A 72,089-nucleotide genomic window follows, 5' to 3' on the forward strand; every position below is an offset into this window, starting at 1 on the left:
AAATGTGCTTTGACGGACACTAAATAACTTTCCCAGCTACAACAGGACAGCGGTAACGAGAGATTTAGCAGGATATAAATTTGAGGCCTAGTATTTAGGCGCTGGGTGACAGGTATGGGTTTAGTGACAGAATTAGACTTGGAAATACACAGTAGCGGGTGTGTGTGAAGTTATTCTGAATGACCCAATGTGCACCTTGAATATTATATACCCTTTTAGGGATAGATTTCAAATAGCTCTGATATAGCAGAAACCACTAAATTATGAAATTGCTAAATTGGGAATTGTACTTCAACCCAGAACAAAAAATGTGCTTTGACGGACACTAAATATCTTGCCCAGCAACAACAGGACAGCGGTAACGAGAGATTTAGCAGGATATAAATTTGAGGCCTAGTATTTAGGCGCTGGGTGACAGGTATGGGTTTAGTGACAGAATTAGACTTGGAAATACACAGTAGCGGGTGTGTGTGAAGTTATTCTGAATGACCCAATGTGCACCTTGAATATTATATACCCTTTTAGGGATAGATTTCAAATAGCTCTGATATAGCAGAAACCACTAAATTATGAAATTGCTAAATTGGGAATTGTACTTCAACCCAGAACAAAAAATGTGCTTTGACGGACACTAAATAACTTTCCCAGCTACAACAGGACAGCGGTAACGAGAGATTTAGCAGGATATAAATTTGAGGCCTAGTATTTAGGCGCTGGGTGACAGGTATGGGTTTAGTGACAGAATTAGACTTGGAAATACACAGTAGCGGGTGTGTGTGAAGTTATTCTGAATGACCCAATGTGCACCTTGAATATTATATACCCTTTTAGGGATAGATTTCAAATAGCTCTGATATAGCAGAAACCACTAAATTATGAAATTGCTAAATTGGGAATTGTACTTCAACCCAGAACAAAAAATGTGCTTTGACGGACACTAAATAACTTTCCCAGCTACAACAGGACAGCGGTAACGAGAGATTTAGCAGGATATAAATTTGAGGCCTAGTATTTAGGCGCTGGGTGACAGGTATGGGTTTAGTGACAGAATTAGACTTGAAAATACACAGTAGCGGGTGTGTGTGAAGTTATTCTGAATGACCCAATGTGCACCTTGAATATTATATACCCTTTTAGGGATAGATTTCAAATAGCTCTGATATAGCAGAAACCACTAAATTATGAAATTGCTAAATTGGGAATTGTACTTCAACCCAGAACAAAAAATGTGCTTTGACGGACACTAAATAACTTTCCCAGCTACAACAGGACAGCGGTAACGAGAGATTTAGCGGGATATAAATTTGAGGCCTAGTATTTAGGCGCTGGGTGACCGGTATGGATTTAGTGACAGAATTAGACTGGGATATGGCCAAAAAATAACCACACTATTGCTGGTTAAATGCACTTGGTGACGGGCGCAGCTTGCCCCTGATGTAGTATATGGCCAAAAAATGAACAGACTATTGCTGGTTAAATGCACTTGGTGTCACAGCTTGACCAACCACACTACTGAGGGTTAAATGCACTTGGTGACGGGCGCAGCTTGCCCCTGATGTAGTATATGGCCAAAAAATAAACAGACTATTGCTGGTTAAATGCACTTGGTGTGACAGCTTCACCCTGATGTAGGCTTTAGCCAGAAAACAACCACACCATTGAGGGTTAAATGCACTTGGTGACAGGCGCAGCTTGCCCCTGATTTTGTATATGGCCAAAAAATGAACAGACTATTGCTGGTTAAATGCACTTGGTGTGACAGCTTCACCCTGATGTAGGCTTTAGCCAAAAAACAATTACACCATTGAGGGTTAAATGCACTTGGTGACAGGCGCAGCTTGCCCCTGATTTTGTATATGGCCAAAAAATGAACAGACTATTGCTGGTTAAATGCACTTGGTGTGACAGCTTCACCCTGATGTAGGCTTTAGCCAAAAAACAACCACACCATTGAGGGTTAAATGCACTTGGTGACAGGCGCAGCTTGCCCCTGATTTTGTATATGGCCAAAAAATGAACAGACTATTGCTGGTTAAATGCACTTGGTGTGACAGCTTCACCCTGATGTAGGCTTTAGCCAAAAAACAACCACACCATTGAGGGTTAAATGCACTTGGTGACAGGCGCAGCTTGCCCCTGATTTTGTATATGGCCAAAAAATGAACAGACTATTGCTGGTTAAATGCACTTGGTGTGACAGCTTCACCCTGATGTAGGCTTTAGCCAAAAAACAACCACACCATTGAGGGTTAAATGCACTTGGTGACAGGCGCAGCTTGCCCCTGATTTTGTATATGGCCAAAAAATGAACAGACTATTGCTGGTTAAATGCACTTGGTGTGACAGCTTCACCCTGATGTAGGCTTTAGCCAAAAAACAACCACACCATTGAGGGTTAAATGCACTTGGTCGCAGCTTGTGCTGGCGCACCACAAGACACAAAATGGCCGCCGATCACCCCAGAAAAATGTGACTGACAAACGGTCTGGGCAGCCTAAAAACAGTGAGCAATTGAGGATCAGCAGCTCAATGATCCACAGCTGCAGATCGATCAGTTAATCAAGTCCTTTGGAGGAGTTAATCTGCCTAATCTCGCCCTACTGTCGCAGCCGCAACCTCTCCCTACGCTAATCAGAGCAGAGTGACGGGCGGCGCTATGTGACTCCAGCTTAAATAGAGGCTGGGTCACATGGTGCTCTGGCCAATCACAGCCATGCCAATAGTAGGCATGGCTGTGATGGCCTCTTGGGGCAAGTAGTATGACGCTTGTTGATTGGCTGCTTTGCAGCCTTTCAAAAAGCGCCAAGAAAGCGTCACAAAAGCGCCAAGAAAGCGACGAACACCGAACCCGAACCCGGACTTTTACGAAAATGTCCGGGTTCGGGTCCGTGTCACGGACACCCCAAAATTCGGTACGAACCCGAACTATACAGTTCGAGTTCGCTCATCCCTATTCTCAACACATTCCACTATATAATAAATAAAGATTTGCAACTGGAATATTTCATTCTTTGAGACCTAGGATGTGGTATTTTAGTGTTCCCTTTATTTTTTTGAGCATTTTACATGGGTGAATATGGGACAACATATTTTTTCACCATTTGGATGTGCTGCCTTTTTTCTTTTTTTACATTTTTGATGTTGGGATACATCTGGAATGCTGGCACTCCGCTACTTCACTATTGATGGTGCTGCTCTGATTTATGTTTCTGTATATATACAGTGCTGCCCATAATTATTCAGAGCCCTGGCAAATTTTGACTTAAAGTTACTTTTATTCAACCAGCAAGTAATTTTTTGACTGAAAATGACATAGGTGTCTCCCAAAAGATAATAAGACGATGTACAAGAGGCATTATTGGGGGGGGAAAAAAAATCTCAGCTTTATTTACATTTGAGCAAAAAGTGTCCAGTCCAAAATAATTCATACCCTTCTCAATAATCAATAGAAAAGCCTTTATTGGCTATTACAGCAATCAAATGCTTCCTATAATTGCAGACCAGCTTTTTGCATGCCTTCACAGGTATTTTTGCCCATTCATCTTTGGCAATGAGCTCCAAATCTTTCAGGTTGGAGGGTCTTCTTGCCATCACCCTGATCTTTAGCTCCCGCCACAGATTCTCAATTGGATTCAAGTCTGGACTCTGGCTGGGCCACTCCAACACGTTAATGTTGTTGTCTGCTAACCATTTATTCACCACTTTTGCTGTGTGTTTTGGGTCATTGTCATGCTGCAATGTCCACTGGTGCCCAAAGCCAAGTTTCTCTGCAGACTGCCTGATGTTGTCATTGAGAATCCTCATGTATTGCTCTTTTATCATAGTGCCGTTTACTGTGATTAAGTTCCCTGGTCCATTGGTTGAAAAACACCCCCAAAGCATTAGGTTCCCACCACCATGTTTGACAGTGGGGATGGTGTTCTTTGGGTTAAAGGCTTCTCTTTTTTGAAGGAAACAGCATTGTGACCAAACAATTCAATGTATGTTTCATCTGACCATAACATAGAAGACCAGAAGTCTTTTTCTATGTCCAGATGAGCTTTTAAATGGCCAAGCGAGCTTTTGTGTGCCTTATCTGGAGAAGTGGAACCCAGCAGTGTGCAGTGTCCGTTGGATTGTCTGCTTTGAGACATTGCCACCAGCAGAGCCCAGATTCACCAGGATGGCCTTGATGGTGATCATTGGATTCTTTTTCACATCTCTAACTATCCTCCTAACCAGCACAGGTGTCACTTTTGGCTTCCGACCACGTCCTCTGAGATTTTCCTCAAATGTAAATAAAAGGTGACAAATGTTTGTTTGTTTTTCCACAATAATGCCTCTTGTACATCGTCTTATTATCTTTTGGGAGACACCTATGTCATTTCCATTAAAAAAATGACTTGCTGGTTGAATAAAAGTAACTTTAAGTAAAAATTTGCCAGGGGTATGAATAATTATGGGCAGCACTGTGTACCGCATATATATATATATATATATATATATATATATATATATATATATATATATATATATAGTATATATCGCCTCTTATTCGGGGGTCATTCTCACAATGATCTTCATCGACCACAGGGTTAGGGGCCAAACATTTTATAGTGTGTTATGTAAATTTCCATTGCAGTTCCAGTTCTGAAGGAGTTACGTGACCGACCGCAGAAGTGTTTCTACCCCACAAATCATGGAACAACCTTCTCTCATGTACAGGCGAATTTATGGCAGCAAGTCCATCAGTCCCAGCTGTCACTATAGCCTCACACTCAGTGAGAACTACCTGACATTCCTCATTAACCGCATGTCTGTCCAGCATATTTATCACTTTATTTATCTCAGGTTTCCATATTGTGCTACCTCTTACCCGGGCCATTATAGGGTCTCTAAGTTTCTCCACCCATGCCTAGCCTTGGTCACGGGCATTTTGGGCAACACAACAACCTTCTCCCATGCAAAGTCCTGCAAGGGAGCAACCGCAACAGGCTTACCCGCCTGTTTAGACCCTGCGTTTTCTCCAATGTCACACACTTCCGAGGCAGTTCCTCGCCTCGGTGATTTATCACTCACTGTCCCAGCAGGTATCCCCTGCTGCCAGCTCACTGTCACTGGGTCTGTCACATAAATAATAACAGGAGCGATCTTACCCAGCGATGTCACGGGTTCAGCAGTCCCAGAATCCAAGGATACTCCAGGATCCTCAATTACAAAATCACCTGCAGCCTCCTGACTGCAGTGGTTGCTATGAGAAACGCTGTGACTCCATCCTCCTTCCAGATGTGGAGTCACACTCTCAGGAGACCTGTCCTTGGGATCTCCAGCTACAGAATATGAGCCACTTGCTCCGCTCCATAACTGCTGGGCAGCTGCACGTTGTTGTGATTTGTTGCCCTTAGCAACAGCCTCGCAGATCCTCGGCACATCATCTCTAGGACTCTGTCTCCACTGTTAGGGAACACTTGACCTCCTGAGAGCCGAATCGCTCTCCCCCTCTTTATCTTCCCGACGGTTGCCCTTGGTAACGGCATATCTTTGCTTTTCCCCCGATAGTCCCGGCACACCACCAACCTCTTGGAACTTTGTACAGGGTCCATACAGTGTTAAGAACCTATTTCTCAAGGCCAGCTGCAACTGTGCCTCCCAAGCCTCTCGCTCTGCATCAAATTTCACCAAATCATTTTTAGTGTAGCCAATTTCTATGGCCATTTCTTCTGCTTGCTGTATGCGCCAGCACCACCGGACGTACTCTTCCCCGAGACCCATGGTAGCAGGAAAAACTTTGAGCCACAAGTCTACTTTTGCTGGACTACTGGCCCTTTAATTCACTGCAGGTTTACTTGCACCACAGCAAAATAGTCCACACTCTTATGAGCAGCACCTGCTCCACTGGACAAAAAAAAAGCTTCCTGTCCTTTAACTCCAGACACGGCAAAAAACTGCTTTTAGCAGCACCTGCAGCCTCAGCGTTGCTGTCATGGTCTTACCTTCTTGCCGTTCTCCTTCGTTTGACATGTGCTGGCGGCCATCTTGGTTTCTGGGTTTCTTGTAGCCTCCCACCCTGCGGCTTCTCCTTCCCACTGGGAGGAGCTGGATGCCTAGCTCATATATATAGGAGGTCTGTGGCTTCAGTTCCTTGCTTGGTCCTCCTGTGTTCACATGCTTCTAAGACTGCTGCTGCTTCTGGTTCCTGATCCTGGCCTCGTCTGACTACCCCGCTGGTTCCTGATCCTGGCTTCGTCTGACTACCCCGCTGGTTCCTGATCCTGACTTCGTCTGACTACACTGCTGGTTCCTGATCCAGGCTTCGTCTGACTACCCCTCTGGTTCCTGACCTCTGGCTACGCAAGACCCTGCTTCGGTTTAGCCATCCGTTTGGACTTTTGCTTACAGCTTGATTTTCAATAAAGCCCTCTTATTTCCACTTATCTCTTGTTGTACGTCTGGTTCATGGTTCCATGACAGTTGCCCCTAGAAACCGACCGTTGCCCTTCTCTCATGGTGTGCTGTTTCAGCTTTTATTCTTCTATTTTACTAATTGCTGTGTTCGCATTATCTTGTCATTTACTATGTTGTGTAACGCTGCCACCCTGTGGTTATTCTTATAATTCATTTTATAGTGTGTTATGCAAATTTCCATTGCAATGCTCTCCTCCCTCTTTTGTGACATCACATCCTCTGGAAGATCCTTCGTCCTTCCTCTTTGTTGCAGACTTCAAGCTGGTGAGAGCAATTCTTTTTGACCTCTAATATCCTCTAGCATACCCTGATTCCCTGCATTTGTTTTCAAGCAAGGCAATCAATAAATTATCAAAGCGTCACCATTTTATTCTCCTCACTGGATTATCACATGCAACTGGTGCCTATATCTGGAGATATTAGTGAGTTCAGCTATCTACCATTGCTTGTACAGGGGCTATCACTCACAACCAATCAGGGGATTTTCTCTAACGTACATCTGTGGCAGAATATCTGGACAACTTGCCCGCATCCGACACCAATTGTAAGGGATCGCCTCTTATTCGGGAGTCATTCTCACAATGATCTTCATCGACCACAGGGTTAGGGGCCAAACATTGCTTTTATTTGGCACCTCAGCAAAACCAAAACAAACAATACAAATAAAACACCTGCCCGGCTGGGCTCTAACTAAACATGAGGACTCCCTACCTCACTGAAAGCCCCGTTCACACACGGGAAGAACATGCAGATTTTCCCAGCCTAACAATCCAGCACTTCCAGGCTGTAACAAAGTCCAGTACCTTTTGGGGGATTGTGGCCCAGAAGACGTCCTGACTCTGGCCTAGCGACCATTGATTACAAGACCTCGCGGAGTCCCCCAAAGTTAAGGCTAACACCTAGCCCCATGGCTTCTCAGCCAGCTCGGCTGAGCCCACTTGTGCAGAGCCTTCCCAGGCCTCTGCTGCACACAGACTCTCCAGAGTGAGACACACCCAAGATCCAGTAGCAAGATTAAATAGGATCCCTGGACATGAGCATGCCCTAAGTCCCGGACTGGAACCTGGGGAAACAACACCTTAATGTTCACATTGCCACAATATATATATTATATAAAGCTGAGTGTATGTGTCTATGTATGTCCGCTAAAGGAATCTGCACCGTCGCATTTACAATCACGAAATTTGGCACACAGGTACATCAGATGTCCAGTAATGTTCCTGAGATATTCCCCAAAAATATATTAGCCAATAGAAGCTTGGTCACATGACCCTTATCAGCCAATAGAAGCTTGCAGGCCATTAGCCTCTACAGATACAGTTTTACTCCAGGTTTCCATAACAACCCAGCCATTTTTCTTCATTGCTATAGGTCAGCTTTAAATGATATCTGTCACCAGGATAATCACTACTGAAGTAAAACAATGGCCTAATAGCACTTAGTACCTTATTTCAAGATTGCTTTTGTTTGTTTATTCTCAAAATCCAGTTTATTTGGTATGCAAATGATCCAGTAAGGTGCTCAGAGGGGGTGTCACTCTTGCAGGAAGGAGCCCAGATGCGCCCCCTGCCACAATGTGTCCACCCTCAAAAGATTAACTAAAAACTCCGCCCCCAGGTCACTCCAAAACACGCCCCTGATGCGGATAGGCCACACACCCTCCTACTCCTCAGCAGATGGGGATTGAAAAAATCAAGGTAAAAATCTACTTCTGTCAGCTGCAGGGGTGGGAGGGACAGTGACTTTTTTCCTGCAGCTCACACTCAGACAGTACTGTGCTGCTGTCTTAGAGTGAGCTGTTCAAAAGGACATGTCCCTGATCCGGTTAGGCCATGCCCTCTCCCACTCCTCAGCCCTCAGGGATTGAAAAAATTAAGTTAAAAATCTACTTCTGTCAGCTGCAGGGGTGGGAGGGAGCATGACTTTCTCCCTGAGGCTCACACTCAGACAGCACAGTGCTGCTGTCTGTGAGTGAGTTGTTCAAAAGGACATCCTTTTGTCCGTCCAGGCCATGTGCCAGACGGAGCACAGGGAGTCTGAAGGGGGCGGGGGCTGTAAATGTCGCTGTTATAGTGGATAATGTTGATATCTTTTAACGACACACACAAACATTAAATTAAATAGATTAAATCTACCCGAGCAAAGCTAGATCCTTCAGCTAGTACCCTTTTGTGTAATTAGAATATTTATGGTGATTTAATTAACTTTTTCTTTCTCTTGTACATGATGTGTTGAAGAACAACGAGGGGAGAAGCAACATGAATTATGAATACACTTGCCAGATGTCTTTGGTTTTGCAGTGCTAATTATTTGTTATATGATCTGCTGCAGCTCCCAGGTTGTGCTGTTAATATACAGTACAGACCAAAAGTTTGGACACACCTTCTCATTCAAAGAGTTTTCTTTATTTTCATGACTATGAAAATGGTAGATTCACACTGAAGGCATCAAAACTATGAATTAACACATGTGGAATTATATACATAACAAACAATTGTGAAACAACTGAAAAAATGTCATATTCTAGGTTCTTCAAAGTAGCCACCTTTTGCTTCTATTACTGCTTTGCACACTCTTGGCATTCTCTTAATCAGCTTTTAGAGGTAGTCACCTGAAATGGTCTTCCAACAGTCCTGAAGGAGTTCCCAGAGATGCTTAGCACTTGTTGGCCCTTTTGCCTTCACTCTGCGGTCCAGCTCACCCCAAACCATGAAGGCCTGATTCACACAGTCTCCTCTTAACAGTTGTTCTAGAGATGTGTCTGCTGCTAGAACTCTGTGTGGCATTGACCTGGTCTCTAATCTGAGCTGCTGTTAACCTGCGATTTCTGAGGCTGGTGACTCGGATTAACTTATCCTCCGCAGCAGAGGTGACTCTTGGTCTTCCTTTCCTGGGGCGGTCCGCATATGAGCCAGTTTCTTTGTAGCGCTTGATGGTTTTTGTGACTGCACTTGGGGACGCTTTCAAAGTTTTCCCAATTTTTCGGACTGACTGACCTTCATTTCTTAAAGTGATGATGGCCACTCGCTTTTCTTTACTTAGCTGCTTTTTTCTTGCCATAATACAAATTCTAACAGTCTATTCAGTAGGACTATCAGCTGTGTATCCACCTGACTTCTCCACAATGCAACTGATGGTCCCAACCCAATTTATAAGGCAAGAAATCCCACTTATTAAACCTGACAGGGCACACCTGTGAAGTGAAAACCATTTCAGGTGACTACCTCTTGAAGCTCATCAAGAGAATGCCAAGAGTGTGCAAAGCAGTAATCAAAGCAAAAGGTGGCTACTTTGAAGAACCTAGAATATGACATATTTTCAGTTGTTTCACACTTTTTTGTTATGTATATAATTCCACATGTGTTAATTCATAGTTGTGATGCCTTCAGTGTGAATCTACAATTTTCATAGTCATGAAAATAAAGAAAACTCTTTGAATGAGAAGGTGTGTCCAAACTTTTGGTCTGTACTGTATATATAAGTTAAGTTTACAAAACTTTGATTCGGATGCTTTGTTGAATTTGACAAAGAAATTTGCTTTGTGACGAATAACTTTTTTACGAAGCAGATTTCTCAGATGCCGCGCTCAAAGCTAAATCCGGCATCTGAGATTAAAAAAATTTGGCTTTCAGGGGTCCCCACACCTACATCGAGAATGAAGCCTTGAAACTGGTGGAGGGCGCATTGCACTCGGACCTTTATGCTAGATTTGTATGAGCTCTGCCTACCTTGATCTTGGCCTTTTACTGACCACATGTTTCTTTGGTGCCTTGCACCGGTGTTGATGACCCCCATGGGTTGGCTGTCAACCACATTGGGACTACAGTATTGGTCTGGTGGTTTTCTGAAACAAAGTCCAGATCCCTGTATAGGGGTTAAAGGGTCAATATCAGTTGCTTCAAGAATAACATCATTAGGATTAGTCCAAAGTCAAACCGGTTGGTTGACATAGTAGTTCTACACCCATTGTCTTACCAGTGGCCATACACTGTTTTTCCAAATGATTGTATTCTGCATTTGAGGTACTGTATAGGTAAGAGCAGTACCAAGGTTTGAACATGGCCTTAAACAATTTGCTGTTAGGGGAAAACTTAGGCTAGGGTTATATGGAAAAAAGCAAAGTAGAATAATCATTTCAACCACAGATGTAAAATTTGTAAATCTCAAAGGAATACTGAGACTACCATTAAACAATGTTGTTACTCCACATGTGGATCCCACATGTTTTTAAATAGCATGGAATGATTATTTCAAAAGAAACATCAACTTTGTAAATGTGACTTTGTTTCAGCAATCAGTAATTAAATTATAATGGGTCCTGGTACATGAAGTGCTACAAAACAGCTTATCTTTAAACTATATTGTATACATACTGTATTATGCTGGAAATAGGATGGCCAATATACTATCAATACCATATTAACTTTGTGTTACCAAAGGTGCAACCTCCAGTGAAATTTGGAAGAACAACAGACATCTTAAAATTAATATCAAGGATTATATATTAAAAATATATTATATAATATATATAAAATATATTATAAAAGAAGAAGACTTCTTGATATACCTGCTTCCACAAAATACTTATTAAGGGGATTGATATACCTGCTTCCACTAAATATTGATTCAGGCCTGCAAGATACTTGCTTCCACAAAATACTGATTAAGGGGCTTGATATACCTGCTTCCACAAAATACTGATTAAGGGGTTTGATATACCTGCTTTCACAAAATATTGATTGAGGCCTTCGATATACCTGCTTTTACAAAATACTGATTAAGGGGTTTGATATACCTTTTTACACCAAATATTGATTGAGGCTTGCGATATACCTGCTTCCACAAATACTGCTTTTCTGTAAAGACAGGTACAGGGTGATTTTGAAAATGACAGGCAGAGAAAGAAGCAGACTGTTACGTAGGGGTAGTAGGGGTCGGGCAGGTGCACCAGGCCGGAGCCTAAGTGGGAAGTTGGAGAAGGCTTGTGTGATTACTTCAAAGAACATTTTTTGAGTGTCTCTTTCAGCATACTGCTTCTGCACCCTCCTCATCCTCTGTATCTGCACCCTCCCCACTCTCTGCTGTGTGCACCCCCAAATACACCACCACCACTACCCTAGCCCCTCCACTAGAGTCAGAGGAATTATTTTCCCATCCATTCCCAGACCTTACCAATGTACAGCCATTCTTGACATCGAATGAGGAAGAGGAGGTAGCAACGGCCACCACTAAGCGGTCTGACGACAATATCCAGATTAGCCCAAGGAGGAAGATACCCGCTGTTTCTGCCTACTCTGAGATCTCAAATGTCAGTGGTGGTGAAGGTGATGATATTGACGTGTCGATGGACGTCACATGGGTGCCCACAAGAGAGGAAAAGGCAGGGAGTTTAAAGGGAGAGACGAAGAAGCAGGGAAGGAGGAGAAGGAGGAGAAGAAGGCAGAGTTTGCAGGGCACAGGAGGCAAAAAGCAGACTGCAAATGTATCTGGAGCAAGCCATCCATCATGCACAGTCACTTCTTGTGATCCCAGGATGCTGGCACATTGCTCCACAGTGTGTTATTTATTTATTTATTTTTTAATCGTCAGCTTATGACAATAGTGTTGCTAACTGCAGCCTGTGCTGTCAACGCAAAAGTCGTGCTAAGCCCAACACTCACCTAGGGACGACCGCCTTAAGAAAGCACCTGGCCTCCCATCCCGAGTCCAGTGGGAGCACCGCCGTCAGAACCCACAAAGCCACACTCCCGGCGCTCCACGTCCTGCCTCTTCTCCTGTCTCCTCCATTTGTCCTCCCCTCCACCTTCCACCGTGCCATCATCGCGTTTATCTTGCAGATGGCAGGCTTCCGTGGCCAAAATGTTCCAGCATAAAAAGTTGATGATGCCTTATAACCCTCTTGCCCAACAGCTGACCGCTGGTTTGTCGGAACTGCTAGCCCGCCAACTACAGCCAAATAAACTGTGGGACTCGGAGGCCTTTAGAAAATTTGCGGCCATTGGACACCGCAATGGAAGGTCCCCAGAAGGAAATATTTCTCCCAGAAGGAGATCCCAGAGCTATATGGCCACTTTCAGCGGCAAGTGAATATGTCTCTGGCACGCAGTGTCGGTGTCAAGATACATCTGACTACAGAAACGTGGTCTAGCAAACATGGGCAGGGAAGGTACATAACTTTTACTGCCCACTGGGGGAACCTTCTGACGACCGTCAAGCATGTAACCCATGGCTCCTGTGTGGATTTGGTGTTACCACCATGGATTGCTGGCCTGACTCTTCTTCTCCTCCACCTACTCCATCCTCCGTCTCCTCCTCGGCTGACTCCTAGTTTTCCACTGCTACTGCCTCTTCCACTGCGCCCCCAAGCTCCCCAGAACCTATTCAATGCGCCAGGTGAGACGTCGCCAGGCTGTGCTGCAGCTGTTGTTCCTGGAAGCCAAGATCAACACAGGTCTTCTGCGGGCACAGGCCGATCAGTGGTTAACCCCGATCAATTTGACAGTTGGTAAAATGGTGTGCGACAACAGTTCCCATCTGCTGAGCGCGTTGAAACAGGGCAAAATGACACACGTGCCGTCCATGGCACACTTCCTGAGCTTAGTTGTGCAGTGATTCATTGCCAAATACCCCAGGGCCCAGGACGTCTTGCGGCAGGCCAGGAAAATATCTGGCCATTTTGGAAGATCTTACACAGCCATGGCTCGCCTAGCTGACGTTTAGTGGTGACACCACCTGCCCGTCAGACGTCTGATTTGTGACAGCCTGACGTGCTGGGACTCCACCTTGTATATGCTAGATAGGCTGCTCCAGTAGCAACGTGCCTTTAATGACTACTTGTATGAACTCTGCAGCAGGACAGGCTCTGGGGAGCTTTGTTTCTTTTCCTGTGCCAATGGCTGCTCATGCATGACGCATGCAGACTTCTGCGGCCATTTGATGAGAACACCAAATTAGTCAGTCGCAGCCAGGGCTCCATCAATGACATCGTACCTTACGCCTTCTTTCTGGAGCGTGCATTTCATTGTGTCATTGATCAAGCTGTCAAGGAGCAGGAGCTAGAAGATGAGGAAGTAGCAATGCTGAATGAATTCCCAGGGGAAGCTACTCCATCGGAGACAAGTCAGCAGGAGTCTGAAGAGGAGTCAGAGAAAGATGGTGCCTGGGGGGAGGAGAAGGAGGAGTAAGAAAAGCAGGCTTTAAACTTTTCTGGGATCCCTGGTGTTGTCCGTGGATGGGGGGAGGAGACCGAGGGCGACATTCTCCTGGGCGATGAGCAGGAGCCAGGCCGCTCCACCGCTTCCAATTTAGTGCAAATTGGGGCCTTCATGCTCCAGTGTTTGAAGAGGGACCCCTGTATAAAAAGCATAAAGGGCAAGGACCAGTACTGGATGGCAATGTACTTAGACCCCCAGTACAAACACAAAATGGCGGACATGTTACCAGCATCACAGAGGGCTGTCAGAATGCAGAATTTCCAGGCCTTTCTTCGAGAGAAGCTGAATTCTGCTGTTACGGGCACTGGCAGAGGAATTTCCACACACCGAGAAACAGTTGGGGGTACCAATCGTACCGCGCATGCAAGAAGAGGGCGGTTTGAAGATGTGTTGGTCACTTCGGATATGAGATCTCTCTTGCAGCCAACCATCGACAGCCGCCCTCCTGATTCAGCCTCAGGGAACGCCTAGACTGACAGGTGTCCAACTACATCGGGATAACGGCCGATGTGGACGCTCTGAGAAGCGAGGAACCCCTTGACTACTGGGTGTGCCGGCTTGACCTGAGGCCAGACCTGGCACAATTTGCCATGAAACTCTTGGCTTGCCCCTTGTCCAGTGTACTGTCCGAACATTCAGCACAGAAGGAGGGATCGTAACCGATAAGCGCACTTGCCTAGCTCACAACAGTGTGGACTACCTCACATTTCTAAAAAAGGATGAGGCATGGATTTTGGAGGAATTGAACACCTGTGACAACCACGTTTAATTGAATTTCACCTATTACCATTGTTTATTTTTTTTTTCAAAACTATGGTACGATATACCGCGGCAGGTATTACCACATAGCCCTCCAGAATATTTCTGGGATCTCCTAGGCTAGCAATACCTGAAAGGAAAACTGCAGGTCTCCCGCTCCAGGGACAGGAAACCACTGAGGTTGGAGAGGGGATCCACCTTTTTATTCTGCAGGTTTCCTGTCCCTGGGGGAGGATCCTCTCTCTCTGTGGTGCTGTCACGGGGGAAGGGAAAAATGGCAATGTGACTGAAGATAGAATCCGTTCCTGAAACAATAGGTCACCCCGGAGGGTCAATCAGTGACTTATTGATTTTCGGTAATACGTAAATGACCAGAATAATCTGATGCAGTAACCAGGACTCTGCGTGACCAATTGGTCAGGGCAGATGTTGGAACTGCTAAACAGACCAGACAAATGACAATGACACGCGCTGAACTCGGTTGTTTTCGTCTATTGCCGACACATACAAAAAGGCGGAACCTTTATCCATCCTGTAACTGGTGTTTCACATCAAATTCGTTTCCATCTTACCTGTGATTCCGATTTTGTTATTTACGTACTTTTATGTCCCTGTAAACTGATGAATGTGGGTGAGACCTCCAATGACATGAAGACACGTCTCAACAATCATCGTTATACGATACGGAAAAGACATATTGATTTGCCAGTTTCCAAACATTTTTCTGACTTCAAACATACTGAAAGTGATTTAAAATGTTGCATTATCGATCATGTCCCTATGCCAAGGGGGGGTGGTAATCGAGTTAATATGCTAAAGAAAAAATAATTATTGTGTATTTATAAGCTGAATACACTTAAACCTTCTGGTCTTAATGTTTATTATAAAATCGGGAATATATTGTGAGTGGTTGTTTGCCCTTTTGTGTAGTGGGTGTTTTTTTTAGGATGAATAATTAGAATATTTATGGTGATTTAATGTACTTTTTCTTTCTCTTGTACATGATGTGTTGAAGAACAATGAGGGGAGAAGCAACATGAATTATGAATACACTTGCCAGATGTCTTTGGTTTTGCAGTGCTAATTATTTGCTATATGATCTGCTGCAGCTCCCAGGTTGCCAGGTTGTGCTGTTAATATACTGTATGTTATAACATTTTTTTATCACCTGTTGCCTTTATAAAATACTAGCAGAAGGACCCGGCTTCGCACAGGTATATTGATTCTATTTCATTTTATGTTTCCGTGTGTCGTAAAAAGATATCAAATGTTTCGCCCATAACAGTGACTTCTACAGTACCAGCCCCTTTAACAATGACCTCCACAGTGCCCGCCCCTGTGAAAGGGACTTTCACTGTGACCGCCCCTTTTATCATTGACCACCCCTTTAACAGAGACCTTCACAGTGACCGCCCCTTTAACAGTGACTTTCACAGTGACCGCCCCTTTAACAGTGACATTAACAGTGACCGCCCCTTTAACAGTGACTTTCACAAGGACCTCCCCTTTAACCTGTTATGACACAGGCCCTGATGTCCTGGTACTTAAGGACACAGGGCGTACCTGTATGCCCTGTGTATTTCCGATCACCACCGCGCAGGCACCTGGGGCCAATGCGCCAGGGGATCCTGTCACCCCCCTGTGTAGGCGATCGCAGCAAACCGCAGGTCAATTCAGACCTGCGGTTTGCTGCGTTTCCTGGTTATTCGGGTCTCTGAGGAACAGGATGGTGTGATAATACACCACCAATCACCATCCTGCGATCCTGAGAGGTGATGAGACATCACCTCTCAGGATCGCCTCCGATTGGTTCACTGCAGGGGCAGGAGGTTCAAATTAGAGCAGCGCTCCTCTCCTCCTCCTTTTCAGTCCGGTAGCCCGAGGATCTCAGCACCCCCATCTGTTCAGGCATCACCCCATCTGTGCCCAGCACCCCATCTGTGCAATCAGGTACTTAGGGAAAGGCTAGGGAAAGGTTGGGTTAGACAGGCATATAAAGGGAAAGTTAGTTGAAGTAAAAAAAAAAAAATGTTTGTGATTGCATCACCCTAAGGCCTCATGCACACAACAGTATTTTTTCACGGTCCGCAAAAACGGGGTCCATGATCTGTGACCGTTTTTTCGTCCGTGGGTCTTCCTTGATTTTTGGAGGATCAACGGACATGAAAAAAAAGTAATTTTGGTGTCCGCCCGGCCGTGCGGAGCCAAACGGATCCGTCCTGAATTGCAATGCAAGTCAATGGGGACGGATCCGTTTGACGTTGACACAATATGGTGCAATTTCAAACGGATCCGTCCCCATTGACTTTCAATGTAAAGTCAGGAGTCCCTTTTATACCATCGGATCAGAGTTTTCTCCAATCCGATGGTATATTTTAACTTGAAGCGTCCCCATCACCATGGGAACGCCTCTATGTTAGAATATACTGTCAGATATGAGTTCGATCGTGAAAACTCATTTCCGACAGTATATTCTAACACAGAGGCGTTCCCATGGTGATGGGGACGCTTCTAGTTAGAATATACTACAAACTGTGTACATGACTGCCCCCTGCTGCCTGGCAGCACCCGATCTCTTACAGGGGGCCGTGATCAGCACAATTAACCCCTCAGGTGCCGCACCTGAAGGGGTTAATTGTACTATCATATCCCCCTGTAAGAGATCAGGGCTGCCAGGCAGCAGGGGGCAGACCCCCTCCCCTTCCCAGTTTGAATATCATTGGTGGCCAGTGCGGCCCCCCCCCCTCCCTCCCTCTATTGTAATAATAGGTTGGTGGCACAGTGTGCGGCCCCCCCGTCCCCCCCTTACTCCCTCTATTGTAATAATTTGTTGGTGGCACAGTGTGAGTTCGCAAACACCCGTGCCCCCACACACATGAACATCAAATAAAGATGTACACGCACACAAACACACAGACAAACACTCCCCTATGGCCCGCCGGATGTTTCCGGCCAAGGAGGCATACGCCCAGCATGCCTGCGACTCCGAGAGTCATAGTGAGGACGAGAATGACCCCACTTTCCTGTTGTTATCCGCGTCCTCCTCATCGTCTAGCAATGATGATGAGCCCCTAAGGCGGCAAAGACGCCACCTGACGGAGCAAGGGGACCGCCATGCCAGGGACCCTGTGGCCCATCCTAGTACGAGCAGCTCTGGGGCTCGTACTAGTTTTCCGGCCCACCAGTTAAATCCACCAGAGCCCCCTGCCAGTGAACTTGTCTGGTGTAGCCCAGAGCGATTTGAGCCCGTGATTCCTGATTTTGTATGCCAAACAGGAACCAGGAATCCAGATTTCCACAGTGGGCTTCACTGAATACGACTATTTTAGTCTTTTTTTCAGTGACCACTTTGTAAATCTAATGGTGGAGCAAACAAACCTGTATGCCCAACAGTTTGTTGCTCAACACCCGGGCTCCTTTTTGGCTAGGCCTGGTGGCTTGACCCGGTCAGTGCAGCCGAGATGAGGACATTTTGGGGCCTCGTGCTGCAAATAGGCCTAGTCAAGAAACCTAGTGTCAGGCCTTACTGGAGTGGGGACGTCCTCTACCAGACCACCTTTACAGTACGGCCATGACACGTACCCGGTTTAAAGCCATCCGGAAATGCCTGCATTATTCAGATAATGCAGCATGTCCCCCCCAAGGTGATCCTGCCTATGACCGCCTGTACAAAATCAGGCCGGTCATCGATCACTTTGTGATACCTGGAAGGGAGGTCGCGGTTGATGAGTCTCTAATTGCGTTAAAGTGGAGACTTATTTTCCGCCAGTATGTTCCCTCAAAGCAGGCGAGGTATGGCGTTAAGCTGTACAAACTTTGTGAGAGTACCTCAGGGTACACTTACAAGTTTTGTGTGTACGAGGGGCGAGATTCCCGTATTCAACCCCCAGAATTTCCCCCCACTCTGGGTGTTAGCGGGAAACTTGTGTGGGACCTAATGCACCCACTGCTAGATAAAGGTTATCACCTGTACGTGGATAACTTTTATACTAGTATCCCCTTGTTCCAGTCCCTCGCCGTCAGATCCACGTCCGCTTGTGGGACCGTGCAGAAAAATCAACGCGGCCTCCCTGCCCATCCTCTCCAGGTACTTATCCCCAGGGGTGAGACCCCTGCCCTTACCAGTAAAAACCTGTTGCTGGTCAGATATAAGAACAAGAGGGATGTCCTTGTACTGTCCACAATTCATGGTAACGGCATCACCCCTGGCCCTGTGCGAGGTACCGCGGCAACGGTCCTCAAGCCCGATTGTATCGTTGACTACAATCTGTATATGGGAGGATTTGATCTCTCTGATCAAGTCCTAAAGCCATATAATGCCATGCGCAAAACCCAGGCATGGTACAAAACTTGGTCTACTTGGTGCAGGTTGCCTTGTACAATTCTTTTGTGCTGTCCCGGAGCGCTGGCAACACAGGGAAATTCCTTCAGTTCTATGAGGAAGTCCTCAAGGACCTGATCTTTTCTGACCGGGAAAGAGCAGGCCAGAGTACATCAGGAACTGGAGGCGCCCAGATCGTCCCTGGCCAACACTTTCCAGGTGTGGTCCCCCATACTGGAAAGAAGGGACGGACCCAAAAAGTGTGCAGAGTGTGTCGCAGGAGGGGGATACGGAAGGACACCACTACTCAGTGTGACACGTGCCCCGATTATCCTGGCCTCTGCATTGACGGTTGCTTCAGGGAGTAACACACTTCCATAGAGTACTAAATTTATATCCCAATTTAGCCACTGACAATCGGATAAAAAACTGATTCTCAGACTTGAGACACTAAAACCAAAAATATATATTTTTAAATATTAGTAAAACTTGAATAAATATAGACATATTAGGTATTGCCGCGTCCGTAAGAATCTGCTCTATAAAAAAAAAAAACAAGTCCTCAGATGAACACAGTGAAAAAAAAAAACTGTGCAAAATAAGGTATTTTTTTTGTTACCTTACATTACAAAAATTGTAATAGCAAGCGATCAAAAGGTCATATGCCCCCCAAAATAGTGCCAATAAAATCGTCCTCTCATCCCGCAAAAAATGAGCCCCTACCTAAGATAATCGGCTAAAAAATAAAATGACTCAGACTATGGAGATAATAAAATGTTTTTTTTTTGTTTATAAAAAGATAATATAGTGTAAAACATAAATAATTTAATAAAAAGTAGACATATTAGGTATCGCCACATCCATAAGAATCTGCTCTATAAAAATAGCCCCCTAACCATTTAGATGAACACAGTTAAAAAAAACAAAAACGGTGCCAAAAAAGCTATTTTTGGGCAAATTTTCAATTTTAATCAGTTTTTTTATTTTTTGGGCCTTTGTTTCATGTAGGGGCTCATTTTTTGCGGGATGAGGTGACGGTTTGATTGGTACTATTTTGGCGACTTTTTTGATCACTTTTTATTTTTTTATTTTTATGGCGTTCAACGTGCGGGGAAAGTAACGTGACCGTTTTATATATCGGGTCGTTACGGACGTGGCGATACATAGTATGCGTAGTGTTTGTTTTTTTTTTATTCATTGATAAATGTGTTTTCTATCTTTACTTTTTTCACTTTTTTTGCATTTTTTTGACCCAAACTCACTTGATTCTTGAAGATCCAGTGGGTCTGATGTCTGTATAATACAGTACAGTACACTATATAGTGTATTGTACTGTATTTTACTTACACTTTGTCTGAACAGATCTATGTCTTTAGCACAGATCAGTTCAGCACCATGGACATCAGGATGCCTGAGAAGGCGTCCTGTTGCCATGGGAATCTTCCCCGTCTGCCACAACTGAGCAGACGGGGAAGGAGGGGGGCTCCCTCCCTCTGTGACCCCATCCTGTCTGGGGGCTGCAAAGGCACAGCAGCCCCCCGATGGCAGAGGGAGGGAGCTCCCTGACTGTTAACATTTTCCATACCGCGGTCCGTACAGACCGCGGTATGGAACGGGTTAAACGGCTGAGATTACAGCACAGATGTCAGCCGTTTATACCAAAGTGTCAGCAATGTGCTGACACTCTGGTATACCCACTGGACGCCAATGAATATTCAAGAGGAGGCGGGCGGGGGATCGTGATCCCGACTGCCGCACCGCCCGCCTCCCGCACCGCCCGCAACCCCCCCTGCACCACCCACCGGCATAAAATCATTCAAGGGTGCAGGGGGGTGAAAAAATCTTTATTTTGGTCATTTTAAAGTTTCTGATCCCCGTGGTCAGGGACCACGGAGATCAGAAACTGCAGAAAGCGCTGCAAACCGCAGGTCTGAATTGACCTGCGGTTTGCTGCGATTGCCAATACGGGGGGGGGGGTCACATGACCCGCCCCCCCAGCATTGTGACAGGATGCCCGCTGAATGATTTCAGCGGGCATCCTGTTCCGATTGACCCCCACCACGCCGCAATCGCGTTTTAAACTCATGACGTACCGGTACGTCATGTGTCCTTAAGGACTCGGGAAACATGCCGTACCGGTATGTCATGTGTCCTTAAGGGGTTAATAACAGTGGCCTCCACAGTGCCCGCCCCTTTAATAACAGTGACCTCCACTGTGCCCGCCCCTTTAAAAACAGTGACCTTCACAGTGCCCGCTCCTTTAAGCAGTAAAGAAAAATGGCTGGGTTGTTATGGAAACCTGGAGTAAAACTTTGTTTATGGCAGTTGGGATTTGAAGAGATAGACTTGAAGGCTTGTATTGGCTAATGTGGGTCATATTTTGGACCCCGTCTAAAACCTTCCCTACATTAAGCCGGCAAGGTTACGACCCGTATCCCCTGACAAAATGGAGGCGGTCGTGAAGGCCCTCGTGGAGGCTAACTTGCAGCAGCGGGAGGCTAACAAGCAGCAACAAGAAACGAACCAGCTGCTATTGCAACATGTGATGGCGTTGCAGGCGTCAGGAGCGTCCCAGAATGTCCACGATGCCCGGAAAGCTGTCCGCGCGGCGATTCCGAAGATGACCCCCTCGGATGACGTCGAGACCTATCTGGCGGTCTTCGGAAAAGTGGCCGTGAGGGAAAAGTTACCCCGAGACCAGTGGGCTGAGGTCGTTGCTCCGTTCCTAGCGTCCGGTCCCCAGCAAGTATTGTTTGATCTCCCCGATGATCAGGCGCCGAATACCCGACAGTAAAAGGTGAGATCCTGGCGAGACTCGGGGTGAATGTATTGGTCCGGGCCCAGAGGGTGCATCGGTGGGTATTTAACCCGGCTGAACCCGCTAGACCACAATATTATGATCTGCTGCACCGTTTGCAAAAATGGCTGCAGCCGGACATGTTGACTCCCACTGCTATGTTGGATCGGCTGTTGGCGGATGTGTTTTGGAGGGCTTTGCCGTACCCTCTCCAGCACTGGATCGGCCAGGTGTCTCCGAATAATGCCCTGGAGATGGTCGACCTGGTGGAGCGCTATGAGGCCACCAGAAATCTACAGGGGGGTTCTTTTGGGAGGGGGCCAGTCAAACCCCGGAAAACTCCGCCCCAGACCCGGCGGCCGGTGCCAGCTAGACCCGCCCGGGATGTACCCCCTGCCGACCTGAACCCGGTGGTCTGCTGGCGTTGTCAGGAGCCTGGACACATAAGGGCGGACTGTCCCCATCGGGGGGAACCCATGGACACCAACTATGGCTTCCGCCACTCATTATATGCCAGGATGTTGTGTGCCACAGGAACTTCAGAGACTATGGACAATAGCCACCTGTGCCAGGTGGAAGTGGGGGGCACTCTGGCGGTGGCTCTGCTGGATTCAGGGAGCCTGGTATCCCTGGTAAGAGCTGCCCTGGTGCGGCCGGCCGAGTATACTGGCCGAAAAGTCGGTGTTGTTTGCATACATGGGGACTTAAAGGAGTATCCCACCGCCCGGGTCTCTCTGTCAATGGTGGCCGGCAGGTGGATGCATGAGGTGGCCGTCGCCACAAAGCTACCATATGAATTGATCATTGGGAGAGACTTCCCCGGGTTCCCGGCACTCTGGCCGGATACGAAAGTTACCCGGGAGACAGATGTACCCCTAGCAGAGTGGCCTGACTCAGGGGAGAGGCCAGAACCTTGGGAACCGGAGTCAGAAGGACCAGCTGTAGGGGTGACCGCCACTTCGGTGGAAGAGGGGGAGACAACCCCGTTAAGTGTGATGGTGGGAGACGTAGAGGATTTGCCGCCGGGTCCTGAGCTGGCAGACCTCAATGTCTCTAGGGATAATTTCGGTACAGCACAACACCAGGATCCGACTCTATCTCGAGCCTGGGAAAATGTGGTAGTAGTTGAGGGTGAGCCACAACAACCGGGGGCCGAATCTATGTTCCCCCGTTTTGTGGTTCAACAGGAGATGCTGTACCGGGTAAATAAACTACGGGGTGAACATATTGAACAGCTGGTGGTGCCCCAGGCATATCGCAGGCTCGTGTTGAAATTAGCCCACCAACATGTTCTTGGGGGACACCTGGGCCAGCAGAAAACGCAGGACCGGATTTTACAGCGGTTTTACTGGCCCAGTGTGTTCAGAGAGGTAGAAGAGTTTTGCAAGTCTTGCCCAACCTGCCAGATAACCAGCCCCCAGCCACATTTCCGTAGTCCTCTGGTCCCTCTCCCGATTATTGAGGTTCCCTTCGAGCGGATCGCTATGGATCTTATAGGCCCAGTACCGAAGTCAGCTAGAGGGCACCAGCACATCCTGGTCATCCTCGACTACGCCACGCGGTACCCGGAGGCGGTGCCATTGCGTCATACGTCAGCCAAACTCATAGCTAAGGAGTTAATGGAAATGTTTTCTAGAGTGGGTCTGCCTAAGGAGGTTCTAACTGACCAAGGGACCCCATTTATGTCCAAGGTCATGAGGGAACTCTGTAAGTTGCTCCAAATAAAACAGTTACGGACATCCGTGTATCATCCGCAAACGGATGGCCTGATAGAGAGGTTTAACCAGACGTTAAAAAATATGCTGAAAAGAGTGGTGTCTAAGGATGGGAGGGACTGGGACCTTCTTCTGCCCTATCTCATGTTCGCAGTGCGAGAAGTGCCCCAGGCCTCTACTGGGTTCTCGCCCTTCGAACTACTATACGGCAGACACCCTCGTGGTTTATTAGACGTCGCCAAAGAGGCGTGGGAACAACAAACCACACCGCACAAAAGTGTAGTTGAGTATGTCACCCAGATGCAGGGACGGATGGAAACAGTGTTACCTCTGGTTAGGGAGCATATGGAGGCAGCGCAGCGAGCCCAGAGTAGGGTCTATAATCGGCATGCTCGGGTCCGAAACTTTAACCCGGGTGATCGGGTGTTGGTTTTGGTACCAACGGTAGATAGTAAGTTCCTAGCTAGGTGGCAGGGGCCCTACGAGGTACTAGAAAAAGTTGGACCAGTAGATTACAAAGTACACCAGCCAGGGAGGCGAAAGCCGGAGCAGGTGTACCATGTGAATCTGCTCAAGCCGTGGAAGGAAAGGGAAACCTGTACGGAAGACAGCCCACGACCAGGGTTCCTAGGGGAAGCGGTTTTGGCCCCTCAGTCTGAAGCAGGGGAAGCGGCTGTCACAGTGAAAATTGCTGACAGCCTCTCCTCTAAACAGGCTCAGGAAGCCAGGGAGTTCATTAGTCGGAATACGGATGTGTTCTCAGACCTCCCTGGACGCACGTCCGTAATCCGGCATGACATTGTCACTGAGCCTCAGGCGAAAGTCCGGTTAAAACCTTACTGGGTACCCGAGGCTAGGCGACAAGCCATCACGGAGGAAGTGCAGCTAATGCTCCAGCTGGGTGTCATCGAGGAGTCAAAAAGTGAGTGGGCCAGTCCGATAGTATTAATACCCAAGTCAGATGGGACGTTGCGGTTCTGTAATGACTTCCGCAAACTTAATGAGGTGTCCAAGTTTGACGCGTATCCCATGCCCCGAGTGGATGAGCTTATTGAAAAGTTGGGCCAAGCCCGGTATTTTTCTGTGTTGGACCTCACCAAAGGGTACTGGCAGGTACCCTTGACGGAGGCTGCCAAAGAAAAAACGGCTTTCGTCACGCCAGAGGGGCTGTATCAGTACAAGGTATTACCCTTTGGTCTACATGGCGCTCCCGCCACGTTTCAAAGGTTAATGGACATTGTACTCCGTCCACATCGTCGGTACGCTTCGGCGTACCTGGACGATATCGTTGTCCATAGCACCGACTGGGAAAGTCACTTACCTAAAGTACAGGCTGTAGTGGACTCCCTTAGGAAAGCTGGCTTAACCGCTAACCCGAAAAAGTGCTCAATAGGGTTAGAAGAGACCAAGTACCTGGGGTATGTCATTGGGCGCGGAATGATCAAACCTCAGGTGAACAAAATTGAGGCAATTAGGAATTGGCCCCGACCTGTCACTACTCGGCAAGTAAAGTCGTTCCTGGGTATGGTGGGGTACTATATGAGGTTTGTCCCCAATTTTGCTACAGTCACTGCACCATTGACAGGCCTTTTGAAGGGACGCAAGTCAGTGACGGTCCACTGGAATGAGCAGGCGGAAAAGGCTTTCTCCACTTTGAAGTCGGCCCTGTGTGGGTCCCCGGTTTTGGTGACACCCGACTTCAAAAGGGAGTTTATAGTGCAGACCGATGCCTCAGAGGTAGGTCTCGGTGCTGTACTATCTCAAGATATTGACGGGGAGGAGCATCCCGTTGTCTTCCTCAGCCGGAAGCTCACCCCAGCCGAGACTAGGTACAGTATAGTGGAGAGAGAGTGCCTGGCCATCAAGTGGGCACTCGAGTCTCTCCGCTACTACCTTTTGGGGAGAAGGTTCCGTCTGGTGACCGACCACTCCCCCCTGAAATGGATGAGCCAGGCCAGGGAGAGGAATCCTCGGGTCACCAGGTGGTTCTTATCTTTGCAAAATTTTAAGTTTTCCGTGGAACACAGGGCAGGCAGGTTACAAGGAAACGCGGATGCCCTATCCCGCGTACACTGTCTGGCAAGTGTTCACCCCCTCAGGGTTGAACAAAGGGGGGAGGTATGTAAGAAGGAACAAGGAGCCGTCATTGACGGAAGATACGTGTCACCGAGGTTCCTGGCCTCGGTGAGGTAAGAACCGGATTTTCTTCCTGAAGTGTCAGTTCTGTAGTGCAATCTGACACTTCAGCTGTCAGAATGGCTGTAAAGCCAATCCGGCCCGGTTCTTATTGGGAGCAGCCAAAGAGCAGGGTGGGTGGCTGTTCCCCACGGTTCCAGGCCGGGTTTTGGCTGGAATATAAAAAACCCAGCCAGCATGTTCAGGTGGTGTGGATTATCCTCCAGGACAGAGGAGCTGAGGAGTCTGTGGTCTGAGACACTGAGGGATCTGTTTGTGTGAGCCATACGCTGGGGGAAACAGGCCACTAAAGACTGCTGCGGACTCTGGGTGAAAATCATCTGCTGACCAGGTGACGTCTTTTTGCACTGTGAACTTTGTGTGGTGTGAACAGGCACCAAGACTGAACACTTTCTTTTGGCTTGTTTTCTGGCTATGTGTGAATAAACACTGAACTTTGATTTAAACCTTGTTTTTGCCTCTGTACTGCGTCCGCTTACCCTGCCTACCAAAGCGAATCCCCACAATACATACACTCACCTAAAGAATTATTAGGAACACCTGTTCTATTTCTCATTAATGCGATTATCTAGTCAACCAATCACATGGCAGTTGCTTCAATGCATGTAGGGTTGTGGTCCTGGTCAAGGCAATCTCCTGAACTCCAAACTGAATGTCAGAATGGGAAAGAAAGGTGATTTAAGCAATTTTGAGCGTGGCATGGTTGTTGGTGCCAGACGGGCCGGTCTGAGTATTTCACAATCTGCTCAGTTACTGGGATTTTCACGCACAACCATTTCTAGGGTTTACAAAGAATGGTGTGAAAAGGGAAAAACATCCAGTATGCGGCAGTCCTGTGGGCGAAAATGCCTTGTTGATGCTAGAGGTCAGAGGAGAATGGGCCGACTGATTCAAGCTGATAAAAGAGCAACGTTGACTGAAATAACCACTCGTTACAACCGAGGTATGCAGTAAAGCATTTGTGAAGCCACAACACGCACAACCTTGAGGCGGATGGGCTACAACAGCAGAAGACCCCACCGGGTACCACTCATCTCCACTACAAATAGGAAAAAGAGGCTACAATTTGCACAAGCTCACCAAAATTGGACTGTTGAAGACTGGAAAATTTTTGCCTGGTCTGATGAGTCTCGATTTCTGTTAAGACATTCAAATGGTAGAGTCCGAATTTGGCGTAAACAGAATGAGAACATGTATCCATCATGCCTTGTTACCACTGTGCAGGCTGGTGGTGGTGGTGTAATGGTGTGGGGGATGTTTTCTGGGCACAGTTTAGGCCCCTTAGTGCCAATTGGCCATCGTTTAAATGCCACGGGCTACCTGAGCATTGTTTCTGACCATGTCCATCCCTTCATGACCACCATGTACCCATCCTCTGATGGCTACTACCAGCAGGATAATGCACCATGTCACAAAGCTCGAATCATTTCAAATTGGTTTCTTGAACATAACAATGAGTTCACTGAACTAAAATGGCCCCCATAGTCACCAGATCTCAGCCCAATAGAGCATCTTCGGGAGCTTCCTGCCCTGGATGTGCATCCCTCAAATCTCCATCAACTGCAAGATGCTATCCTATCAATATGGGCCAACATTTCTAAAGAATGCTATCAGCACCTTGTTGAATCAATGCCACGTAGAATAAAGGCAGTTCTAAAGGCAAAAGGGGGTCCAACACCGTATTAGTATGGTGTTCCTGATAATTCTTTAGGTTAGTGTACTTTTTTTTACAAAGGTCACTATATCCTTTAAATAAGAACGCTCTGTAACAGAAGCGGCTAAATGTCAATGTGGACACGCCATAAACAGTAGAATGAGACAGGTGTATCACCCCAATTTTTGAATCAGGGCCTAATACAATTGCTTATCTATTAATCAATGTGTTTATCTATAACCTAACAGATTGAGTATTAATGGTGCAGCAAGTGAACTACATAAATGTGCCTATATATTAGACCGCCTGTTGAGACTGAGTCTGACGCACAGTAAGCTTATGTATAACAGAACAAATTAAGAATGAATGTTGCAACAGGTGAACAAGATGTACAGGGCTATTACACTGAGTCTGCGCTGTCCCTGCAGTCTCCCTACGCTCTCCCTACAGTGTCTAAAAACTCTCCCTACACACTGTCCCTGCACTGTACCTATACAATATTCTACAATTTAAAGCTTTCTAAAACACGGTCCCTAGCGCTTGGCACATCATTTCACAGTGAAATGGAGGAGACTGCACAGGATGAGGGTTTTATAGAGCTGTAACCTCATTTCGATTCACTCAACACTACTGATAACCCAATGAGTTGTCATTAGCTACACAAGAGTTTTCATATCACCTTTGGTAAATCTTTCAATATTTTCTTTATCTTTAAAATTTACATTGTATATTATATGTACTTATATTGTGTATACTAATAACATTTCAGAATTACATTCTTTACAATAGAAGACAGGGAAAAAAACGGAACCTTTGTGGATACAACAATGACATCTGGAAGTAGAACATCATAAAAGAACTAAAGTGACAATACAGACCAGAATGCCAATGACACCAAGATGAAGGACAATTCTCTTTGTTTGTTTGTTGTGTATTACTCTTCCTACGTTCCTTTCTTTCCTTTTTTCATTATGGTTAGGAGGATTTTTTCCTATTGTTCACCCATAGCACAAGTATTATTTTTTTTTTTTATCTCCTCCATAGTCTTTTTGTCAGTTTTAGTGTACTGTTGTTATTTACAGTAGGTATACATGCACATGTTATATAGATAATATACACCTATAATTACTTTCATTGACAGTAGTTCAGGGGGGGGTGTTACAGGGCTGAGATTCAGACCAATTTTGATATTTAAATTAGGCACATGAGGTAAATAAACTGGACAATGCATGTATTTTCCTAGTCATTGCTTATTCCCCTGAATGTGCTTATGCCAGGAATTTTGGGTAGGCGAGTGAAAATATAGTTGCAATGCACCTTGACACTGGGTCGTCTGTCTCTTTTGGACCTTACTTCCTGTGAGAGCCTAGATTGAGGAAGGAGAATCACTTTTGTCTATATTGTCAGACTATAAGCCAGGTACATGATGTATGCATAGATATACAGTATGACCATGATTTTAGAAGTATATGTAGCTAATTGTAACTAAGTATTTGGAACTAATTGTAATGGTTACATTTGATAATGTTTAAGAAAATGTATTGCACTTGCACATCTTACAGATGTAGTAGAGTTAAAGGGGTATTCCCATCTTCACTTTTCATACTTACCTTCGTTGAGCGCGACGTTCACTTTATGGATTCGGCTGGGCTTGATTGACGTCTTCTCCCGGCCGGGCCGCGCTTGCGCAGAAGACTGAAGATTTTCTGCCAGCCGGGCCGCGCAATGTTCTGAACGTGCACGCCGCACATGCACCATGGTGACTTATTCCTGGCCTGTATAGTACAGAGCCGGCGTGCGCGTTCTTGGCTCTGTACTATACTGGCCAGGAAGAAGTCATCATGGCGCATGCGCGGCGGCGTGCACGTTCAGGACATTGCACGGCCCGGCCGGGAGAAAATCTTCAGTCTTCTGCACAAGCGCGGCCCGGCGGGATTCGACAGGAGAAGTGGCCGTAACCATTGGAGACGAAAGACAACGATCAGGTAAGAGAGGACTTATTTTCTCAAAAAGGGTGGGAATTGGGTAATTAAATGTATTTACAAAAATGATCACTGTCAAATCATTAACAGATTTAACAGTGATCCTTGTGATGGGAATACCCCTTTAACACTTATGATTTATGAGACGTGTTATCTAAACTAAATGGGTTAAGCAAACACCTACAATTGCTTTTCAATGGCTTTTGTTTCAAGATAACGAGATGAGTTAAGAAATTTGAGTTAAGAGCTTGAGTGCTAACCCTGCTACATCTGTATATGTGAGTGGGATATCTATTTCTAGGAATACCACATAAAACAAGCTAGGGGTTTAATGGAAAATATCTAATAGCTATTTTAATTAATATTATGTTTGTCAATATCTTTCCTTTTATAGTAACAAACATGTGAAGTGGCATACAGTATTACGCTTGCTAGTTACAGTTCACTGTGATAAGTCAAGATATGCACGGTGGTTACAGTTCAAAATACAGTAAGTAGCTCCATATGCTTAGTAGTTCCAATACACTCTAGGAGGCACTGCAAGTTTAATGGTTGCTGTCGCTCAATTGTAATTTCCCAGGGCCCACTTACCTCACATAAACAACAGTTAACACACAAACTTCACACACCAATCCCTACTTCACTTCTGTTTAGCCCACTGCGTTACAGGATTGAGTCCTTCAGGATGTGTTACAGGCCTCAGGTCTGCCAAGCTTTAGCTAAGTGCTGCTCACAGATCCTTCCTAGGCTGACGTCTTACACAACCCTGTCTAGACCCAGAGATAAACGAATTTTTAGCTTACTACACAGTTCCTTCCATTGGCTCACAGTCTGCTCTCTGATGACATTCCCCATACCTGGTTAGGCAACACTACAATGATATGCTTATCTATGTGTCCTCAAAAGCATGCTAGGTAACCCACACTTGTATCCTCACGTGATCTAACCACACCACCTCCCCTACACCAAACCACTCTCTTGTTTACACTTCTCTTTGTCCTCCTATGACAATGCTGGGCCACATTGCTTCAGCACTGCAGCTCCCATGTTTACATCAGCATCAAGCATCTCCAGAGTCCACCTGACACAGGCATCTTCTACTGCAGACAGGGCATAGCAGTGCCACATAGTCCCATGACCCACAGCCAGCTAAAAACTTGGTACACAAAGTTCTCAGACAGTGAAGGCCTAATACCTCAGATATACTTAACATGCACACCAATCTCCAAGACAGAGACACCACAGGAATATACACACAATTACATCTACCTCCATCACAAATTCCATCAGTCTGCTTCACACACTACTATCCATGGTCTTCACATTTGTTGACCTTCCATGCCACAGCCTCTTATGAAATCAGGCACATGCTAAAAGGGTTCATTTGGGACTTACAGCCACTACTTTCGTCATTAACGTGTCCCTCTGCAGCTAAAGCATCGTTTACAAACTCCTCTGTGGCTTCCCCTTTCTCGGGCCCCTTCTTCAGGATTTGTTATATGTATCTGACATAATGAAATAATTTATTTTTTTTGTAACAAGTACTTTCTGTTTAATTTGTGTTTATTGGTTTATAAAGAATAACATTACATAAGAAAAAGAATAATTTTACAATGAGAGAGTACTAGAATCATTCCATGAGTAATATAACTTTTTAAACAAAGAACTGAAAAAATGAAGTGAGAGGGTTGAAATCCTCATAGGTGCTTCCATGGTAAAAAAATAAAAGGGCTCAAGATGAATAGCGATAATCATGAGTTACAATGGGTAGTGGAACTGCACAACTATAGGCCATCCAAAACCAGTTTGAGATGAATTTATCACATCTTTGTTGTTTGTGGACAAACATAATTAGTAGTAACTTTAGCAATAATATTCTTTATCGATGGAATTCTCCAAAATTGGGCAATAGATGCTAAGGTCATGGTTAGGAAATTTCTGCTTACCATGGGGCTACAGCCACACATTGACTCACTCACAGAGAATAGCTAGTTATATAATCTGTCCCTACTTTCCGCAGCAACAGTGACATCTAGTGACAATATTACAGTATTAACTTATGTATTGAATCACATACAGACTATTGCAAGATACAGTAGACGACAGTAAACACATTTATAAGGGTAAGGACCCTACAAGCTGTCTCTACATTCCATAAGGCTACATGCACACGACCGTATGTGTTTTGCGGTCCACAAATTGCGGATTCACTAAAAAAAACTGATGACGTTCCGTATGGCATCCGTTTTTTTTTTTTTGCGGACCCATTGTAATAATGCCTACCCTTGTCCGCAAACTAGAAAAAAATAGGACATGCACAATTTTTTTTTGCGGAGCAATGGAATGGACATACTGATGTGGACAGCACACGGTGTGCTGTCCGCGTTTTTGGCGGACCCATTAAAATGAATGGGTCTGTATCATCCCAGAGTATGTCACTAAAACTCTGTCACCCTGCTACATGATGTTAAAGTGTAAATGTGTTATCATCTGGTGTAATCGGACATTACATTTGCATTATATGGATTTTCTGTGACTGTTTTATGTAAATTGCTGTAATTATTTATGTACACCAGAAGGTGGCGGCAATTTATAGACAGTCTATAGGACAGTTTAGTATATCTAGGCTGGAATAGTCCATTCCAGTCTAAGCTCCCCTGTATGAGCAGAAGTGGGACGTTCCCATGTCCTGTATCATGAGGAGGAGTAGGAAGTCTAGTTCAGTGTACCAGCCACCGCTGTTGGGGTAGGTTGTGTGGATAGGAGCTCCCAGAATCAGGGATCCCAACCCTGGATCCAACCTCGGCTGAGGTTCAGGATCCATCTTCCCAGCCTGAGTCATCTACCTCAGCTGGACGACCAGAGAAGCAGCATCCACAGAACAATAGATCTCCAGGAAGAAGACACCATACCCTGCGAGCTGTCCTGTGAGTACAGATCCCAAGACCAGGAGAAGATAAGTACCTCCTCAGCTAGTCAGGCCCAAACTAAGCAGAATACAGACAGAGCAGAAGACAGATACCTGCCAGATCTATAGGCGTATGTACCAGATGCAGAATAGATATAAATTCCTGCCACATATTGCCAAAACCTGCTGGGACCCAAGACTGAACTGTAACTTGTATGGATTTAAAGCTGCATTAAGTAAAGACGAGTTGGACAATATTCCCTGTCTGGATCTTAATTATTCCATCAAAACTCCTATTAACAACACTCATTTTGTTGCATGTGAGCCAGGATACAGGAGTCCGGCCGTACCAAGGTAGGATACACCGTTGACATTACTCCCCCTTTGGCTTTCCTTGCCTGGTACGAGCTGTAACATCTTAAAGGGCCCTGCTACAGTACCTGCTCAAGCTGCAACTGGCGTCACAAGCTTATACACATATAAAACTGACCCACTGCATAGCAACCCCACTGACCCAGTGTCCTGCTCATTGCAGGTCCGCATCCTATCCGCCAAAAAACGGATCGGACACGGAAACAAAATACGGTTGTGTGCATGAGGCCTAATACACTATCAATCCATGTGCTATCCAGAATGTCACCTGTGATACACCTCTCTATACTGTTAGCGCCACTCCACTGTGTCAGCCAATGCTGTCTGCCATATTCTTCTCCAGCCATCTTGTGGTTCTCTGAACATTCCCCTACTCATTCAGCTCCTCTGACTACAGCTTTTTTTTTTTTTTTTTTTTTTTTTTTTACTGGAATTATATCCAGTCCAAACTTTCCACAGCTATAGGCTTAAAATAATCATGACCTTTGGATCCAATTAGTCTAACCCATTGAAGTGGTTTTCATAGAGACGGCCAATTCCATGCTAAACAGAAGACTGAAGCAATCAACATTTCATTTTTAATAGGAGCCATATATCGGTGATTATTCAGTATTTCACATGCAATGAACATCTTTCACAGAACCAGAAAAAAAGAGATTTTTATTTTCTAGTGGATCCAAAATTAAGTTGAACTCTAACAAGACAAAGTGACCTCCTGTATCCTCAGTAATTACTGAGTCAACAAAATGTTTGAATAAAGCTGATTTGTAATGGCTGCATAGAGACTCGCTGCCTAGACACTTGTTCTCTCTGTTTTATGATGCTGCATAAGCAATGACATTCAACGATACATTATTGCAGCAGATAAACACTACTAATAGCTATAGACTATATATTGCTAGACTGATAACTATAATCTGGAGTGCAATTCCATTGCAGTTCAATTCCTCTTACCAGCTGCACAACTACCAACCGCCAACTAGAGCCGAGATGTTATGCTAAATGCATGCTGAGCAGCCTTAGGATGTGTTCTACCATACAAATTATAAACAGCAGGCCCTCTACCCTTCATATGATGTCAATTTCCAAATCACGTTGAAATACAGGATCCAATATACCTCCTGTTATTCTGTAAAGCAAGGTTATCGTCGATAGTAATATGCTTCAGATTGACACACATGTTTAAAGGAAAACGGGAGCCAAAAACAACCAACTCAGAATCCAAAATTCTCTCTTGAGCATCTTGGTTAAGAAGTCTACAACAAAGTATGAAGTGAGATTAAACAACGAAAATATAGAATATGATTACTATTATATTTCTTACTTCACTTGCAAGGGTCAGTGTTTGATGTGTGGACCTTGACCATAACATGGTGTCCCACTTCGTTGGAAAAGAGCTTTACTCCGTTTGGAGCAAAACATTTGATAGTTACAAACGGTGGCACTGAGCGTAGAAGTCACAGTCACAACTGGACACACAACTTAGTAGCTATATAGTCTCTATTTGGCACTTGGTTATAGTCTCTATTGGCCCTCAACTTTGTGGTGCAGTCTCTGTAAAGCACACAGAGTAACTCACAGTCTCAGTCTGGGTCTCTGATCACATTCTCAAGTTGGAGCAGCAAAACTATTACCCACCTCGGTATAGGAATACGCTAGAAGTGGTCACAACTCTTTTCTGGATACATTTTGCTTTCTTCACACTGATCTTTGAGTGCTCCCCCAGAGCAAGAATCTGCATAACTAATTATATTATATATATCCAATTTATGGATGTGATAGCCAAGATGGTTGTCTATAAAATGGTGGTAGACTCACATTCGAAGCGGTAGTGGATGATGAGATATGGAGTCTGAAAGTCAAAAGTTCAAAACATTGTTACCCTTTTGCTCGTCGGTGTATGTGGTCAGTTATATATTATGATTATTGTGTGATGTACATGAGGTAATAGTGGTTCTAACTGTCTGCAGTACTACATATATATATATATATATATATTTATAAATATATATAGATATATATATATATATATATATATATATATATGAGTGAGAGATGAGTAAAAACAGGGAATGGGGGCAAATGAAGAGAAAGGAGGAAGACCTCCTCTTACCACTCCTTTCTAGTCTCAGTGGAGAGCTCATCCTACAGTTCTTCTCCATGCTGTTGGGAGTTGAAGGACCTGTGATGATGCTTTGTGCAGTTCCATTAGTAGATGTACAGGACCTGTAGTGATGATGGTGATGATGATGTCATCACAGGTCCTGGTAGATGCTCCTATCTAACCTGGGAACTACACTATTCTTTGTACAGTTCCTTTACTAGGTCAGATAAGTGGCAGATGAGGTTTAACTCTGACAAATGTAAGGTTATGCACATGGGAATGAACAATGCAGATCAGTTTTCACTGGCACAATAGAAAACGGATCCGTCCTCCATTGACTTTCAATGGTGTTGTTAAAGATAATACAAACGGATCCGTTCTGAACGGATGCAGACGGTGGTATTATCTGAACGGATCCATCCATGACGGATCCGCACAAAACGCGAGTGTGAAAGTAGCCGAGCTGTAGAAACCAGTGTCAGGCAGTTTGCTGCCAAGGCCAATAAGATAATGGGTTGCATCAAAAGAGGCATAGATGAGAACATAGTCCTGACACTTTACAAATCACTAGTCAGACCACACATGGAGTACTGTGTACAGTTCTCGGCTGATGTGAACAAAGAAGACATAGCAGAGCTGGAGAGAGTTCAGAGGAGGGCAACTAAATTAATAACGGGAATGGGGGGACTACAGTACCCTGAAAAATGATCAAAATGAGGGTTATTCACTTTCGAGAAAAGACGACTGAGGGGAGATCTAATTACTATGTATAAATATATCAGGGGTCAGTACAGAGATCTCTCCCATCATCTATTTATCCCCAGGACTGTGACTGTGATGAGGGGACATCCTCTGCGTCTGGAGGAAAGAAGGTTTCTACACAAACATAGAAGAGGATTCTTTACTGTAAGAGCAGTGAGACTATGGAACTATCTGCCTGCGGAGGTGGTGATGGTGAGTACAAATAAAAAAATTCAAGAGGGGCCTGGATGTAATTCTGGAGTGTAATAATATTTTATGTTATCGCTACTAGACAGGGGTCGTTGATCCAGTGAGTTATTCTGATTGCCCGATTGGAGTCGGGGAGGAATTTTTTCCCCTAAAGTGGAGAAAATTAGCTTCTATCTCCCAAGTTTTTTTTTTTGTCTTCCTCTGGATCAACTTGCAGGATAACAGGCCAAACTGGATGGACAGATGTCTTTTTTTGGCCTTATAAACTATGTTGCTATGTTAGATGTACAGGACCTGTGATGACATCACCAAAGCTTTCTGAAAAAAATGTTTATTTGCTGATATAATCTTCTGTGCCAATTTTTTTTATTATTGCATTGTACTCATTTTAAACTAAAAATCATTTTTTTAAATTATTATTATTAAAAATGATGGACCATTTTCCCTGCACTGCTTTGAGCAAGATCTATAGTTTCTCTCTCCTCCATCAGGCAGGGAGCTGACGCACTCCTTATGTAACAGAACCATTCAATATTTTCAATTAAAAAAACTATAAAAAATGATTTTTAGTCAAAAATGAGTAAAATACAACCATAAATTTTTTTACCCAAAGGTGTACATAGCCTTTAAATCAATATTTGATACCAAAATGTTGGCTCTTTTTGACAGATTGCACTGCAGCTGCTGCAACCAAGCATAGGAGGGAAGGGGGGAACAGGGAATCGGGCCTGAGAAGTAGGGAAGAAAAATGGACACCTCCTAGTGAAAACCCTAACCAAAATCCTGACTGACTACCAGTATGAACAGACCCCAAAGGTAGGTGAGTTCATACGCCGGAATACCTAGATTCCTATCAAGCCTTATAGGACCCTGGTACTAATGGCAGGGTGAGATTACCGGTTCCTCCAAAAGCAAGGACGAAGAGAAGTCTCCTTTAGGCCTAATACAAACAATAGGGAAATGCAACACGCAGAACCCAAACAAAATACAAAAGGGAAAGGAAAGACCTAACTTCTAAGGAGCAATGGAAGCACCAGGAACTCAGCGAAGATCCAACCACAATCTATCCAAAAAGCCTAAACAGAAGCTATAAATCGCACAGCATTGTGGGAGAAGCAACTATAAATAGAGAAGGTTCAATTACCATAATAGCCACACCTGGGGAAATAAGGTGTGGAAAGCACCAGAAACAACACAGACGTCATTTGATCCAAACGGAAAACATGTCAGATCAAACCAAGTGTTGCCAGTCTCACCAATCTCCTGCCACCTGTCGCGGAAACATCCATGACAGGTGTTGAGGGATCTCCTGCTGGATATTGGTTGAGATGACCTTGGTGGCATGGGTTTTAGGTGCAGGAAAGGCAGAGTCTCTGAGGTTTGTGACGCCAGCACTCCTGGGTGCAAATGAGAAGGGGAAATAAAGAGGAACAGTTACTGAGAATCACTTGCCTTGAGGCAGATGTACAGATTATTGCAATGCAAAGTTGTAGTTGTAATCCATTCAAAGGACATCACTAGTTAGCTGTATCTGTAATCCTAATTACAGGCTCTGGGTAATGTATTGACTCTGGACACACTCAAGCTATTGTAACTTCTGACTGACTGTCTAACTTCCAGGTGTGGAGTATACAGTAATAAACTGCTTCACATGGATATTATACATATGTCTTGCCTTCCCGGCTTACTCACAATCTCACAATTTCCATAAGTATTGTCCACACTGTTCACAGAGGAATGCGGCTCTGCTTACAGTGTGTACTTTACTATAGAGTGTGAACAGGCACCATAGGCTAACTCCTATCTCACATTGGGTGCTAATGGAGTCCATAGGCTGAGGTAACACTCTCGTCTCCACTAGTCGCTCCTTATACTCTCTCAGCACACTGGGTTTCTGCTGTTCCTCTCTTGAGGCATACCCTTGGTCTGTGCACAACTCAGAGGGGTAGCTACTTGTCAGCTTACTTGTCTTATGGGTTCAGCAGGTCCAGCCCTGGCTTTGGTTAGCCGTCACTTTTTGTCTGACTCTGCAGTCTGGCTGAGGCGTCAGAATTTTCTGCCTGACTCTGGAGTTAGCTTTTCTTGGCTTCAGACTAAATAAATGCTGTCTGCACTGCTCTCAACTGCTGCTCTTCGCTGACTCACTCCTCTCACTTCCTCCAACTACTGCTTTACCATATACAGTGAATATAAAAAGTCTACACACCCCTGTTAAAATGTCAGGTTTCTGTGTTGTAAAGAAAAATGAGATAAATCATTTCAGAACTTTTTCCACCTTTAATGTGACCTATAAACTGTACCACTCAATTGAAAAACAAACTGAACTCTTTTAGGTGGGTGGAAGAAAACAAAAAAAAACTAAAATAATAACTCCTCCTGTTATAACTGAGGATGTAGCTGTATTCAGAATTAAGCAATCTCATTCAAAATCATATTAAATAGGAGTCGGCATACACCTGCCATCATTTAAAGTGCCTCTGATTAACCCCAAATAAACTTCAGCTGCTCTAGTTGGTCTTTCCTGAAATTTTCTTAGTCGCATCCCACAGAAAAAGCCATGGTCCACAGAGAGCTTCCAAAGCATCAGAGGGATCTCATTGTTAAAAGGTATCAGTCAGGAGAAGGGTACAAAAGAATTTCCAAGGCATAAGATATACCATGGAACACAGTGAAGACAGTCATCATCAAGTGGAGAAAATATGGCACAACAGTGACATTACCAAGAACTGGACAAGAAGAAAACTGGTCTGGGAGGCTACCAAAAGGCCTATAGCAACATTAAAGGAGCTGTAGGAATATCTGGCAAGTACTGGCTGTGTGGTACATGTGACAGCAATCTCCTGTATTCTTCATATGTCTGGGCTATGGGGTAGAGTGGCAAGACGAAAGCATTTTCCTACAAAGAAAAACATCCAAGCCAGGCTACATTTTGCAAAAACACATCTGAAGTCTCCCAAAAGCATGTGGGAAAAGGTGTTATGGTCTGATGAAACCAAGGTTAAACTTTTTGGCCATAATTCCAAAAGATATGTTTGGCACAAAAACAACACTGCACATCACCAAAAGAACACCATACCCACAGTGAAGCATGGTGGTGGCAGCATCATGCTTTGGGGCTGTTTTCATTCAGCTGGAACTGGGGCCTTAGTTAAGCTAGAGGGAATTATGAACAGTTTCAAATACCAGTCAATATTGCCACAAAACGTCCAGGCTTCCGCTAGAAAGCTGAACATGAAGAGGAACTTCATCTTTCAGCATGACAACGACCCAAAGCATACATCCAAATCAACAAAGGAATGGCTTCACCAGAAGAAGATTAACGTTTTGGAATGGCTCAGCCAGAGCCCAGACCTGAATCCGATTGAAAATCTGTGGGGTGATCTGAAGAGGGCTGTGCACTGGAGATGCCCTCGCAATCTGACAGATTTGGAGTGTTTTTTCAAAGAAGAGTGGTCAAATCTTGACAAGTCAAAATGTTCCATGCTGATAGACTCATACTCAAAAAGACTGAGTGCTGTAATAAAATCAAAAGGTGCTTCAACAAAGTATTAGTTTAAGGGTGTGCACACTTATGCAACCCTATTTTTATATTTTTTCTTCCGTCTACCTAAAAGACTTCAGTTTGTTTTTCAATTGAGTGGTACAGTTTATAGATCACATTAAAGGTGGAAAAAGTTCTGAAATGATTAATCATTTTTTTTTACATCACAGAAACCTGACATTTTAACAGGGATATGTAGACTTTTTATATCCACTGTATATCTCTTATATATATAAAAATTAGTTTCTGTCTGTCTAGACGTCTGTCTGGATGTTCTTTATGCGCGACCAAACGACTGGACCGATCTTCGCCAAATTTGGCACACAGGTACATCAGGTGTCCAGGAAGGTTTTAGACCAGGTCTCAGCTCTTTAGGATGTACCGTTCCTGAGATATTACCCAAAAATGACCTGCATTAGCCAATAGAAGCCAGCAAGCATTTCACTTAAGTCCGAACTTCCATTTACACGCTCACATGTCCCTTATTAGCCAATAGAAGCTTGCAGGTCCTACTCCAGGTTGCCATAACAACTGATCACAAATTTTAGCAGTTCACAGGTCCCTAAATATTCAGTCATATGATATATGATGGCACAATTACACTGCTACATGCATAGAGGTCAGGGGCCACTATTAAACGGACGGGCGCTGTGGAGTTTATTGTTAAAGGGGCGGGCATTGTGGAGGTCACTGTTAAAGAGGCAGCCACTATGAAGGTCACTGTTAAAGGGGTGGTCAATGTTAAAGGGGCGGGCACTGTGGAGGTCATTGTTAAAGAAGCGGGCACTGTGGAGGTCACTGTTAAAGAGGCAGGTATTGTGAAGGTCACTCTTAAAGCGGCAGACACTGGTCGATGTTAAAGGGAGGGGCAATGTGGAAGTCACTGTTAAGAGGGACGGTACTGTAGAGGTCACTGTTAAAGGGGCAGGCTCTATGGAAGTCACTGTTAAAGGGGCGGGTACTGTTAAGGTCACTTTAAAAGGGCGGCCACTATGAAGGTCACTGTTAAAGGGGTGGTCAATGTTAAAGGGGCGGGCACTGTGGAAGTCACTGTTAAAGGGGTGGGCACTGTGAAGGGTACTGTTAAAGGGGCAGCCACTATGAAGGTCACTGTTAAAGGGGCGGGCACTTTGGAGGTCACGGTTAAAGGGGCAGGCACTGTGCAGGTCATTGTTAAAGGGGCAGGCACTGTGGTGGTCAATGTTAAAAGGGCAGCCACTGGGAATCAGACTAAACCCAGATTAGCATATAAGAGACTTACTCTGCCAAAACACAAAGGAGGGTTTGGGTTACCTGATATTAGGGGATATTATGGAGCAATTCAATTGAGATTACATTCAGAATTGGCAAATACCCGAGTTACTAAACTAGGATGCCAAATTGCTAGGAAGATATTAGGGCAGAGGAATTTAGCCCAACTATCGGACACGAGTAGAAAGCCTTCCAGTAGAGATAATATACCCAGTTCCCTGAGAGGAGTTTATGATAGCTGGTTTAAGCTATCGGGACATATGCATCCCTTTAAGAAATTATCACCTTTCACGCCTATCAGCTATCTCCCCTATCTGTTACAGGCGGATTTTCAGGACGATATGGGTATATGGGCAGCTATGGGAGATGTAGCGGTTGGAGACGTATTAGAAAACAGAAAGGTCCCATCTATTCACAGTCTAAAAGACAGGTTCAAGCGAATTCCATGGGCTTCAACACAATACTTACAATTTAACAAAATATGCTCTCAGTATTTGATGTGTACTACGAGCAATTATGTCCCTTCCTGGTACGACACATTATGTAATCAACCGACAGGGATGAAGGGCACTGTCTCACGTATATATAATAAAATACTGGAGATAGGAGCAGATCTCAGACCACCATTTGTTACAAAATGGGAAGCAGAGATCGGGCAATCAATGGATGATGGCACAGTTGGAAGAGTATTGGCACACTCACATGGTTACTCCAGGTGCATTAAGATCCAAGAAAACGCCTTTAAGATAGTAACGAGATGGTACAAAACGCCAGATAAGTTACACTCTATTTTACCCGAAGTACCAGCTGATTGTTGGAGATGTGGAGGGGCTGAAGGCAACATGCATCATATATGGTGGACATGCCCGCAAATCACTAGATATTGGGACTTGATATCAAAGGAAATCCAAAAGATCTGTAAGATAACAGCACCTCTTACACCACAAGTAGTACTACTCAACTTACCAGATAGCCATTACAAGCTGACCAATAATTCATTGCCGGCGCTACTGATAGCTGCAGCGAAGCTTCTGGAGGAGCTCACGAGTTGGGAGACGTTATCTCATGATAGATTTTTACTAGCATGGGACAAATGGTCTGAGTGGTATAAGGAGTTCACCACAAGAACGAGTGCTTAATATGCTCGGCTAGTAACATGAAAAGATGGCTTATATGAAACCATTAATGTTCATATCACACTTAGATAAGAGGGTTCTTAGTCCAGAATTCTAGATGCATATAATTATAGGCTGAGGTACGGACGACAGGCTAGCTACAGCTATTAAAGAAGGGACATTATGGGAGGCTAAAGAGGATCGCGTTATAATACCACAGATTGTGTCATTTATTTTGTAAGGGAAAGAACATAACTGCACATGTCAGAATTAATACTTGACCAAGTGTGATAATTCAAGATATGGAGTATTGATATCTCTATGTTCATTTTACTGTTGTTTGTATTTACCTACAAATGTCATAACATTGGATATGTCTGAGCTTTAAAAATCTAAATAAAGATTTGACAAAAAAAAAAAAAGGGCAGCCACTGTAGAGGTCAATCTTAAAGGGACGGCCACTGTGGAGGTCACTGTTCTAGGGGCGGCCACTATGGAGGTTACTGATAAAGAGGCGGGCACTGTGGAGATCACTGTTAAAGGGGCGGGCACTGTGGAGGTCATTGTTAAAGGGGCAGGTACTGTAGAGGTCACTGTTATGGGGGAAACTGTTTATCTTTTTACATCACACGGAAACATAAAATAGATGCAATATACCCGTTTAAAGCTGGGTCCTTCTGCTAGTCTAATATATAAAGCTGAATGTATGTGTGTATGTCCGCTAAAGGAATCTGGACCGTCGCATTTACAATGACGAAATTTGTCACACAGGTACATTAGGTGTCTGGGAAGGTTTTAGAACAGGTCTCAGCTCTCTAGGACGTACCGTTCCTGAGATATAAAAAAAAAATCATTAGCCAATAGAAGCTTTGTCACATGACCCTTATCAGCCAATAGAAGCTTGCAGGTCCCCCAGCCTCCATATACAGTTTTACTCCAGGTTTCCATGACAATCCAGCCATTTATTTTCACTGCTGTGGGTCAGCTTTAAAAGAAATCTGTCACCATGATAATTGCTATTGAAGTAAAGTCATGGCCTAATAGCACTTGGTACCTTATTTCCAGATGTGACTTTGTTCGACCAATAGATGTTTTTATCCTCTGAAAATATAGTTTATTTGGTATGCAAATGAGCCAGTAAGGTGCCCAGAGGGGCGTCACTATTGCAGGAAGGAGCCCCCTGCCACAATGTGTCCACCCTCAAAAGACAAACTTAAACCCCCGCCCCCAAGTCCCGCTAAACCACGCCCCTGATCTGTTTTGGCCTTGCCCCCTCCCACTCCTCATCTGACAGGTAGGCCTCGCCCCTCCCACTTAGCCGACAGGGATTGAAAAAAGGAAGTTAAAAACCAACTTCTGTCAGCTGCAGAGGTTGGAGGGACGGTGACTTTCTTCCTGCAGCTCACACTCAGACAGCACAGTGCTGCTGTCTGAGAGTGAGCTGTTCTAAAGGACATCCTTGTATCCATCCAGACCCTATGCCAGATGGAGGACAGGGAGTCTGAAAGCCGGACTGTCCGACCTAAAACTGGACCTCTGGCCACCCTAGGGGCAGGCTGCAGTGGATGTCACAGTTAAGGGGATGGTCCGCTATGGAGGTCAGTGTTAAGGGCAGATCGCTGTAAAGGCCACTGTTAAGGGGGCAGGCCCCTGTGGAGGTCACTGTCAAGGGGGTGGTGTGCTGTGAAACTCACTGTTAAAGGGGAAGGGTGCTGTAAAGGTCAAAGTTAAGGGGGTGGGCTTCTGTGGAGGTCCAATTTTAAGTGACGGGGCACTGTGGAGGGGGGATCAGTGTTAAGGGGTGGGGGGCTGTGGAGGTCACTGTTATAGTGGATAGTGTTGATATCTTTTAATGACACACACAAACATTAAATTAAATAGATTAATTATACCCGAGTGAAGTCGGGTCCTTCAGCTAGTCTCTTATATATATACAAATGAGTTTCTGTCCGTCTATCTATCTGTCTGTCTGTCTGTTCTTTATGCGCGACCAATTGACTGGACCGATCTTTACAAAATTTAGCACACAGGTACAGCAGGTGTCCGGGAAGGTTTTAGACTGGGTCTCAGCTCTCTACAACGTACCTGAGATATTCCCAAAAAGCTACCCACATTAGCCAATACAAGCCTGCAAGTCTTTCCCTTTAAATCCAAACTGCCATAAACACAGTTTTACTCCAGGTTTCCATAACAATCCAGACATTATTCTTTACTGCTTAAAGGGGCAGCCACTGTGAAAGTCACTGTTAAAGGGGCAGTCATTGTGAAAATCACTGTTAAAGGGGCGATCACTGTGAAAGTCACTGTTAAAAGGGTGGTCACTGTGAAAGTCACTGTTAAAGGGGCGGTCACAGTGAAAGTCACTGTTAAAGGGGAGGTCACTGTGAAAGTCACTTTTAAAGGGGCGTGCACTGTGGAGGTCTCTGTTAAAGGGGCAGGCACTGTGGAAGTCACTGTTAAAGGAGTGGGCACAGTGACGGTCACTGTTAAAGGGGCTGCCACTATGAAGGTCACTGTTTTAGGGGTGGTCAATGCTAAAGGGGTGGTCACTGTTAAAGGGGCAGGCACTGTTAAAGGCGCGGGCACTGTGAAGGTCATTGTTAAAGGGGCAGGCTCTGTAGAGGTCAATGTTAAAGGAGCGGCCACTGTGGAGATCAATGTTAAAGGGGCGGGCACTGTGGAGGTCATTGTTAAAGGGGCATGTACTGGTCACTGTTATGGGGGAAACTGTTTATCTTTTTACGACACACGGAAACATAAAATAGATGAAATATACCAGTGCAAAGATGGGTCCTTCTGATAGTATATATATATAAATGAGTTTCTGTCTGTCTGTCTAGACATCTGTCTGTCTCTATGTCTGGACGTTCTTTATGTATTACCAAATGACTGTACTGATCTTCACCAAATTTGGCACACAGGTACATCAGGTTTTAGACCGGATCTCTCAGCTCTCTAGGATTTATAGTTCCTGAGATATTCCCAAAAAATGACCTGCATTAGCCAATAGAAGCCAGGAAGCCTTTCACTTAAATCCGAACTGTCATTTACACGGTCACATGTCCCTTATTAGCCAATAGAAGCTCACAGGTCCTACTCCAGGATGCCATAACAACTGATCACAGCTTTTAGCAGTTCACAGGTCCTTAAATATTCAGTTATATGACGTATGACGGCACAACTACACTGCTACATGCATGGGGGAGAAGGGGCCACTATTAAACGGACGGCCACTGTGGAGTTAACTGTTAAAGGGGCAAGTATTGTGGAGGTCACTGTTAAAGGGGCGGTCACTATTAAAGGGACGGGTAATGTGGAGGTCACTGTTAAGGGGGCGGGTATTGTGGAGGTCACTGTGGAGTTCACTGTTAAAGGGACAGACACTGGAGGTCAATGTTAAAGGGGCAGGCACTGTGGAGGTCACTGTTAAAGGTATGTAAAATATAACAAACAGAACTGGATCGCACATCCTGGAACTCACCTTAACACATTCTCAGGAACTCCAAATGAGAGGTAGGAATTGATGCAGACTCCTGCTAATTAAGCACTGTTAAAGGGGCGGGCACTGTGGAGGTCACTGTTAAAGGGGCGGGCACTGTGGAGGTCTCTGTTAAAGGGGCGGGCACTGTGGAAGTAAATGTAAAAGGGGCGGGCACTGTGGATATCACTGTTAAATGGGCGTCTATTATGAAGGTTACTGTTAAAGGGGTGGTCAATGTTAAAGGGGAGGGCACTGTGGAATTTATTGTTAAAGGGGCTGGCACTGTGGAGGTCACTGTTAAAGGGGCGGGTACTGTGGTGGTCAATGTTAAAGGGGCAGACACTGTGGAGGTCACTGTTAAAGGGGTGGGCACTGTGGAGGTCACTGTTGAAGGGGCAAACTTTGTAGAAGTCACTGTTAATGGGTCGGGTACTGTGGGAGTCACTGTTAAATTGGCGGGTACTCCGGAGGTCACTGTTAAAGGGGCGAGCACTGTGAAAGTCACTGTTAAAGGAGTGGGTAATGAGGAGGTCACTGTTAAGCAGGCGGCCACTATGAAGGTCATTGTTAAAGGGGTGATCAATGTAAAAGGGGCGGGCATTGTGGATATCACTGTTAAAGGTGCGGCCATTATAAAGGTCACTGTTAAAGGGGTGGTCAATGTTAAAGAGGCGGGCACTGTGGAGGGGATTGTTAAAGGGACGGCCACTATGGAGGTCACTGTTAAAGAGGCGAGCACTGTGGAGGTCACTGTTAAAGGGGCAGACACTGTGGAGGTCACTGTTAAAGAGGCAAGCACTGTGGAGGTCACTGTTAAAGGGGCAGGCACTGCGTAGGTCACTGTTAAAGGGGCAGGCACTGTGGAAGTCACTGTTAATGGGGTGGGTATTGTGGAAGTCAATGTTAAAGGGGTGGGCACTGCGAATGTCACTGTTAAAGGGGCGGGCACTGTGGAAGTCACTGTTAAAGGGGCGCGTACTGAGGAGGTCAATGTTAAAGGGGCGGCCACTATGAATGTCACTGTTAAAGGGGTGGTCAATGGTAAAGGGACAGGCACTGTGGAAGTCATTGTTAAATGGGTGGGCACTGTGGAAGTCACTGTTAAAGGGGAGGGCACTGTGAAGGTCACTGTTAAAGGGGCAGCCACTATGAAGGTCACTTGTAAAGGGGTGGTCAATGTTAAAGGACGGGCACTGTGGAGGTCACTGTGAAAGGGCAGGTACTGTGGAGGTCACTATTAAATTGGCAGACACTGTAAAGGTCATTGTTAAAGGGGCGGGCACTGTGGAGGTTACTGTTAAAAGGGCGGTCACTATTAAAGGGACAGGCAATGTGGAGGTCACTGTTAAAGGGGTGGAAACTGTGGGGGTCACTGTTAAAAGGGCAGTCACTGTAAAAGGGGTGGGCACTGTGGAGATCACTGCAAAAGGGGTGGGCACTGTGGAGGTCACTGTTAAGGGGCGGGCATTGTGGAGGTCACTGTTAAAGGGGTGGTCAATGGTAAAGGGACGGGCACTGTGGAATTCACTGTTAAACAGGCGGGAACTGTGGAAGTCACTGTTAAATGGGCAGGCACTGTGAAGGTCACTGTTAAAGGGGCAGCCACTATGAAGGTCACTGTTAAAGGGGTGGTCAATGTTAATGGGGCAGGCACTTTGGAGGTCACCTTTAAAGAAGTGGTCAATGTTAAAGGGGCGGGTACTGTGGATGTTACTGTTAAAGGGGCGGTCACTATGTAGGTCACAGCTAAAGGGGCAGTCAATGTTAAAGGGGAAAGCACTGTGGAGGTCACTGTTAAAGGGGAAGACATTTTGGAGGTCACTGTTAAAGGGGCAGGCACTGTGGTGGTCACTGTTAAAGGGCAGGCACTGCTTAGGTCACTGTTAAAGGGGCGAGTACTGTGGAGGTCACTGTTAAAGGGGTTGTTAATGTTAAAGGAGTGGGCACTGTGGAGGTCACTATTAAAGGGGTGGCACTGTAAAAGTCACTGTTAAAGAAGCGGGCACTGTGAAGGTCACTGTTAAAGGGGCAGCCACTATTAAGGTCACTGTTAAAGGGGTGGTGAATGTTAAAGGGGCCGGCACTGTTGGGGTCACTGTTAAAGTGATGTGCACTGTTAAAGGGGCGGCATTGTGGAGGTCACTGTTAAAGGGGCAGACACTATGGAGGTCACTATTAAAGGGGTGGTCGCTGTTAAAGGGGCAGGCACTGTTGAGGTCACTGTTATAGAGGCAGGCACTGTGCAGGTCACTGTTAAAGATACGATCACTGTTAAAGGGACGGGCACTGTGGAGATCACTGTTAAAGGGGAAGGCACTGTGGAGGTCAATGTTAAAGGGGCGGCCACTGTGAATGTCAATGTTATTAAAGGGATGGGCACTGTGGAGGTCACTGTTATTAATCGGGCTGGCGCTGTGAAGGTCACTGTTAGGGGCGTATGCTGTGGAGGTCACTTTTTTTAAAAGGCGGGCACTGTGGAGGTCACTGTTATTGAAGGGGCGGGCATTAAGGAGGTCACTGTTATTAAAGGGGCAGAAACTGTGGAGTTTGCAGTTAAAGGGGCGGGCACTGTGAAGGTCACTTTTATTAAAGGGGTGGGAACTGTAGGGGTCACTGTTAAAGGGGCAGTCACTGTGGAGGTCACTGTTCTTAAAGGGGCAGGCACTGTGAAGATCACTGTTATATGGGATATTCTCATATGTACAGTGCTATGGAATGAATGGCGCTTAATTAATAATAATAATACTGTCGATATCTTTTAATGACACACAGAAACATTAAATGAAATAGATAAAAAATACCCATGCGAAGCCGGGTCCTTCTACTAATATATATATACATATACAGTACAGACCAAAAGTTTGGACACACCTTCTCATTCAAAGAGTTTTCTTTATTTTCATGACTATGAAAATGGTAGATTCACACTGAAGGCATCAAAACTATGAATTAACACATGTGGAATTATATACATAACAAAAAAGTGTGAAACAACTGAAAATATGTCATATTCTAGGTTCTTCAAAGTAGCCACCTTTTGCTTTGATTACTGCTTTGCACACTCTTGGCATTTTCTTGTTGAGCTTAAGGAGGTAGTCACCTGAAATGGTTTTCACTTCGAAGGTGTGCCCTGTCAGGTTTAATAAGTGGGATTTCTTGCCTTATAAATAGGGTTGGGACCATCAGTTGCCTTGTGGAGAAGTCAGGTGGATACACAGCTGATAGTCCTACTGAATAGACTGTTAGAATTTGTATTATGGCAAGAAAAAAGCAGCTAAGTAAATAAAAACGAGTGGCCATCATTACTTTAAGAAATGAAGGTCAGTCAGTCTAAAAAATTGGGAAAACTTTGAAAGTAAGGGCTATTTGACCATGAAGGAGAGTGATGGGGTGCTGCGCCAGATGACCTGGCCTCCACAGTCACCGGACCTGAACCCAATCGAGATGGTTTGGGGTGAGCTGGACCGCAGAGTGAAGGCAAAAGGGCCAACAACTGCTAAGCATCTCTGGGAACTACTTTAAGACTGTTGGAAGACCATTTCAGGTGACTACCTCTTGAAGCTCATCAAGAGAATGCCAAGAGTGTGCAAAGCAGTAATCAAAGCAAAAGGTGGCTACTTTGAAGAACCTAGAATATGACATATTTTCAGTTGTTTCACACTTTTTTGTTATGTATATAATTCCACATGTGTTAATTCATAGTTTTGATGCCTTCAGTGTGAATCTACCATTTTCATAGTCATGAAAATAAAGAAAACTCTTTGAATGAGAAGGTGTGTCCAAACTTTTGGTCTGTACTGTATATATATTTCTTTTTAAAAAAAGCAAGGCATATACAAGTGCTGGCGTTATAAAGGGAGCCACACTATCTATATGTAATGTGGGTCCTGTCGCTGCTGGGCTGCGAATGGGTTAATTGCCTACCCCCTTTAATGTAACTTCAGATAAACACTATATAATTGTGAGCCCACGCTATATTCTGCCCAGCAGGGTTAGAAAATGATTCTAGTTTATTCTGCCAGAGCCTTGGTATTTCTGAAGTGATTAATGTGGTTATAGCACCATCTAGCGGTGTTAGGCCGAGTTCACACGAACGTGTGTGACTCGTGCTGCGGCCTGCAAATTGCGGGCCGCAATGCACGATCGCCGGCCGTGGGTCAGCCGCATCGGATCGCGGACCCATTCACTTTAATGGGTCCGCGATCCGCCCTTTCTGCAAAAAAATAGGACGGGACAGGACCCCGTAGTGCTTCCGAGGGGTCCCGTTCCATGCGGCCGTTCCGCAATTCTGGATTTGCGGACCCATTGAAATAAATGGGTCCGCATCCATGATTCGGAATGCACACGGAACTGTGGCCGTGTATTGCGGGTCGCAATACGGCCACGGATCACACACGTTCGCGTGAACTAGGCCTTTAGTTGTATTACATTTTGTTTTTCCCGTTACAAAGACTACTGCATTGTGGGTGGTGCACTGCATTGTGGGAGTGCAAAGCATCCTGGGAGAGAAAAGGGAGAGAGAAGCCTCCAGTCTCCAGGACACAACAGCATGGCTGTCCTTTTGCATATCTCCTTCTCAAACTCCACCATCCTTGTAAACCCATATCAGGTGAGAGATCTACCTTTGTTTCAGGCCAATATGAATGAAACCACGCACTCTCAAAGTAGTATGCAAAGGTAGATTTAATTTAATGCTCCTTAATACCAAGTAGGTATATATCTAAGGAATGCAATCAAGAAAAAAAAAAATCTAAATAAGGAAAAATAAAAAAATCTAAAAAATTCTAAATTATGAACAAATCTTCATATGTATTATAGATCCATTCTTCTACTGGTCTAGCGTCCTCCACGTGGGACGCCACCATCTACAAATCCACCTCTCCTATTTAAGCGATGAGTTGATAAAGGTCTAACGGACCGAAACGTCTCCCCAAGCAATCGCAATACTAAGTGCTTCATCTACAACACATATGGAGATTTGTTCATAATTTTGATTTTTTTTTTCCTTTTTCTTTTCCTTATTTCGAAATATTTTTTTCTTGATTGCATTCCTGAGATATATACCTACTTGGTATTAAGGAGCATTAAATTAAATCTACCTTTGCATACTACTTTTAAAGTGCGTGGTCTCATTCATATTGACTTACACTTATACCACTGCACCTCCCCCCTTGAGGAGTGCATCTTCCATTTTTTTAACTTTACCTTTGTTTCAGAGAAATATGTTATGCAGAGCTGTTCAGCTAGTTGTAATTGTTACTCAGGGAGTTGCTACTACTGTTAGCTAGACATGTAATCTTATGTACAGGCAGCCATTTTACCATGTGCTTCAGTGTTAATGCAAATCTTATAGTACATGCTATCTATAGTTTATACTTATACTTGCTATTTGCATTCTTGTAGTTTTACCAAACAATCCTGTTTTGCCAGTCAACAATCCTGTTTTATCAATAAACAAGTTAGACTAGTCCTCTTATTTGGAAGACAGGAATGGTTTATGCTGAATGTCAGACTGCACACTTTGTGAACGTTTATGAAGACAGAACATTATATATATATATATATATATATATATATATATATATACGTGGTGCCAGCACCTAGGGGTGAATAGGTATGTCTTCTAGTGATAGGTGGCAGGGACAATATTCAAATTCACGATATTTTGAGAATATTTGGGCGAATATTCATCATATATTCGCAAATTCGATAATTTGCGATTATTTTCTTGGTTGCAAAAATCGGCAATGTAATATGCGCCTATTGCACGTGCAATACAGGCATGGGTCACTGTTGCTACATTTTTCAAGCTAGTAGTTTTCTGAGAATGGAGAAAATGGTTGGCATGGTAGAACATTACAATAGCTTTATATGCAGATAGAATGCTCCAATATATTCACGATTGCGCAAATCAGCAATTAATGATGCACATATTTATGCGCAATACGTGCAACCTCACATTTTAGCAGGTCTGACTACATATTACTGATTGGTGCACTAAGTATTGTCACACTACCTAACACCCTAGCTACACTATTACGGAGTGGGACAGTGCACAGTTCCTCCCATAAAAAAAAAGACTTCACACATCATGGCCCATAGAAAAATAAAAATGTTAAAGGTGTTTGAATGCAGTGAAAGAACTTTTTTTAAGCGTATTTATTGTTCAAAAGTAGTATTTAAAAAAAAAACTATATCAATTGAGTATCACTGAAATTGTACTGCATAGACACATAAAAAGGTTAGTGACTTGTCTTTTATACTTCATGATGCATGTCGTCAAACAATAAATACCATAATTATTTGTTTTTGTTCATCTTGCCTCCCCAATTTTTTAATTAAAAGTGATCAAAAATTGTGTGCCCCACACTGCTACCAGCTCGTGTCACAAAAACAAGCCCTCACACAGCAACATCAACTCAAAAACAAATGATTTTTTTAAAGGTGTAATTATTGTACAAGAGTAATACTTAAAAAAAAAAAATCTCCATGATTGTACTGTTCTCCAGAATAAAGTTAACATGTAATATCTAATGCAAGGTGAATGGCATTTAAAAAAAGAGAACTTGCAGAACAATTTTTTCTCCTATTTCCTCCAGAAAGAGTAATAAAAATGTTTAAATGCGTTATAAAGTGCTGCTGAATATGTTGGCGCTATATAAATAAAGCTTATTATTATTATTATGTACCCCAACATGATGCCACCTCAAAACACAACTTATCCGACAAAAAAAGAAGCCCTCATGTGGCTATGTTGATTGCAAAATAAAAAAAGTTATGGCTCGGAAGGTGCGGATGAAAAATGAAAAAATAAAATAAAATACTACATCATAAAGGATTAAATTAAATGTTTGTTGGATGAACCCTTTGAAAATTCCAACTCTTTACTTACATCTCATCTATTAAATTAGGGATCTCAAATTAGTTCATTCGAATCATACATTTTTAATTCCATTCTCTGGTTAGTTTTTCAGCTAAATAAATGATTTCCTTCAACAAGACGTCAAATTCATTAATTATATCATTTGACACAGTTGGTCGTTATCTGCTAGGTCAGCGTATCAGCCAGCAAAGTAGAAAAATCTAAGAATGTATAAGCCGTAACAATGTGTTTTTGAAGTTTCCACTTCACTGCCCTATAAAAAAAGAACTTCCAGAAGAAGTATTAGCAGATGGGCTCTCACTATATGAAACTGTTAGCAGTGAACCAGATGGCAACTAGAAAGGGAACATTAAACTTAAAATTTTAAACATGAAAAAGGGGTATATGGGGATTTCATTAAAATACTGAGTAATAAATGGACTGCTCAGGTCCAAGCGGTTTCTTTTATTACCATAACATTTGCAGTGTGTGAGGAAACAGTATATTGCATGTGTATGAAACATTGCCAAAAACCTGGACAGACCCCAACCCAAACGTTTAAATGCTATACTTGGCAAATGATTGCCGACCCACAAAGTGTGTTCTTTGTGAGGTTGCGGCTCAGTCACATTATAACAGCTAAACTGAATAATTACTACTTCAGGGACCAAAAGGCAACTCTTAAAAATGTCAATTTGTGACAGAATATGGACAACTTCCTACCATAAGACTTGGACTTGAATGGACAATAAAATACATAAAATGGATAATTGAAGAACCACCAAATAAAGTATCCAACCCATGAAAAATATGTTCCCAACATGAAATATCATAGGTGACAGATGAATGACATTACCTGTTTTATAGGTGGCAAAACATGTAGCTACACTCCAGAGGCGGCCATTTTCTAACTTAATTGCACCTCATAATTTTGTTCAAATATGGTTGGCTGAATCTCATGAAATAAAACTAATATGACTCATGATTGGGCTTCCTCCAAGAGTGAAAAGGGCATACATTTTTTATGAAATTAAGGGCTATAATACCCTAATCAGCAATGAAATCCATACCTTACAAGTGAACCTTTTCCATATGCTCTGCTGGTCTACAAGTTCTTTTAAGGCTAACGGACAGATAGTGGACCATTGCTAGAATAGACTTCATGACTAAACTGTAGTGATGTATAAGGGATTGTCCATTCTTCACGTTAAAACCTCCTCTTGAGGTATTGACTTTCCTGGGGGGAAATTTCCAGGTCATGTCCGGAGAATATTCTCTGATAGCAACAGGCAATAGATATTTCTGTAGTGTGGTACCAGAAGAGTATTCTAAGGCCATGTTCTCACATTGAGGAATCTGCTAACATTCTGTCGACAGTGCATGTGATCCTCAGGCTCAGGAAAATACCTGCATGGAATCTAATATATAAAGCTGAGTGTATGTATGTATGTCCGCTAAAGGAATCTGCACCGTCGCATTTACAATCACAAAATTTTGCCGTCTCCTGTGACTCGCGGAACATCATAGATAGACTATGTTTTGAGTTGAAATTTTCACCCTGCGCTTTCCAATTATTTACTAAAAAATACGCTTAGTAAACTAACTGCCAAACTACAGGAACCATTGTCTGTTGGCTGTGTGGTAATATGGACGGTAAACTCCTGGAATGGGTACATATCTCACCCAGATTCCTCAATTGGATGAGATAAGTAAAATCCAGGTAAATGGTGCTGTCACGGACGGTGTACAGGAAACAAGGCAAAGCAACATGTATGAACGACTCGCTGGATCCAAAAACTAAGGAACCAAGGGAGACCCCTGCAGAAGACCTGGCACTTTCCCTGTCTGCTCAGCCTATGCAAAGATCCGAATGGTGGAGGTTTGCATATCCACGAACCTTGACTATAAAGCCCTGAGCACCCTACAATAGTGAGGGGACACGACCACCGGCTCCCTACACAAGATACGGAGGGAGTCAGGCTCACCTGAGATCCAGCAAACAGATAATAACAGATAAAGGTACAACACTTAGCTTTGAAGCAAACAGGAGGACAGAGTCAGCGTGCACACACACTCCAGGAAGTAGTATAAGCTGCCCAGAAAAGCCTTCTGGGGAAGAATTTAAAGGGAAGCAATTAGTCCAACACATGACAGCTGAGAGAGGCTGACGAGAGGAGGAGCTGAATACCACAACACAGAAACTCAAGGAGGAGGTTCTGAAAGGCCTCTGTCAGAGCTTCTCAGCTGTCTGGTTGTGACAGGTGCTGGCTTCAGCAAACATAGTCGCTGAAGCTATTTGTTTGTTAAAGTACAAGGGCTGGATTTTATTTGGACTGGGAAGACAGGTTTAGTAGTGGGACCTTCCCAGTCCACCCCCATTCCAGGGCATGTTTTAACCTAACCTGAGGTGATCACAGATGAGGCCTGCTATAATCAAGGAGGAATAAAACCAACCCTCTGTGAGTTAGTCTGGGAAGAGAACAGACTTGGAAACAGAGGAATGCAGAGGCTCTGTGTGGTCTCAGCCAGGAGGGCTGAGAGGCCATGAGGCTGTGTGAAGCCGGATCTCTTCCCTGTCTGGACTTGTGTTTAATGAGCGGACATGCTAAGGGTTGGAGCCTGAGACCCTGTATATAAGCTGTGCTTAGAGGTGAGTCAGGGAAAAGAACTTTGTGCTAGTTAGAGCCCAGACGGGCAGGAGTTTATTTCATTCTGTTCATGTGTGTGCTGGTGCCAAAATAAAGCATAATTTGGACTTTTAATCTGTTGTCTGACGAGAAGTCTGCGATTGCGACCACCTGAGAGAGAGCGATCCCTTAAAGCTGTTGTAGCAGTTAGCCTGGATATTAAACAGGTTGCATATAGCAACCAATCACAGTTCATTTTGCTATAGGTCATTAATATAAGCTCTGATTGGTTTCTATAGGCAATGAAGGACATTCTTAGTATAAGACAGCTTATGTGTGAGTTAATACAGTCCACAGTAGAAAACACGGCAGCACAGCTGCTGGGTATACAAAACACCAACCACACATTTCAAAAATCAATCCACCGCACGTCCACGTCTCAAAGTACAGTATAGCGGCGCACAGCCCTTAAAGAGACAACATAATCCAGAAATAAAGAGAAGAAATGGGGCAGCACTCACCACTGTAGTGTAGCTAAAAGCAGTCCTTTAATCTTGCATAAACAATGCTTAGGGACACAGGCTGGGGCGAAACATGCAAACATTGCGTGTTTCGCCCCCTCCTGTAACGCTAAGCATTGCTTATGCAAGATTAAAGGACTGCTTTTAGCAACACTACAGTGGTGAGTGGCGCCGCATTTCTTCTCTTTATTTCTAGATTATGTGTGAGTTAATAGGATTTTGATTGCAACGCTTAGACAACGTTGTTCTAGAGATTGATGTATATCACACGACCATGAGTGTATACAAATTCTGAGGGGTTTTACTTACTGTATAATTAAAGACAATAATGCCCCACTGTGGAGGTCTTTGTTAGGGGGGCAGGTGGGGTGTTGTGGAGGTCACTGTTAAAAGGGGAAGGACTGTGGAGGTTACTGTTAAGGGGGCAGGGGACTGTGGAGGTCGCTATTAAAGAGGCAGCAGCTGTAGGAGTCACTTTTAAGGCAGCAGAGTATTGTGGAGGTCACTGTTAAGGGAGCGGAGTACTGTGGCAGTCACTCTTTAAGTGGCGGGCACTGTGGAGGTCTCTGGTAAGGGGGCAGGGAATGGTGGAAGTCACAGTTAAGGGGACGGTCTGCTATGGAGGTCAGTGTTAAGGGGGTGGGGTGCTTTAAAACACACTGTTAAAGTGGCAGGCTGGTGTGAAGATCAAAGTTAAGGGGGTGTGCTGCTGTGGAGGTCCCATTTTAAGGAGTTAGTGTACTGTGGGGGGGGAAATGGGTGGGGGGCTGTGGAGGTCACTGTTAAGGGGGCGGGGTGCTGTAGAGGTAATTTTTATGGGGGATAGTGTTTATATATTTTAACGACCCACAGAAACATTAAATGAAATAGATCAAATATACCCATGCAAAGCTGGGCCCTTTTGTTTGTACAGTATATAATGTACTTCAGATTTTAAAATCCACAGTATGTTCACTATTGCTGTACAGGTTGCATAAAGACCATGGATTAGTTCCATTAAACTACAATAGGTGTAGTCTACATTTGGATCCACTGGCTAATCAGCATCAAAAATGTGGTTGAGTTTCAGCTAAAGATTTTTTGCTGCAGCTTATGTAAAAAAATCCTTTGATAATTTGCCAAATAGTGATGTGCGCGGCATTACAAGTATATATTGAAAAGTCTATGCAATATGGGAACATGGACACACAACATACTTCTACAGGAACCAAGGAATCTTGTTGCTCAGACAAGGAATAAATATCCACAGTGTGTTTAACCCCTAAACGAGTTCATAATATTATTACTATCCTGTAGGTGTATAGGGGCTAGCTTTTGTAGGATGAGTAGTATTTTTAAATTGCCCCATTTTTAAGGTGTATTGTATTGACTATCTTTTATTTATTTTTTGGGGGGGTGGAAAAAACAGAGGTTTCAACATTCCTAAGGGTTTTTTTTTTTTTTTTTGCATTGTTTACTTTTATTATAAATATGTGAATAACATGTTACGTTTCAGCATTTTTAAAATATTGCTGATACCAATTATACTGTATATGATAAATGCTTTTTATGTAAACAAAAATATAACATTTTGTTCGAGGGTCAGTCATTATGAGTTGTGTTGGCCCTTGTGGTGTTAGGACGGCACACAAGGATGACACACGGATGGACACAGACTAAGCATGTTCAACAAGAAAGAAGAAGCTAGCATGGCAGCTACAGTTTCTCTCTCACAGACTGTACAGGCTTAATGGTAGCAATACAACTTCACAAGGCACTATGCTTGGCAGTTACACATCTTGGCAGAGGCACTATGCTTATCAGTTACCGCATTGAAAAGAGGCACTTGTGGTTGTGGTTATAACTCATGGCAGAGGCACTATGCTGTGTCATCACACTTCCTGGCAGAGGCACTATGCTTGGCTGTTAGAGCAACAGGTAAACAGTCTCTTATAGCTCCCTTTTGCATGCCTATCAGGTGCAATTCCATTTAGCAGAACTCACTGCTGTCATAGACCTTACACAATAACACAGGTGGCAGACTGGCTGGTTAAAATTTGGCTCAGGTCACAATTTAGTGTTTCAGGACTAAACACCCACGACAGGAAACAAGTTTTTATCCAAGTTATTCTAGTGTCAGATAAGGGGCGGACCGGCCATAGACACCACTGGGAAGACACCTGGTGGGCTGATGCCCAGTAGACCGCCCCTGAACAGCTGCCAGCAGGGTATTAAATGCTCTCAGCTTTAACTAATGATGGTAGTGTCAGGTACTTACATACCCAGCTGACGACAGCTGGTGCCCTGCTGTATTAAACTGCCTAAGGATGGCAATACAGTTGAATACTGCAGCGAGGATTGGAAGCCAATGGCTCCCTGCCCTGCCGTCCATGCTTATAGGCTTCAGGCCACTATTAGTCACTGAGGGGATCTATAGGGGCATTAGTAACTAAGGGCACTATAGGGTGCATTGCTTACTGAGTGCAATATAGGGGTCCAGATGCATTGCTGGCAGTACTAAAGGGGGCATAAGTCACTGGGAGCAGAGTAGATTGCATTACTGGGGCACGATATGGGCCTGGGGACATTGCTGTCAGCACTAAAGGGGGAAAAAGTCACTGGGAGCACTTTAGAGGAATCACTGGCAGCACCATGGGGTGCAATGCTAACTGAGGGCTCTATAGTTGGCATTAATAGGGCACTATAGGGGCATTACTGGCAGGAGGGGCATTAGTTACTGGGAACACTACAGGGAGCATTACTTACTGGGGCACTAAAGGGACATTACTGGAGGCACTAGGGGCATTTTAATACTGGGGCACTGTGAGGAAATTTCTAATTCTGTGGCACTATAGGGGCCATTTATATTACTTGTGCTACACTGTGGTATTTGGTTCTGCTGCAGAAACAAATACCAAAGTGCAGCACAATATACTGCCCCAGCAGAACCAAACACCACAGTGCAGAACAAAATACTATACCAGCAGGACTAAATACCACAGTGCAGTACAATATATTGTCCCAGCCGAACTTCTGATGATGTGAAAGCAGTACAATAGACTCACAGTCAGAGAAGAACTCACTGCATTGTAAATCACTATGATGCAGTGAGTTTGGGTCAGAGGAGCTGCAGCTGGTCCAGGAAATGCAGCTGACACAGTTGTGTGCATCAGGCTGTGACTAGGGATGAGCGAACTCGAACTGTATAGTTCGGGTTCGTACCGAATTTTGGGGTGTCCGTGACACGGACCCGAACCCGGACATTTTCGTAAAAGTCCGGGTTCGGTGTTCGTCGCTTTCTTCGCGCTTTTGTGACGCTTTCTTGGCGCTTTTTGAAAGGCTGCAAAGCAGCCAATCAACAAGCGTCATACTACTTGCCCCAAGAGGCCATCACAGCCATGCCTACTATTGGCATGGCTGTGATTGGCCAGAGCACCATGTGACCCAGCCTCTATTTAAGCTGGAGTCACATAGCGCCGCCCGTCACTCTGCTCTGATTAGCGTAGGGAGAGGTTGCGGCTGCGACAGTAGGGCGAGATTAGGCAGATTAACTCCTCCAAAGGACTTGATTAACTGATCGATCTGCAGCTGTGGATCATTGAGCTGCTGATCCTCAATTGCTCACTGTTTTTAGGCTGCCCAGACCGTTTGTCAGTCACATTTTTCTGGGGTGATCGGCGGCCATTTTGTGTCTTGTGGTGCGCCAGCACAAGCTGCGACCAAGTGCATTTAACCCTCAATGGTGTGGTTGTTTTTTGGCTAAAGCCTACATCAGGGTGAAGCTGTCACACCAAGTGCATTTAACCAGCAATAGTCTGTTTATTTTTTGGCCATATACTACATCAGGGGCAAGCTGCGCCTGTCACCAAGTGCATTTAACCCTCAATGGTGCGTTTGTTTTTTGGCTAAAGCCTACATCAGGGTGAAGCTGTCACACCAAGTGCATTTAACCAGCAATAGTCTGTTTATTTTTTGGCCATATACTACATCAGGGGCAAGCTGCGCCCGTCACCAAGTGCATTTAACCCTCAGTAGTGTGGTTGGTCAAGCTATCACACCAAGTGCATTTAACCAGCAATAGTCTGTTCATTTTTTGGCCATATACTAAATCAGGGGCAAGCTGCGCCCGTCACCAAGTGCATTTAACCAGCAATAGTCTGTTCATTTTTTGGCCATATACTACATCAGGGGCAAGCTGCGCCCGTCACCAAGTGCATTTAACCCTCAGTAGTGTGGTTGGTCAAGCTGTGACACCAAGTGCATTTAACCAGCAATAGTCTGTTCATTTTTTGGCCATATACTACATCAGGGGCAAGCTGCGCCCATCACCAAGTGCATTTAACCAGCAATAGTGTGGTTATTTTTTGGCCATATCCCAGTCTAATTCTGTCACTAAATCCATACCGGTCACCCAGCGCCTAAATACTAGGCCTCAAATTTATATCCCGCTAAATCTCTCGTTACCGCTGTCCTGTTGTGGCTGGGAAAGTTATTTAGTGTCCGTCAAAGCACATTTTTTGTTCTGGGTTGAAATACAATTCCCAATTTAGCAATTTAAAAATTTAGTGGTTTCTGCTGTATCAGAGCTATTTGAAATCTATCCCTAAAAGGGTATATAATATTCAAGGTGCACATAAGGTCATTCAGAATAACTTCACACACCCGCTACTGTGCATTTCCAAGTCTAATTCTGTCACTAAACCCATACCTGTCACCCAGCGCCTAAATACTAGGCCTCAAATTCATATCCAGCTAAATCTGTCGTTAGTGCTGTAGCTGGGCGAGTTATTTAGTGTCCGTTCAAGCACATTTCTTGTTCTGGGTTGAAATACAATTCCCAATTTAGCAATTTCATAATTTAGTGGTTTCTGCTATATCAGAGCTATTTGAAATCTATCCCTAAAAGGGTAGATCATATTGAAGGTGCACATAGGGACATTCAGAATAACTTCACACACCCGCTACTGTGCATTTCCAAGTCTAATTCTGTCACTAAACCCATACCTGTCACCCAGCGCCTAAATACTAGGCCTCAAATTTATATCCAGCTAAATCTGTCCTTAGTGCTGTAGCTGGGCGAGTTATTTAGTGTCCGTTCAAGCACATTTCTTGTTCTGGGTTGAAATACAATTCCCAATTTAGCAATTTCATAATTTAGTGGTTTCTGCTATATCAGAGCTATTTGAAATCTATCCCTAAAAGGGTAGATCATATTGAAGGTGCACATAGGGACATTCAGAATAACTTCACACACCCGCTACTGTGCATTTCCAAGTCTAATTCTGTCACTAAACCCATACCTGTCACCCAGCGCCTAAATACTAGGCCTCAAATTTATATCCAGCTAAATCTGTCCTTAGTGCTGTAGCTGGGCGAGTTATTTAGTGTCCGTTCAAGCACATTTCTTGTTCTGGGTTGAAATACAATTCCCAATTTAGCAATTTCATAATTTAGTGGTTTCTGCTATATCAGAGCTATTTGAAATCTATCCCTAAAAGGGTATATAATATTCAAGGTGCACATTGGGTCATTCAGAATAACTTCACACACACCCGCTACTGTGTATTTCCAAGTCTAATTCTGTCACTAAACCCATACCTGTCACCCAGCGCCTAAATACTAGGCCTCAAATTTATATCCAGCTAAATCTGTCCTTAGTGCTGTAGCTGGGCGAGTTATTTAGTGTCCGTTCAAGCACATTTCTTGTTCTGGGTTGAAATACAATTCCCAATTTAGCAATTTCATAATTTAGTGGTTTCTGCTATATCAGAGCTATTTGAAATCTATCCCTAAAAGGGTAGATCATATTGAAGGTGCACATAGGGACATTCAGAATAACTTCACACACCCGCTACTGTGCATTTCCAAGTCTAATTCTGTCACTAAACCCATACCTGTCACCCAGCGCCTAAATACTAGGCCTCAAATTTATATCCAGCTAAATCTGTCCTTAGTGCTGTAGCTGGGCGAGTTATTTAGTGTCCGTTCAAGCACATTTCTTGTTCTGGGTTGAAATACAATTCCCAATTTAGCAATTTCATAATTTAGTGGTTTCTGCTATATCAGAGCTATTTGAAATCTATCCCTAAAAGGGTATATAATATTCAAGGTGCACATTGGGTCATTCAGAATAACTTCACACACACCCGCTACTGTGTATTTCCAAGTCTAATTCTGTCACTAAACCCATACCTGTCACCCAGCGCCTAAATACTAGGCCTCAAATTTATATCCTGCTAAATCTCTCGTTAACGCTGTCCTGTTGTGGCTGGGAAAGTTATTTAGTGTCCGTCAAAGCACATTTTTTGTTCTGGGTTGAAATACAATTCCCAATTTAGCAATTTCATAATTTAGTGGTTTCTGCTATATCAGAGCTATTTGAAATCTATCCCTAAAAGGGTATATAATATTCAAGGTGCACATTGGGTCATTCAGAATAACTTCACACACACCCGCTACTGTGTATTTCTAAGTCTAATTCTGTCACTAAACCCATACCTGTCACCCAGCGCCTAAATACTAGGCCTCAAATTTATATCCTGCTAAATCTCTCGTTAACGCTGTCCTGTTGTGGCTGGGAAAGTTATTTAGTGTCCGTCAAAGCACATTTTTTGTTCTGGGTTGAAATACAATTCCCAATTTAGCAATTTCATAATTTAGTGGTTTCTGCTATATCAGAGCTATTTGAAATCTATCCCTAAAAGGGTATATAATATTCAAGGTGCACATTGGGTCATTCAGAATAACTTCACACACACACGCTTCTGTGCATTTCCAAGTCTAATTCTGTCACTAAATCCATACCGGTCACCCAGCGCCTAAATACTAGGCCTCAAATTTATATCCCGCTGAATTTGAATACAATACATTGGGCCAAATAATATATTTGTTGTTGTGGTGAACCATAACAATGAGAAAAACATCTAGTAAGGGACGCGGACGTGGACATGGTCGTGGTGGTGTTAGTGGACCCTCTGGTGCTGGGAGAGGACGTGGCCGTTCTGCCACATCCACACGTCCTAGTGTACCAACTACCTCAGGTCCCAGTAGCCGCCAGAATTTACAGCGATATATGGTGGGGCCCAATGCCGTTCTAAGGATGGTAAGGCCTGAGCAGGTACAGGCATTAGTCAATTGGGTGGCCGACAGTGGATCCAGCACGTTCACATTATCTCCCACCCAGTCTTCTGCAGAAAGCGCACAGATGGCGCCTGAAAACCAACCCCATCAGTCTGTCACATCACCCCCATGCATACCAGGGAAACTGTCTCAGCCTCAAGTTATGCAGCAGTCTCTTATGCTGTTTGAAGACTCCGCTGGCAGGGTTTCCCAAGGGCATCCACCTAGCCCTTCCCCAGCGGTGAAAGACATAGAATGCACTGACGCACAACCACTTATGTTTCCTGATGATGAGGACATGGGAATACCACCTCAGCATGTCTCTGATGATGACGAAACACAGGTGCCAACTGCTGCGTCTTTCTGCAGTGTGCAGACTGAACAGGAGGTCAGGGATCAAGACTGGGTGGAAGACGATGCAGGGGACGATGAGGTCCTAGACCCCACATGGAATGAAGGTCGTGCCACTGACTTTCACAGTTCGGAGGAAGAGGCAGTGGTGAGACCGAGCCAACAGCGTAGCAAAAGAGGGAGCAGTGGGCAAAAGCAGAACACCCGCCGCCAAGAGACTCCGCCTGCTACTGACAGCCGCCATCTGGGACCGAGCACCCCAAAGGCAGCTTCAAGGAGTTCCCTGGCATGGCACTTATTCAAACAATGTGCTGACGACAAGACCCGAGTGGTTTGCACGCTGTGCCATCAGAGCCTGAAGCGAGGCATTAACGTTCTGAACCTGAGCACAACCTGCATGACCAGGCACCTGCATGCAAAGCATGAACTGCAGTGGAGTAAACACCTTAAAACCAAGGAAGTCACTCAGGCTCCCCCTGCTACCTCTTCTGCTGCTGCCGCCTCGGCCTATTCTGCTGCTGCCGCCTCGGCCTCTTCCTCCGCCTCTGGAGGAACGTTGGCACCTGCCGCCCAGCAAACAGGGGATGTACCACCAACACCACCACCACCACCACCTCCGTCACCAAGCGTCTCAACCATGTCACACGCCAGCGTTCAGCTCTCCATCTCACAAACATTTGATAGAAAGCGTAAATTCCCACCTAGCCACCCTCGATCCCTGGCCCTGAATGCCAGCATTTCTAAACTACTGGCCTATGAAATGCTGTCATTTAGGCTGGTGGACACAGACAGCTTCAAACAGCTCATGTCGCTTGCTGTCCCACAGTATGTTGTTCCCAGCCGGCACTACTTCTCCAAGAGAGCCGTGCCTTCCCTGCACAACCAAGTATCCGATAAAATCAAGTGTGCACTGCGCAACGCCATCTGTAGCAAGGTCCACCTAACCACAGATACGTGGACCAGTAAGCACGGCCAGGGACGCTATATCTCCCTAACTGCACACTGGGTAAATGTAGTGGCAGCTGGGCCCCAGGCGGAGAGCTGTTTGGCGCACGTCCTTCCGCCGCCAAGGATCGCAGGGCAACATTCTTTGCCTCCTGTTGCCACCTCCTCCTTCTCGGCTTCCTCCTCCTCTTCTTCCACCTGCTCATCCAGTCAGCCACACACCTTCACCACCAACTTCAGCACAGCCCGGGGTAAACGTCAGCAGGCCATTCTGAAACTCATATGTTTGGGGGACAGGCCCCACACCGCACAGGAGTTGTGGCGGGGTATTGAACAACAGACCGACGAGTGGTTGCTGCCGGTGAGCCTCAAGCCCGGCCTGGTGGTGTGTGATAATGGGCGAAATCTCGTTGCAGCTCTGGGACTAGCCAATTTGACGCACATCCCTTGCTTGGCGCATGTGCTGAATTTGGTGGTGCAGAAGTTCATTCACAACTACCCCGACATGTCAGAGCTGCTGCATAAAGTGCGGGCCGTCTGTTCGCGCTTCCGGCGTTCACATCCTGCTGCTGCTCGCCTGTCTGCGCTACAGCGTAACTTCGGCCTTCCCGCTCACCGCCTCATATGCGACGTGCCCACCAGGTGGAACTCCACCTTGCACATGCTGGACAGACTGTGCGAGCAGCAGCAGGCCATAGTGGAGTTTCAGCTGCAGCACGCACGGGTCAGTCGCACTACAGAACAGCACCACTTCACCACCAATGACTGGGCCTCCATGCGAGACCTGTGTGCCCTGTTGCGCTGTTTCGAGTACTCCACCAACATGGCCAGTGGCGATGACACCGTTATCAGCGTTACAATACCACTTCTATGTCTCCTTGAGAAAACACTTAGGGCGATGATGGAAGAGGAGGTGGCCCAGGAGGAGGAGGAGGAGGAGGAAGAGGGGTCATTTTTAGCACTTTCAGGCCAGTCTCTTCGAAGTGACTCAGAGGGAGGTTTTTGGCAACAGCAGAGGCCAGGTACAAATGTGGCCAGCCAGGGCCCACTACTGGAGGACGAGGAGGACGAGGATGAGGAGGAGGTGGAGGAGGATGAGGATGAAGCATGGTCACAGCGGGGTGGCACCCAACGCAGCTCGGGTCCATCACTGGTGCGTGGCTGGGGGGAAAGGCAGGACGATGACGATACGCCTCCCACAGAGGACAGCTTGTCCTTACCCCTGGGCAGCCTGGCACACATGAGCGACTACATGCTGCAGTGCCTGCGCAACGACAGCAGAGTTGCCCACATTTTAACCTGTGCGGACTACTGGGTTGCCACCCTGCTGGATCCACGCTACAAAGACAATGTGCCCACCTTACTTCCTGCACTGGAGCGTGATAGGAAGATGCGCGAGTACAAGCGCACGTTGGTAGACGCGCTACTGAGAGCATTCCCAAATGTCACAGGGGAACAAGTGGAAGCCCAAGGCCAAGGCAGAGGAGGAGCAAGAGGTCGCCAAGGCAGCTGTGTCACGGCCAGCTCCTCTGAGGGCAGGGTTAGCATGGCAGAGATGTGGAAAACTTTTGTCAACACGCCACAGCTAACTGCACCACCACCTGATACGCAACGTGTTAGCAGGAGGCAACATTTCACTAACATGGTGGAACAGTACGTGTGCACACCCCTCCACGTACTGACTGATGGTTCGGCCCCATTCAACTTCTGGGTCTCTAAATTGTCCACGTGGCCAGAGCTAGCCTTTTATGCCTTGGAGGTGCTGGCCTGCCCGGCAGCCAGCGTTTTGTCTGAACGTGTATTCAGCACGGCAGGGGGCGTCATTACAGACAAACGCAGCCGCCTGTCTACAGCCAATGTGGACAAGCTGACGTTCATAAAAATGAACCAGGCATGGATCCCACAGGACCTGTCCGTCCCTTGTCCAGATTAGACATTAACTACCTCCCCATAACCATATATTATTGGACTCCAGGGCACTTCCTCATTCAATCCTATTTTTATTTTCATTTTACCATTATATTGCGAGGCTACCCAAAGTTGAATGAACCTCTCCTCTGCCTGTGTGCTAGGCCTAAATATATGACAATGGACTGTTGCAGTGGTGGCTGACATGAAGCCTGATTCTCTGCTATGACATGCAGACTAATTCTCTGCTGACATGAAGCCAGATTGTCTGTTACGGGACCTCTCTCCTCTGCCTGGGTGCTGGGCCTAAATTTATGACAATGGACTGTTGCAGTGGTGGCTGACGTGAAGCCTGATTCTCTGCTATGACATGCAGACTGATTCTCTGCTGACATGAAGCCAGATTGTCTGTTACGGGACCTCTCTGCTCTGCCTGTGTGCTAGGCCTAAATATATGCCAATGGACTGTTGCAGTGGTGGGTGACGTGAAGCCTCATTCTCTGCTATGACATGCAGACTGATTCTCTGCTGACATGAAGCCAGATCGTCTGTTACGGGACCTCTCTGCTCTGCCTGTGTGCTAGGCCTAAATATATGCCAATGGACTGTTGCAGTGGTGGGTGACGTGAAGCCTCATTCTCTGCTATGACATGCAGACTGATTCTCTGCTGTCATGAAGCCAGATTGTCTGTTACGGGACCTCTCTGCTCTGCCTGTGTGCTAGGCCTAAATATATGCCAATGGACTGTTGCAGTGGTGGGTGACGTGAAGCCTCATTCTCTGCTATGACATGCAGACTGATTCTCTGCTGACATGAAGCCAGATTGTCTGTTACGGGACCTCTCTGCTCTGCCTGTGTGCTAGGCCTAAATACAGTATATGCCAATGGACTGTTGCAGTGGTGGGTGACGTGAAGCCTCATTCTCTGCTATGACATGCAGACTGATTCTCTGCTGACATGAAGACAGATTCTCTGTTACGGGACCTCTCTCCTCTGCCTGTGTGTGTGCTGGGCCTAAATATATGCCAATGGACTGTTGCAGTGGTGGGTGACGTGAAGCCTCATTCTCTGCTATGAGATGCAGACTAATTCTCTGCTGACATGAAGACAGATTCTCTGTTACGGGACCTCTCTCCTCTGCCTGTGTGTGTGCTGGGCCTAAATATATGCCAATGGACTGTTGCAGTGGTGGCTGACGTGAAGCCTCATTCTCTGCTATGACATGCAGACTGATTCTCTGCTTACATGAAGCCAGATTGTCTGTTACGGGACCTCTCTCCTCTGCCTGTGTGCTAGGCCTAAATATATGCCAATGGACTGTTGCAGTGGTGGCTGACGTGAAGCCTCATTCTCTGCTATGACATGCAGACTAATTCTCTGCTGACATGAAGACAGATTCTCTGTTACGGGACCTCTCTCCTCTGCCTGTGTGTGTGCTGGGCCTAAATATATGCCAATGGACTGTTGCAGTGGTGGCTGACGTGAAGCCTCATTCTCTGCTATGACATGCAGACTGATTCTCTGCTGACATGAAGCCAGATTGTCTGTTACGGGACCTCTCTCCTCTGCCTGTGTGCTAGGCCTAAATATATGCCAATGGACTGTTGCAGTGGTGGCTGACGTGAAGCCTCATTCTCTGCTATGACATGCAGACTAATTCTCTGCTGACATGAAGACAGATTCTCTGTTACGGGACCTCCCTCCTCTGCCTGGGTGCTGGGCCTAAATATATGCCAATGGACTGTTGCAGTGGTGGCTGACGTGAAGCCTCATTCTCTGCTATGACATGCAGACTGATTCTCTGCTGACATGAAGACAGATTCTCTGTTACGGGACCTCTCTCCTCTGCCTGTGTGTGTGCTGGGCCTAAATATATGCCAATGGACTGTTGCAGTGGTGGGTGACGTGAAGCCTCATTCTCTGCTATGACATGCAGACTGATTCTCTGCTGACATGAAGCCAGATTCTCTGTTACGGGACCTCTCTCCTCTGCCTGTGTGTGTGCTGGGCCTAAATATATGCCAATGGACTGTTGCAGTGGTGGCTGACGTGAAGCCTCATTCTCTGCTATGACATGCAGACTGATTCTCTGCTGACATGAAGCCAGATTCTCTGTTACGGGACCTCTCTCCTCTGCCTGTGTGTGTGCTGGGCCTAAATATATGCCAATGGACTGTTGCAGTGGTGGCTGACGTGAAGCCTCATTCTCTGCTATGACATGCAGACTGATTCTCTGCTGACATGAAGACAGATTCTCTGTTACGGGACCTCTCTCCTCTGCCTGTGTGTGTGCTGGGCCTAAATATATGCCAATGGACTGTTGCAGTGGTGGGTGACGTGAAGCCTCATTCTCTGCTATGACATGCAGACTGATTCTCTGCTGACATGAACCAGATTCTCTGTTACGGGACCTCTCTCCTCTGCCTGTGTGTGTGCTGGGCCTAAATATATGCCAATGGACTGTTGCAGTGGTGGCTGACGTGAAGCCTCATTCTCTGCTATGACATGCAGACTAATTCTCTGCTGACATGAAGACAGATTCTCTGTTACGGGACCTCCCTCCTCTGCCTGGGTGCTGGGCCTAAATATATGCCAATGGACTGTTGCAGTGGTGGCTGACGTGAAGCCTCATTCTCTGCTATGACATGCAGACTAATTCTCTGCTGACATGAAGACAGATTCTCTGTTACGGGACCTCTCTCCTCTGCCTGGGTGCCGGGGCCTAAATATCTGAGAATGGACTGTTCCAGTGGTGGGTGACGGGAAGCCAGATTCTCTGCTATGGAACCTCTCTCCAATTGATTTTGGTTAATTTTTATTTATTTAATTTTTATTTTAATTCATTTCCCTATCCACATTTGTTTGCAGGGGATTTACCTACATGTTGCTGCCTTTTGCAGCCCTCTAGCTCTTTCCTGGGCTGTTTTACAGCCTTTTTAGTGCCGAAAAGTTCGGGTCCCCATTGACTTCAATGGGGTTCGGGTTCGGGACGAAGTTCGGATCGGGTTCGGATCCCGAACCCGAACATTTCCGGGATGTTCGGCCGAACTTCTCGAACCCGAACATCCAGGTGTTCGCTCAACTCTAGCTGTGACCTATTACAGGTCCTTCTAAAAAAATTTGCATATTGTGATAAAGTTCATTATTTTCTGTAATGTACTGATAAACATTAGACTTTCATATATTTTAGATTCATTACACACCAACTGAAGTAGTTCAAGCCTTTTATTGTTTTAATATTGATGATTTTGGCATACAGCTCATGAAAACCCAAAATTCCTATCTCAAAAAATTAGCATATTTCATCCGACCAATAAAAGAAGTGTTTTTAATACAAAAAAAGTCAACCTTCAAATAATTATGTTCAGTTATGCACTCAATACTTGGTCGGGAATCCTTTTGCAGAAATGACTGCTTCAATGCGGCGTGGCATGGAGGCAATCAGCCTGTGGCACTGCTGAGGTGTTATGGAGGCCCAGGATGCTTCGATAGCGGCCTTAAGCTCATCCAGAGTGTTGGGTCTTGCGTCTCTCAACTTTCTCTTCCCAATATCCCACAGATTCTCTATGGGGTTCAGGTCAGGAGAGTTGGCAGGCCAATTGAGCACAGTGATACCATGGTCAGTAAACCATTTACAAGTGGTTTTGGCACTGTGAGCAGATGCCAGGTCGTGCTGAAAAATGAAATCTTCATCTCCATAAAGCTTTTCAGCAGATGGAAGCATGAAGTGCTCCAAAATCTCCTGATAGCTAGCTGCATTGTCCCTGCCCTTGATAAAACACAGTGGACCAACACCAGCAGCTGACATGGCACCCCAGACCATCACTGACTGTGGGTACTTGACACTGGACTTCAGGCATTTTGGCATTTCCCTCTCCCCAGTCTTCCTCCAGACTCTGGCCCCTTGATTTCCGAATGACATGCAAAATTTGCTTTCATCCGAAAAAAAGTACTTTGGACCACTGAGCAACAGTCCAGTGCTGCTTCTCTGTAGCCCAGGTCAGGCGCTTCTGCCGCTGTTTCTGGTTCAAAAGTGGCTTGACCTGGGGAATGCGGCACCTGTAGCCCATTTCCTGCACACGCCTGTACACGGTGGCTCTGGATGTTTCTACTCCAGACTCAGCCCACTGCTTCCGCAGGTCCCCCAAGGTCTGGAATCGGTCCTTCTCCACAATCTTCCTCAGGGTCCGGTCACCTCTTCTCGTTGTGCAGCGTTTTCACACTTTTTCCTTCCCACAGACTTCCCACTGAGGTGCCTTGATACAGCACTCTGGGAACAGCCTATTCCTTCAGAAATTTCTTTCTGTGTCTTACCCTCTTGCTTGAGGGTGTCAATGATGGCCTTCTGGACAGCAGTCAGGTCGGCAGTCTTACCCATGATTGCGGTTTTGAGTAATGAACCAGGCTGGGAGTTTTTAAAAGCCTCAGGAATCTTTTGCAGGTGTTTAGAGTTAATTAGTTGATTCAGATGATTAGGTTAATAGCTCGTTTAGAGAACCTTTTCATGATACGCTAATTTTTTTAGATAGGAATTTTGGGTTTTCATGAGCTGTATGCCAAAATCATCAATATTAAAACAATAAAAGGCTTGAACTACTTCAGTTGTGTGTAATGAATCTAAAATATATGAAAGTCTAATGTTTATCAGTACATTACAGAAAATAATGAACTTTATCACAATATGCTCATTTTTTTAGACGGACCTGTATAGCATAGCATGCTGGCTACAGGAACCACCTCTAGAGGGACAATAGGAGCTTACGTCTTATTGTCTTACGATTGACCTCTATGCATAACAGTACTGTATATAGTTGCTGCAAGTAGCCTACATGTCCTGTTTTAACCTGTCTATTAGGGGATTTGAAGCTCTGTAGAAAAGCAAAGCTTCAATAAAGATGTATAAAGAGGGTATTCCAGGGTATTTGGACAAGAAACATGAAAGCAGACTGCAGGTCGATTATACACAATAGTACACCACTAATACTATATCCTAAACATGTATAGAAATCAAATCAATACATTTGCTATAATTTCTATTATAAAAAAAAAAAAAAAGCTTACTGCAATGGTCCCTATAGGGCTGGGCTGGCCAACCTGCGGCTCTCCAGCTGTTGTAAAACGACAACTCCCACCATTCCCTGCTGTAGGCTGATAGCTGTAGGCAGACTGGGAGTTGTAGTTTTGCAACAGCTGGAGAGCCGCAGATTGGCCAGCCCTGCTATAGGGTAAATTTACAGTCAAATCGTAATTTGGGCCTTGATTTTGCAAAAAAAAAAAAGGACTGGCCCATACCATGTGAATACAGTAGACTTTCACAAACTAATTTTTACCAATACGGTTTACTAAAAGAAAAATAAAGTCCTGTTATGGGCTTAAAAAAAGTTAAAAATAAAATGTAAAAAAAAAAGATTTGCTAACTTACTGTATGTGTATTCTGGGTTCACCTGCTCAGAAAGAGCAACATTTTTAACAAAAAGAAAGTCACACGTCTGCATCAACCTAATTATAAAGATAGTTTACCCATCAGAATGCAGGGAGGAAAATCAAAAACTTGAGGTCATTCATCAAAACTGGTGGAAAAGTAGAGTGTAGTCGATATAAATAGTCTACAAACCACTGTTAAAATAGACAGTTTTTGTCATGTAAAAAAGTCAGACCAAGAAAAGGTATTTCAGATTTATTTTCTCACTCAATGGGACCCATAATTTGTACATTTCAAATGAAAAACAAACTGAAGTCATTTAGAAGGGAGGGAATACAAACAATACTAAAATAATATGGTTGCATACACCTTCTTATAATTTGGGATATGGTTGTGTTTAGAGATGAGCAAATTTCTAAAAAAATCGATTTGGCCGGTTAGCCCAATTTTCCAAAAAGATTTGCTTTGATCTGCATTTTTTTGCGGTGAATCGCGTTAAAAAACGTCTATTTCCGGGCTGCAGAGAGCCTTTATAAGGGGGTAGAACACTATGTCTTGCAGTAACATGCATAGGGAGTCTGGTGTGGTAGTGAAATAATACTGTGAGTCAGTATGACATGCAGATGACAGGCGTCGCTCTTAGAATTACTGCCCACTTCACTTATTTGGGCAGTCACAGGGCCAAAACCTTCAAAATCACTCAAGTATGAACTCCGCCATACAGGTCGATGTTAGCGTAAAAAAAAGTGCACTCCTTTTACACCGTCGTCAGCTGATTCTACATAGATGTAAACAAAACCTGTTCTATTAAACGATTATACAAGTAGAGCCCCCCGTCAGAGTGGAGAGGGAGTCAGCAGTAAGTTTGTGTTGACGTCACTGATTAATTTACCCTTCCTCTGATCCGTCAGAACAATAAGCCACAAAAAACAGATCCTGTCTGTGGCGCATACGCCTTCACTCGGTCAGCATTTGCTCAGTAATCCATCAGTATTGCTAATGCCAAAACAAACACAGGAGTGGATCTAAAACAGAGATGACACGTGAATGGAATGTTTGAATGTCTTCTGTGTTTTGTACCTACTCCTGCTTTTGGCTACCAAATCATAAGGTAATTCTGATAGGACCATATAGGCCTTACAACTACAGTCAGGTCCATAAATATTGGGACATCGACACGATTCTAACATTTTTGGCTCTATACAACACCACAATAGATTTGAAATGAAACAAACAAGAGGGTATTTACATCCAAATGAGTGAACGGTGTAGGAATTACAAGTTTGCATATGTGTCTCCCACTTGTTCAGGGACCAAAAGTAATGGGACAGAATAATAATCATAAATCAAACTTTCACTTTTTAATACTTGGTTGCAAATCCTTTGCAGTCAATTACAGCCTGAAGTCTGGAACGCATAGACATCACCAGATGCTGGGTTTCATCCCTGGTGATGCTCTGCTAGGCCTCTACTGCAACTGTCTTCAGTTCCTGCTTGTTCTTGGGGCATTTTCCCTTCAGTTTTGTCTTCAGCAAGTGAAATGCATGTT

The sequence above is a fragment of the Bufo gargarizans genome, chromosome 9 (genome assembly GCF_014858855.1).
Source record: "Bufo gargarizans isolate SCDJY-AF-19 chromosome 9, ASM1485885v1, whole genome shotgun sequence".
Lineage (NCBI taxonomy): Eukaryota > Metazoa > Chordata > Amphibia > Anura > Bufonidae > Bufo > Bufo gargarizans.